This window comes from Apodemus sylvaticus, chromosome 17 (assembly GCF_947179515.1).
Source record: "Apodemus sylvaticus chromosome 17, mApoSyl1.1, whole genome shotgun sequence".
In the NCBI taxonomy this organism is placed as follows: Eukaryota; Metazoa; Chordata; class Mammalia; order Rodentia; family Muridae; genus Apodemus; species Apodemus sylvaticus.
This window is the reverse complement of record NC_067488.1, coordinates 54,216,690-54,282,198: the sequence shown is the minus strand read 5'-3', so window position 1 is coordinate 54,282,198 and position 65,509 is coordinate 54,216,690. Positions and strand designations below refer to the sequence as shown.

The following is a 65,509-nucleotide window of genomic DNA, read 5'->3' as shown; positions in this document are numbered from 1 at the left end:
CTCCCCCACACCATGAGTCTCTCCTTGGCTCTCACGGCCTATGTCCTTGTGAGTCTCACTGCCCAGACAGGATTCCTGAGGCTGCCTGGCACATGGCACACTGGATCCCCTCAGAAGGTGGGGAAGGGAGCTCTGGGAGCAGATAGGGCCTCTCGGTGCCAGGTTCCGGCCTCCCTGGGGTGCTGTCCAGGGCATATAGGGCATATGGCTGCGCCCTCACCCTGTGGGTTACAGACAGGTCTCCTGTCTGTGACTGGCTCCCCTCTGTCCCAGTAACTCACAAGCATCCTAGGTGCCAGGGCTTGTGGTCATCTGGGTAAGAGCTGGGACAGAGAGGACGGATAGAGTCCAGGAAGGCTCCCTGGAGATGGGACGTCACCCAGGGCAGGTGGCGGCAAAGCCAGGGTTCATGTAACACGCAGCCACAAGTGCTCTTTGACAGGCACCTTCCAGGCTGTAGTCCTCGGGAAGGTCTTGTCACTATCCCTCGACACCCTTGCCCCCGCTACCCCATGCCACCCCCCAGTGTTCTCACCCTTAAGCTGGAAGGGAGTTAACACCAGGATGTGGAAACAGATGCAATACCAGAGAGGCAGGCGGTTGGTGCTCACAGAGGCTGGGAGTGGCGGCCAGGTGGAGCTGGCCAGAGAAGGGCCTGAGGGGAGCGAGCAGAGGCTGTAGACATTTGTAGTCCCCTGTAGCAGGGAAGGCTGTAGGGAGGGCCATGCTGGCCCCCCAGAGTGAGTACTCCAGAGGTAGGAGAGATGGAGCTTAGGCAAGAACAGCTAAGAAGGACCTCACTCCCCAGCCCTAGCCGTCTCCCTGGGCGCCAGACACTGAACTGGTACCACTGCCCACCACCCCTAGGCAAGGCACCCTGGCTGAAATTTTCCCAAGCCACCAGGGATCTGGGACCTGGTTCCTAAATCCACCAGGTTCCTTCAGGGCCGGGCCAGCAGCTGCCTTTGCCCACACCTATGGGAAGAACTCACCCGCTGGCCACCGGCCCCTCAGTGGGACGTGGGCCAGTCAGGTTACACAAGCTGCCAGGATTTCCTATCTGTGTCACAAGGCTGTCCCCGAATCGCCTTCCTTCCCTACCATGACATATCTGCCGGTCCAGAGCTTTGGAGCCTCCCTTGGGGCCTAGGGACCCTCTCGGAGATCACTGTCCCTGGGCTCTCATGATGACGTATCTAGGGTTACCAGTGATGGCCATGTAGACAGACAGGTACAGCTCCACAATCAGGCTCAAGATCAGAGATCATCAAAGGACCCTGTCCTCGGGGAACACTTCTGTGTGACCCTGACTGAGGCACTGGCTTCTCAGTCTTGATGTCCTTATCTGGGAATTGCAGATGAGAGCCAGCCTCTTCCTCTGTGCTGGGGCCACCATAGTGGCCGTCAGCTTTCCTAGCACTGCCACCCTTTAATACAGTAGTTCTTCATGCTGTGGTGACCCCCCAACCATAAAATTATTTTGTGGATATTTCTTGCCTGTAACTTTGCGACGGTCATGGATCATAATGTAAATATCTATCTTTTCTGGTGGTCTTAGGTGACCCCTGTAAAAGGGTCGGCCAGCCCCTAACGGGTCATGGCTGGCAGGTTGAGAACCACTGTGCTGCTGAGACCAGTGGTCCACAGGGTCCCCCCTTCTCTCACTGTTTCCTTCCTGCTAAGTGTGACCTTGGGTCACATGACCTGTAGATAGCCTAACCCTGGTAGCACCCTCTACTTTGCATGACAGCCCTCCTGGGGAACCCTCTTGGTAGGGGCTGGTATATGGAAGAGCAAAGGAGAAGATGGTACAGGTTGGAGGGGCTAAATAGATTGGGGGGGGGTTAATGGCTAGTTCTCTAACTAGGGAAGAGTGGGGATGTCCGTTTATAGATGGGGAAACTCAGAGAGGCAGAGCACTGTGGAGCTTGGGTGGAGTGTCAACTCCCGTGACCCCACAGAAGGGATCTGGAGGCAGCGTCCATGTGGGTTGGAAGAGGACACCACACCTGCAGACCTCACAGGAACCATTAGGTCTCCCCATCTACAGAGAGGAGGCCCAGGACAGCACCCATACTGCCTGCCTCTTACTATGGGCATATTAGCGAGTGCAGGGCGCCACCTGGTGGACAGGACAAAAACTGCCTAGACGGAAGCCACAAATAAAAAGGTTACCAGTATGTGCTGGTTAGGTTTTTGACAGCGTGTCATAGTCATCTGGGAAGAAGGAACCTCGATTAAGAAAATGTCTCCACCAGAGTGGCCTATAGGAAATTCTGTAGGGCGTTTTTAAAAAATTAACTATGAATGTAGTAATGATAATGCCACTCCTACGCGTTGGAAAAGTGGGCTAAAGAAACCATAACAAACAAACCAGTAAGCAGCACCCTTCGTGACCTGTGCTTCAGTTCCTGCCTCCAGGCTCCTGACCTGGCCCCCCTTGGCGATGGACTGTTATCTGGAAGCATAAGATAGACTTGATTACAGCAATGGCATCAGATCTTATTACGTATAGTTGGGAGCCACCATGTGGCTACTGGGATTTGAACTCAGGACCTCTGGAAAAGCAGTCGGTGCTCTTAACCACTGAGCCATCTCTCCAGCCCGATCACAGCAATGCGAAGCAAGCCTGTGCCTCTTTGCTGTCCACATGGGAAGAACTGAAGCCTGCAGAAGGGCTGGGAGCTCTCCAACCCCACCTATGCTCCTGATGTCCCCGCAGCTCCTGCTTGGCAGGATGACCAGGCTACAACATCTTGGGGATAAAGGAGGCCATTGACCCAGCCTTGCAAAGCCTGAAGACCCCCTTCTCTGGTTCTAATAGCCTTTCTCCCAGTCCTGACCAAGCTGCAGCTGAGAAAACCTGCTATTCCCAGAACGCTTGGCAAAGCCAACCAGGACCAGGGCACACACCCGGGGCCTCACACTCGGGAGCCAGACTCTACATCCCCAAAGTCCCATGTGCAAGTAGACAGGGCAGCACTGATAATCAAGGGGGCCTTTCCTGAAACTGGAAATGTCAAGTACTTCAGCTTCTGTGTCTGGAACTCCTGCCTTGTCCTGACCTTGGGGCCTAACTTAGGGCGCCGAGTGCCACCTGGCTCTGAGCCCAGGTGTGCATGCACCCAGGTGCCCTTCCGTCTGCCACTCCCGGGCCTCCCCAAGGCTGGATTCCCACAGGACGAGCCACCACCCAGGGCTGGGCAGCCTGAGACTCTCCCTGGACGACCAAGTGGGAGGGAGGGGTGGGGGCTGCATCTCCCCTGAACACACAGAGCTTCTCACTGGCGGGCCAGCCATCCTCTACTGTGCTTCAGGTGGGGGATCCACTTTGGTTTGAGGGGCTGTGACCTCTCAGGACTCTCTGCCCACTTGAGACTTCTGCTGACTAAAGCCCCTGACACCACTCCTGCTCTGTGGGAGCACATGAGGAAACAAAATCTGCTTCCCCCTTTACAGACCTTGTCAGAGCCTCCAGTGGCTCAGTACTGCGTGACTCCAAGAAAGGGCATGGGGGCGGGACTTGCCACACACGCCCCTGCACTCCAGGAATCCTTATGATACAAGAGCATCTCATAAGCCCTTACAAGAGCCAGTGGTGGTGGGGGGGGGGGGGCTGGAGAGATGGCTCAGTGGTTAAAAGAACTGACTGCTATTCCAGAGATCATGCATTCATTTCCCAGCAACCACATGGTGGCTCACAAACATCTGTAATGGGATTGGATACTTCCGGTGTGTCTGAGGACAGCTACGGTGTACTCATATACATAAAATAAATAATTCTTAAAAAAAAAAATCAGCAGCAACCACCTCCCTGTCCTGTTCCAGGCTCACAGCTGTTCCTGCATTCTCCAATGCCTCTGAGTTCAGTCACCCATGACACAACCCCTTTCATTTACTCCACATTCTAGTTTGGTTTCTTGCTGTGATAAAACACGGACTACAGATAACAGGATAAAGTTTATTTATTTATTTATTTTTTTTTTTGTCTTACAGGTTAGAGTCCATTATCAGGAGGAGACAGAGCAGGAGCTCAAGGCAGGAATCTGGAAGCAGGAACTGAAGCAGAGACCATGGAGGCGTGCTGTATACTGGCTTGCTCAGTCTGCTTTCTGACAGAATCCAGACCCACCCACCTGCCTGGGTATTGGCATCGCCTTCAGTGGGCCAGGCCTTCTCCCATCAATCATTAATCAAGGAGTCACCCCACAAACTTGTCCACGGGCATTTTTCTCCAATGAGGTTCTTTCTTCCAGGATGACTCTATTTTATTATCACGGTGACAAAAAAAACCCCAAAACAAACAAACAAACAAACAAAAAAAAAAAAAAAACAGGCACGTCTACATTTAATAACACATACTGAAAGCCAAGTGGTGGGACAGGTGTGAAAGACTCTGGTCCCTGGAGCTCTAGGGGACTACTAGGAGCAGGACCACACGCTAGGGACACAGGACAAACTGGAGTAGGTATGGGAGAAAGAGGAGGTGTTACAGCAGCTGGGTGTGACTGGACAATAGCCTGGCCAGTGTGTCCACTTAAAACACTAGCAGCCTCAATGGATAAGGGCAAGAGGATACCTACAAGTCCTGTGGGAACATGCATAAACTGCAGCATGTGTAATGTCTGTGCCTTGGAATGCCCCGCCCCGCCCCGCCCTGCCCCTGCCCCGCCCCCACCCCGTCCCCTCCCTGTCCCCACACCCCATCTCCTGAGCAGCAAGCAGGATGTCTACAAGGCTGTTTGACTAATCTCACCCCTGGCCTCACCCTAGCAGCAGGGCGGGCCCCTGGTAGCCCACCTCCCAAAGCTTCTCTGAGTGGGACCCTCCTTCCTCACTCCCTTTCTATGCCCTCTATTTTGGTTCCCTCCCATCCCCCTCCCACAATGTGTCCCAAGAGCAGTGACCCCCTGTTCCACCATGGGGCCATATGGGTTCCTAGGCTAGAGGACTTGGCCAGTACCATTTGGAGAGTGAGCTCCGGGGCTGTTAGTCTGAGGAACGAGGCGGTTTGTGGGGGACCACCACTAGGGGAGACCTCCTGCTGAGAAGAATTTGTTTGCTGCTTATTGGCTCTTCTGCTGTGCAGGGATGGCTCAGCAAGGGGGAGAACAGGCCTCCTTTTCTTCACAGAAACAAGCAGGGAGAGGGTGAGAGGCCTGCCCTGGGGGCACACCCTAGGACTTACTGTGGGTGTTGGGGGAGGGGCTCTGGGGTACAAATGCCCTGGGCCCTGAGGGGCTGTTGTCAGGCCTCCTGTGTCTGGGGCACATGAGCCTCGAGGGTAGAGCACTTTTCAGGGCTCACCACAGCTTCCCTCAGCCCTCCTAGAGGCCTGTAGAGCATCCTCTCTCACCTGCTAAGGGCAGTAGACGCTGCCTGGGCCTTCAGGGCTCCTGGGCTCTCCCAGGATTGCTCTAATCTCAGCATTGGTTTTGTTCATTTCCTGTAGTTGGTTAACCCTCACCCCTTCCTCAGCACCCCATCCTCTCAGTGTTTGCAGTCCATACATAGGACAGAGCCCCTGTCAACTCCACATGAAATCACAAAGGTTCCTCCCCATTCACTGGGCACCTCCTCCTGTCACCGGCCTGGCCTCCGTCCAGTCCCATTTGCTGTCCTCTTCCTGGAGCCTTGGTGGCTGTTCCTGTCACCATACCCACAGTCTCACTCCTTCCTCCTGTGAGGGCCCTTCCCATGCTCCAGGGCCTCGCGCACTCCCCGGGCTCCCCCTCACGAAGCTTCCACGCCACCATCATCTCCACAGACCTCCTCAGCTCAGCTCAGCTCAGCTGCAGGCCAACCACTGTGGGTCTAACACACACAGAGAAGAAAACAGCGTTTCCACAGAAGTTCTTGCTGTGACCCTGGACTCATGCCAAGCTGACCCAGACAGTGAATGGAAGACAGAGCCAACAGATGCCCAGGGTAGACTTGGTGAGTGAGGCCCAGTCAGGGAAGGAGAGAGGAGAGGAGAAGAGATGAATGGAAGACAGGAGACATTTCCACTTTGCTTTCCAGAGACAGCAAGAGGGCAGTGCCTCCCTTTCACGCTGACAGCAGTGTGCTCTTAGCTAGAGGCCTGTCCAATGCCTAGCACCAGAGGCTGGGGGGGGGGGGGCAGAAACTCAAAGGCAGGCCTCTTCCTCACCTCAGTTCAAACCCAGGGCAGTCGCTTCTTTCCTGGAGAGTCAGACTAGAGAACATCGGCCACTTCCCTCTTGCCAAAGAGCGCAGCTGGGACAGACCAGATTCCTTCCCCCGTGCCTGTCCCCTTCACTGTCCCCAGTGGCCAGGAAGGCGAGACAGCTACAGCTGTGGGTGGGCAGACCTGGACTTCTTTCTGTACCCGCTCTACCTAGTCTAGTGTGCGGCCTTGAGAAGATCGCTCCAGCTCTGTTCCTCAGTCTCCCTCAGTCTCCAGGACCTCGAAACCAGCTCAGGAAGGTCGCCTCTAGAGTTTGGACTGGTGGTCGGAAGCAGACCTCCTGAAGGTGTGTCACCAATGTTCCTGTGTTTACACCAATAGCCTGTGCTGCCCCCACCCCGCAGGGAGCCGCCCCTGCAGAATACAGCAACCTGACCTTCCACCGAGCCTCACAGAAAGTGGGGGATTTGGCTGAGTCCTGGCTGGCCAGGAAGAGGTGGCGGCTGTCAAAGGTGTGTATAATGAACTTGGGCATCTGAGGAGGTATATGGGGGTGATTGGCAGTCTCTCCATGCCCTTGATCTGAGGTTTGGGCCCTTGAGCAAGTCAGAGAGCCAGTGGCACTCTGTTCCCTGGCCTGTCTCTGCTCTCTGGTCGTCCGGGATCTGACTAGTGTGGTCTTGGCTATCTCCACTTTGTCCCGGTCCAGAGAAGGACTGGGCTCAGACTGGGGTGATCAGCTGCATTCACTTAGCAGGCCCAGGGATTTCCCCAGTGCCAGTCTGTCTGAGCAGGTGACGCCAGAGCCGCATGCCTACTGAATGCCACAGGACAGGTGTGCATCTGGCAGAAGGTCATGGGCACACCAATGCCAAGGGTCAGTCATAAGAGCTGCCTCCCAAGCTGTGGCCTCTCCTCAGCCACCTCCTTGTCTAGGCCATCCTCACCCCTAGGGCTCCAAGGATGCAGGCACCTTCTCCCCATGTTGGACCAGTCTTAGGATGGTCCATTTCCTGCCGGTAGCCCCTGTAGGTTGGCTGCATGATGCCCGTTGGAGGGGTGATTGTGCTACTACCTCACCGGGGCAAGACGTACCTGATCAGGTGCTGACAAACTGTGACCTGGGCTCACTGCTCTCCCCTGGGATTCAGAAGGACTCTCGGGCAGCCTATTACACAGCTGTGACATACAGAGTGGAGACAGGTGGGACAAGGCAGGCTCAAGGCCATACAGAACTGCAGCTTGGGCTCCATGCAGGCCTTCCCTGACTTATCCTTGAACCCAAGGATGACAGAGGCCAGAAGAGCCCTCCCTCTCACCCCCAATCCCTCCCACCCACCCCCACCCCCACCCCCCAACCAACACCCGCCCCCATCACAACCTGAGTGGAACAGAGGTTGGGCGGGGCTTATGATCAGTTTGGTTGCTATAATCTTCAGCCACACGGTGGCGCTGTTGGGAAACAAACCACCCAGTGGAGGCTGTGGATGGATCAGGGGCCCAACTGGCTGGTCAGAAGGACGGCTGTATGTGAACATGCTGATGGCACTGACTGAACCAGGGCTCCCTACCCAGAGCAGCCTCCAGAAATATACCCCCGGGCCTAAGCACTTGGCTTTCCTGCAGCTTCTTTTGTGCACGCGCGCGCACGCGCGCGCGTACAGCCCCCCACCCCCAGGTACGTCTGATGGGAGTGGTGTAGGCAGATATGTACAACCTCAGAGGGACTCATGCTGGGTCACCCTGCATAGGATTATGTATCTTCCTTTTATGAAGACAGTGATGTGTGCCTGTGTCCGTTCTATGAAACCCATTCTGTATTAACACTGATCATTATACTATATGTAGCATTCATTATATATGTCTGATATTTTTGTTCAATTTCCTTTTTTCTTTTTAAAGGAAGCAAGACTGTTTAGGGGCACTGACATCCTCGTGGGTCTCGGCTTCAAATTGCTAGATGTAGTTCTGTGACTCCCAAGGGCACGCCCACCCCACCCCACAGCTACTGCTGGTTCCTCTGCCACTGCTACAGCTGTCACCCACAGAAGACCCTCTATCACTGGGTGTCATCCCAGGAGGGGTAAGGATGTGCAGGTCTTGCTTCTGCGAGCTGCCTGGGCTTCCAGCTGTTGTCTGGAGCCCAGCTCCCTTGTGTTGGGGCCACCCAAGGTCCAGCCTGCTCCCCTCAATGATCTTGAACTAGCTTGTCCTCAAAGACACTTATGTACGTCCTTATTACAGTCCCAGCCTGCCCGGAGGGGCGCATCCTCGGACCTCCAGCCTGCAGCATCCCCTTGGCTCCTGAGCAGCACCCCAGGAGTCACTTCTTAGATTGGCCAGCAGGTGGCAGCAGAGGGCCAGCCAGGAACCAGGACCTTCGCCAGTACTTTCCCTGAGGCACAATCTGGGGTGCCCTTGAATCCTGACTCCACCCTCTAAGTGGAACTGTTTTGCTTCCTCCATAGGTTGTGGAAGTGGGGAAGTGAGCACGGGGTCTCCTGGGCTGAAACCCCCTGAACTTCCGCTCTGTCAAATGTTGCGAAGTGCTCACCCTGATCCTCACAAACACCCCATCTCTAGTGACAGCCAGTTGTCAGAGAAGAGCCAACAGAACATAGAGAGCGACACAAGACAGGGCAGAGGTCATCTCCAGGGAATTTATCATGGGGAGAAGGCCAAGACACCAGGGCTAAGGTATCAACCCAGCCATGCCAATGCCCACAAGGGAGCCTTTGGCATCTAGTCAGGGAAGGATAGGACTTCACATTCCTAAGCTAACCCTAGCTGAGGCCTGACCCTCACCCTGCCACACACACACACACACACACACACACACACCCTGCCTGAATGAAGGCTTGGGGCCTCTGGGCGAAGGGTATATGACCATTTGGCCCAAGGATAGAACGTTACATTCACAGCCAACCCAGTACTGTCTCACAGGAGGCAGGCACGAAGGGACAAAAGGCCAGTTAGGACCACAGGCTGAGGGACACTGGAGGCCAGTGCTGTGCTCTGAGACTTGGAGTCACAGGGTCTGTTGTTGCTCCACTGATGTAGGTGTCCAGGGCTTGGGTCACGAAGGGTCACGTGGAAGATGAGGAGGCAGTACTGGTCACTACCTGGAGCAGCTCTTGCTGTCAATGTTTTGTGCATGCAAACATGCCAATGGTGTGCTTGGCACTCTCATGCCCTCTACGGCCAGTCTCCGTATTTCCAGAATGACCAAAGACCAGTTGTAAGTTCATGTCAGAACGTCCTTTATTCATACCCAGGTCCCACACCACAGCCCCCACCCGTCGGTTGCTCCACGTGGCTCGCTGGGGGGCGGGGCCTCCATGTCGCTGTATCCCTGGGCGCCTCAGGGAAGGCAGTAGGTTGTATAGTTATCTTCGGAGGGGCGACATCACTGCCCTGAAACCACACAACCTACTACCTCAGCCCGCGGCGCCCACGCTCTGCGGGAGGCCCAGCCGCTCCCCACCCACCCTGACCACAGGCCGCTACAGCCGCAGGGCACAGGGCGGGGCAGGGGAGGGGGAAGCGGAGAATGTGGCCGGCATGGTTCAGCTGCAGGCGGTGCTGGCAGGTGCGCCAAGGATGGCTCCTTTTCATTTCCTTCTTGGAAGAGTCACTCTGATGAAGAAGCTAACAATCGCTCATCAGACCCCTGACCCTGTGTGGGAAAGCCTGGGCAACTTTGGAACAGAGTTGAAGGTCTAGCCCAGACCCTCTTTTCATGGAGACCTGTGGACATAGCCTGATATGGGGCCGGGGGAAGGAAGGCCCCTCAGGGTGGTCCAGAGAGGTGCCCTGGAAATGCCACCTGGTTTCAACCCTATGCCCCAACCCCTTATACAGATGAGTAACAGCCCAGAGAGGTCAAGGTCTCTGTCAGACTCTTCTTGCATGGCGGCTACCACCCCTGCCTCCCTCTCAAGCCTCCCCAGCCAGGGTCGCCGTCAAGTCCGTGTCCACTGCAGATATTGCGGCCGCTTCAGGAAAGACAGTAGATTGTATAGTTACCCGCAGAGCGGGGCGGAGCCCCAAACTATACAACCTACTACCTCACCCCAAAGGCCGGCGGTCAGTCTCGGCGCAGGGACTGGATGGCGCAGGGCCTTCCCGAGGTCCCTCCTGGAGGAAGAAGGAGAGCTGGGGACATGGTGAGGGGCCCCAACACGGTCAGTGGGTGCTGAGGGCATTAATAGAGGGGCTGGGATTCTCTCGAAGTGGGCCAGGGCATTTAAACAAAATCACAGAGAGGAGTAGGGGAAGGGACGAGGAGACGAGAGAGAGAGAGAGAGAGAGAGAGAGAGAGAGAGAGAGAGAGAGAGAGAGAGAGAGAGAGAGAGAGGGAGGGAGGGGAAGGAGGGGAGGGGGAGGGGGAAGGGGGAGGGAGGGGGAGGGGGGAGGGGGAGGGGGAGAGGGAGAGGGGAGAGGGAGAGGGAGAGGAGAGAGGGAGAGGGAGAGGGAGAGAGGGAGAGGGAGAGGGAGAGGGAGAGGGAGAGGGAGAGGGAGAGGGAGAGGGAGAGGGAGAGGGAGAACACCAGGCACTGATCAGTTACTAAACAGGAGTGGCCACCATGGGGGAAGGGGTGTCATTTGTTTAAAGGCCACCAAGGTCCGCGGAGCTTCCAGTGTCCACCTGGCTGAGCCCCAGCCTCTGCCCACTCAACTCTAGCCGAGTGGAACCACCAGGACTCCTGCTAAGCAGTAGCCCTTGGGCATGCACCCTCTTCCCCCTTAGACAGGAAGAGCCCCTCCTGTGGGTTCTGCTTCTGTCCCTGCCTCTCCACAGGGTGGCCTGAGCTGACCTTGCTGGGGGGAGGCTCAAAATACTTTTGCCTTGTGGGAGGCAGCCTAGCTCGCCATGGTGGCCAGCCGGGCGGAAGTGCAGACCCTGGCTGGGACACTCATGGCCAGTCTGTCTCTGGCCACTAGCGCTTCCTGAGGCCAGCAGGGGCTCTGTGCCAGAGCACTGGAAACAGCCAGTAGCTTTCTGGGGGAAACTCGGGCAAGTGTATCTTACAAGGAAAGGCCTAGTTCAGCCTTCCCCCTGAGCAGCAGCAGTGTGCTGGGACCTCCTTCCGCCCTCGTAAGATGCTTCTGTGTCCTCTCAGCTTTCCAGTATCAACACGCACTTGGAGACTCTACTGCGGGCCTCGGTCCACAGCCTTCCTAGTCAGGCTCTGGGCTGCACAGAGCCATCAAATCCTCCAGTTGTGAGCAGGGATCCCTGAAGTAACTGTGACTCAGTCCTCTGGGTCTCAGGGAGCTCTGCCCTCAGAAGGGAAGGGCCTGCTTCTTTCAGGCCTCAGATGGGTTTTGCCCAGCATGCAGAGGGAAGGCCCCTGTGCCCGGTCCTACGAAGCCAGGCAGCTTTTGCTCTCTGCAGGAGCCGTAGGATCTACCACCACGCCTTGCTTCCTCCCTGCCAAGGGTCAAGGAACAAGTCCAAAGGCCCTGGGTCAAAATGAAGTCATTAGGCCTAAGTCCACATCATGTACCTAGATCTGGAGTCTGTGGGGCAGAGTAGCTTGGGAACAAGGAAGGCCCCAGAGGGCTGGAGTGGCCTGGTGATAGGAACCACTCATCTCCCAAGCCCCAGGAAAGCTGAGACACTGGGGGGGGGGGGGGGGCGCCATCCTCTGCCTCAAGCCTGGACCCTTTCACTAAAGGCAGGTCAAATATCCTCAAGGATGGGCCAAGCAGAGCCAGCAAGGCGGGACTGGACGGCACGGGAAGGGAGTGGGCTGGGGGCCCCTTTGATGTTCCCCATCTACGATGGGCGGACCAGGTGAGAAGGCTGAGGGCTGCCGCACACTGCTTAGCCGCTCTGTAGGCTGTCTGGCCATGGCTAACCTTGTCAGTTCCCAGGATGTGCCCGGATGTGGTGGCATGGCTAGAGGCCACTTTGGCCATCTCCATCTGAGACCCCCCTCCCCAGGAGCACCTTGAAGGAGGAGAGAGGACGTGCATCAGCCCCAGGTCTCTCAACACTTCCGGTTCTGCCCTTGGCTGGCAGGACACCGGTACCATGAACTGGTACCGAGCTGAAAGGTCTCTGCTGCCTCCTCTGACTCCATCTTGCATTTCTGTGGGGTCCTTTTAGCTGACCCCTGGGGATTCTCAGCATCTCCTCAGCCACTCGACTTAGCAATCCACCGGAGGCCGGTGTTTGCCACTGTGACAACCCGAAAGTGCCTGTTCTGCACTTGGTGAGCCTCCCTGAATGTGGGCTTCATTGCCACACAAGCCTTACAGAGCCCAAACTGTGGGAGAGAAATACCAGGAGACAAGCATCCTAGCTCTAGGAAGGGCAGTGGGCTGCTACCCTCTGTGCCTTAGCCCAACATGGGAACAGATGTGACTCTGTTTCCCTCATCTGGGCCTTTCTCTAGGCAAGACCTCCTGGCAGTTAGCCTGGGGGGTATTAGGATCACACTGGGGGGACTGAGTAATGGTGCTAGGGTACAGAAAAGAGAGGGACCTCATCTGAGGTCCCCAGAGGCCTCTCAAGGCTGGGCGACCTGAAAGGCATGAGCCTGTAGACTCATGGGAGGCTACGTCTCTTCCACTTGGAGCCAGTAATGAATGGAATCGCATCTCTGTTAAACCAGGTCCAGCTTAAGTGGGCCAACATGGGGTCAAAGGTCATCATATTATATCGTGAGTAGATGAGTCATCTGGGGTGGTTTGCTCGGGGAGGCACAATACTCAGGGCAGGGGTGGGGGTGGGGGTAGCACAAGGCCCCCAGGTAAAGGCATCCACGCTGAGGGCAGGTCTTGGAGCGCTGACAGGGATGTGGCTCTGACCCTAGCCTTCCTCACTCTGAAGCCTCCCATGGGACAGTGGGGCCCTACTCACCACAGGGGAGCCAGCAGCATGCAGAAGTTCCTGCTTGGTCCCACTTCTGGACTGTCCTTAGGGGTTAGAAACGAAAGCAATGATCATCAGCTTCGGAAGAGAGAAAACCTGGCCCCTGGCGGCCTCCCCTGACTGCTCCTTAACATCCTATAGCACAATGTTCATCCAGGCTGACTTTGGCCTGGTGACACTTGGCATGCAAAGCCTGGCATGGAATGGCCTCTAAGCTCAACCCTGTGCCGGGCATGTGGGTCAGAGACTATGCTCAAACTTCAGCCATGGTGACCAAGCATGTTTCTGTGGGTGGCCAGTGTCCTGCCTGGCTGATGACTGGATACTGTGGAGCCCAGAGAGGGAGAGGAAGAGAGAAGGAGAGGGGGTGGGGGAGAGGGAGGGGGAAGCGCCGTGAGGGTCAGGCTCACATCTGACTCATGCACACTGGTCTGTGGTAGTTAAGTGGACTCTGGAAGGAGAGTTAATCTCCTCTCAGTGAGGTACAACTTCCCTAGGACATTAGGGCAAACGGGGCTTGAACTCTCCCAAGAGCAGCGACCCAGAGAAGGGGCTCAGTGGACCACAGACTTACACCATGAATGGAAACACTACCCTACCTCCCTTGGGTCCAAAACATCACAGCAGAGCCAGCAGTAGGACGGAAGGCCAAGCGGGGACAAGGCGGTAGTGAGGGAGAGGCCCGGCCAGCTGAAGGGTTCTGGAGCTGAGCCTGGGGTACAGAATATGGAGACAGGGATCTGCCCACTTCTATCCATCAAGACCGAGTGCTTTGTTGCAAGCCTTGTTACCCCCCCCCCCCAGCTATGAGAATGCAGCCAATGGGAAGATGAGCTCATTGGTTACTGAGGGTCCGGTGAGGACACAGTGGGAAAGCCCCCTCCCCTGACTACCAGCCTCGCCTGTACCCCCAAGACAGCCAAGATATCTGTCACGCTGACACCCTTTCTCTGATCCTTCCACTGTGCCCATCAGCCCTGCCCCCAACCCGCAAAGCATCGAAATGCCCTGGGCAAGCCTCCTCTGCCCTTCTTGGCCATCTCCCAGGTCCTCCCCACCTCCTGGCTTTTGCCCTGGTCTGTCCCTCTGCCAGGAACCGCTGACCTGTTTTTCCTGTTTCTTTCCACAAGGCTCCTGCTCTCTGGGGGGTGGGGGATTGGGGGGGGGGTGGGGGGCTGGCTTTGCATCTGGTGAGGCTGACCCACAGGTGCCTCCTGTCTTAGACCCATTCCTCTCACAGTGCCTCTCCACACTCTGGTAGCAGGCATGGCTACCACAGTCTCTTCAGTTCCAGTGCAGCTCTGCCCTTGGGGGGTGGGGTGCTTATGCTGGTTCCACAAGACATCAGGGAGGGTCACCCTTTCTGGGTCTCTGGCCATCTCTGGAGCCATTTGTGAAGGAGGAGGAAAAGGCCCAGTTCCATATTTGGGGAGTGTTCAGATGTGCCAAGCCCACCTGTGAAACAGCTAGGCCTCGACTGCTGGCGTCAGGCCTGGTGGCTGAGACCCACAGAAATGCCTCCTTTCTCATGGAGTAACAAGGAAGGGGTCCCAAAACAGACTAAAGGGACCCAGTGGGGATGGGCAGGAGGAGGGCCAGTGGCGGGGTGGGCACTGCACATGAATGGCGCTCCTGAACAGGTCACCAGGGAGTGAGCAGTCAGCAGACACCCTGCTAGCTGCCAGCTGCCACCTCTTAGCCCTGTCCCAGTCCTCCCATGGGCAGGGTGCCTGGGGGAGGAGCCAGGCTGGCCAGGACAGGTGCGCCAAAGGCCTAGGCAGGCAGGTGGCCCTTTCAGGGCTAGGCGGATGTCTGGAGGGAGAGAGGCAGACAGACAGTGTCACCCTGAAGTCACCTCAGGCTTGGCTTGGGGCCACCAAGAGCCAGACCCCCCCCATGGTAGCCCCCCTCTCCTGGCCTCCCTGATTAGGTTTCTCCCATAAAGCGGCCAGTGTCTCTGCTCAGTAGGCCGTGCCAACAGCGAGTCTGGGAACGCTGGGAGGGGTGGCATCCGGCTGGGCAGAAGGCGGATCTCCTTGTGAACACGGCCCATAAAGTTAAAAAGATGCACGCTTACTGGGTAGGCATGGGTCGGTGTGCCCAGAGGCAGGCCATGCCGACTGAGCACCATCTTAGTTCTAGCTAGGAGAGGCATGTTAGGGGTGAACAAAAAAAAAAAAAATCTCAAGACAAGCAGCGCCTTTGTGAGAGGTTTAGAGATTGAGGCCCTCTGGACATTACAAGATCGTATCTGAGTGCAGATGACCCGGGCTTCGCTGAGTCTCCCCAGCTTCAGACCGGAATGCTCTGGAAGGTGTCGTACAGGGCTTGAGCACCCTCTTCCGAAAGTATGCCTGTTACCCAGGGTCAAGCCCGGAGCTAGCATCTAAATGCTTTAGACCTGGTTCTCCCAGCCTCACACACCTCATGCTGATCCCAAGATGGATCCAACCTGCTCTGGGCTTTGTGTAGACTCAGGGTCGGAGGTGCCCTGGTGTCACGCCACACCCCTAGCATAGCAAAACTCAGGAGAGAAAGAGGAAGATTCAAGGTCTCAGCTGGCCGAGGAGGCCCATATCTGAGTCTCGCCCGCCCTATCTAGAAATAGGGTCTGTGGCAAAGTCAGTTGGCCACGTACCTTCTCTGGAGAGCTAGTGAGATAGCTGTCTGATACAGACAGTGGCAGGAGCCAGGAGGAAGCTGCTGGCTTCTGCCTAAGGCAGACGGCCGGGGTACAGTAGGGAAAGGCCACTGTGCAGGGCCTCCCCTGCTCCCTGGACTCAACCTGGAGCTAGACACTTAGGCTACAGGCCACCAGCTCCGGCCACGAAGGTGTGTTCATCTGTAGATATTCTTAATCAAGATTCATCTGGGTCACAGGAAGGTGACAGGGAGATGGCTACGGACGTAACATCGTGGAGACTATACTCTGCCCTCTCTCTGACGGTCCCCCTCAATCAGCTCGCCTGGGCCTCACCCTTCCTTGGGAGACATTTCCTGTTCTAGGATGCTTCTTCTCCAAGATGCCAGGAGGTTCCCTCCTGGCCTGGCACAGGGGAAGACATTGGTCTGGGCAGGTAGATTTTGAACATTCTGCTGGGTCTCTGGAAGGAGGGCCAGCACGCAGCTAGCTTTCTAAGTGAGACACCTTGTCTCTCTCTACATGGCTTCTTGGTACCCTGGCAAAGAGCACAGGGCCAGGCAGGAACCCAAGTAACCCCATGCTGCCCAAGACGATTCAAAAGGCATTTTATCCTGTACCCCTCCCTACTTGGAACGACCTCCTCGTGTGGTTTCTTTTTAAGGGCCCCTCCTCCCATCACAGGAGAGATGTCCAGCCACTCCCAGCTCCCAGGGCATGTCCCCAGTTGTCCTACCTTGGGAAGCTGGAGTGGACTGTCAACATGGCAAAGACCAAGGCAGCCGGTTGTATTGTGGGCCCATCATTACGGTATCGCTCTGGGACGTGCTGCTTCTGATCTCTGGGAAGGCAGAGGAACAAGGTGAGCTTGTTAACAAGCACAGGAAGCTCTTAGGGGGCTTACAGTGGATCCCTGCTGAGCTGAGATGCTGAACCAGGCAGGCACTACATGGGGAATGGGGCGGGGGTGGGGCTAGGTTTTGGGGGGGGAGCTGTGTTGGGGTAGTAAGGAAAAGCTTCCTGTACCTCAGAACCTCGGTGGCCTGGTGCATGGCCCTGATGCTCTGGGAGTAAAGCAGCCTTGTCTGGCAAGCACCTGGACTGCTTAATATCATAGGCTAGCCCGGCCAGGAGACTGGCCACTGGGAAACCCTGGATTCTTGACCATGCTCAGCGAGGAGGGCCCAAGGTCCTTGGGTATGAGGGGCATTTGGACACCCGAGGATTTCGTCTCCAAGAGGACCTAACTCAAACCTACGCTTGTGAATGGCTCCACTCAGAAACCCAGTGCCACAATATAGACATCATCGGCACTGACCCCACCCCTGCCAAAGACTTCCTCTTAAAGTACAGTGTAAGTGGCTGGCTTTCCCGATCATGATGTACCGCCTCTCTTTCTGTCTGCTCGGTGACAAAGCCTCGGAGGGTAGCAAGGAATAAGTGGAACTGGGTAAGGGGCCAGGACTCCCCGGCTGCCTTGCCAAAAGCTGGCTGTGCCAAGGCCAGGGTGGCCATGGCCAAAGCCAAACATTGTGGGGGCAGGTCCTGGGCTCTGTCCAGGCCACTCAGGGCAGGCGGGAAGCAGGGGTCTCCTCCTCTTCAAGGCTACTGCTGGTTTCAGCTATAAAATGGCGGACGGCAATGTCGGCCATTTTGTGACGCCCTTGGAAGACAAAGGCCTGTGGAAGTCAGAGGGTAGGACGGGGGTGGGGGGGGGGGTGTGCCTGGCAGAGAAGAGGAAGAACAACCTAAATGGAAACAATGTGCTAAGGCCTGAGATGGTCTGGTCAGAGAAACTGTGTCAAACAAGCCCTTTCCAGAGCCTTCCTCCTGCAGAAGCTCTAAGCATGCTCAGGACTTCTAGCAACTCCCACACCTCCCTTTAAGGGGCTCCTGGTAGCCCATGGTGTGCCTGTCAAAGAACACTGTAGGCCTGTGCTCTTCTGGGTTACAATTCTCTGCCCTAGTTTTTCTGCAGGATATGTCCTTATCTGCCCATGTTGGGGAGGCTTCAAGCCAGGGGGCTCAGGTGCCAACCTGTCCTCCTAGAACGGGTGGTCCAGGTAGGTCAGTCACGTCTCGGGCCAACAGGTCGAGAGATCAGTGGCCAAGATGGCCATCAACTGGGATCTCAGGAGGACTTACTTCAGGAATGCACGGCTCTGCCCTGCCCCCACTTTCTCTGGCTCCAGCTAGAAGGCCCTAGAGGCTTTCCCATCCTGCCTCAGCCGCTGTGTAAACAAGCACCATCATCGAGTCATATCCCCTTTTCCGTCCGCTGACCAGCCAGGGGTTCCACTGCCTACTCGCCATGGCTGCTCTCCAAGCCTCTCTAGGCAGAGGGCAGTAGGGACTCAGTGACCAGCCAGAGCCCCACAGAAGGGCGGATCCAGGGGCTGTTGGGCTCCTTTGTGCTCCTTCCCATCCTTAGTCTCTCTCTTATTCAGAATCCAGTTGAAAACTAGATGCAGAGAGGACAGCTCTGGGGGTAGGGGAGGAGGGGCAGGGGCACGGGGGGTGGGGGTGGGGGGGGAGGGGGGTAGGTCCTACCTCAGGCTGCCTCATATTGACCTATGCAAAGCAAAAATCTGCATGGAGAACAATCCTCTTTCACAGGCAGGTAGTCTGAGGCCCAGGAGGCAGTGGTGTCACAATCGTAGGACCCACCTTGTAGGGTGACTAGATCCTAGAGAGATGCAACTCCTACTCCAAGGGTTCGGGACTCTGATAGGGACCATTCACATGCATCCAGGGCAGGGCTGTGACAAAGTGGAAGCAAGTGGAGTCCGCATCACGGAACTGCCACGGTCACGTGGTGAGAGTACATGGTCCCGTGGTAAGAGTGGGTTCCACCAGTCATCATGTGTGTAATTATAGCTGTCCGGATAACTCTAGAGTGTGACAGCAGGTGGCCCCTGTTAAAAACTAAGGGCCTCTTGTCTGTGAGTTCTGGGGTTCAAGCCCCATCCGTTCAACGGTACTGTGTAGAAAGAATCCCTTATAAACAACCCCTGTCAATTAAAAAAGCTAACAGCCAATGAGCTCAGGCAGGAAATAGGGGGTGGGACACAGGAAGGAAGAGAGGATCCTGGGAAATAATGAGAGACTAAAAGGAGACACAGGAAGAGCCAGCACCCCTATGGTGGCTCATAACAATCTCTAAATCTAGTTCCAAGGGATCCAATGCTCTCTCCTAGGCTCCGTGGGCACCAGGCACAAATGTGGCATACAGACATGCTTGAAGGCAAAACACTGATACACATCATTTCTAAAATATCTTTTAAAGATGTTTAAGATCTAGAGCTCAGGGTCAGACGGTGGGGTGCCTGCCTAGAAAGCCCTGGAGCCCATGCGCCATGCCCAGCACTGTATAAACCGGGTGTAGCGGCTCACACTTGGAATCCAAGTACTCAAGGTGTGAAGGCAGGAAGATAGAGAGTTCACAGTCACCCTCAACTACATACAGAGTTCCAGATCAGCCCAGGCTAGAGACCTTATCTAGAAATGTATAAGAGTATCTGGCCATCAGATGGGTCTGTGTCCTTTCCCAACCCAGCAAGTCCACTCGGGCAGCTGGCCTCTCGACCCTGGGAATCTGGAAACCCTGAATATGATTTCCAGTGTGCTTCTCTGCCTTGGGGGTCCAGCCCACTGCCCACAAGCTTCAGTTTCTCTTTCTAGCAAGAGCACCTATGGGATAGGCGGGTCCCTTCAGAAAGCCAGCCATCCTCAGAAACTAAGCGAAGCCATGTGGCTACCTCTTGCGGGGCTGGGCTCCTGCAGCTGGCTACTCACTGGTAAGCACTGAGCATGGCGGGCTTCATGGCCAGCTACAGAAGCGTGGGTAGGGTGCAAGGCCAAGCAAGGGCTTGCCTATGTGCAGACCTCCCAGGTCCAGATTCAGTCTGGCACATTTAAGGGGTGCAGTTCCAATCTTGCCAACTGAATCCTAGAGCCCCAAACTTTCCAAGGCTCCCCAGTCTAAAATCGTGACTTGAAGACCTCATGGCCCAGTGTCTCCAGGCCACAGGTGAGATGGGACTGACTCTCTCTACCCAGAAGTCCCTGGAAAGAAGGATTTTGTTTATGGGAAGTAGAGAGAGGTCCCTGAAACACTGAGTAAGCACCTACTGTATGCATCCAGCCTCATCTTGCTTGCACTTTGGGTCACAGACCAAGACTGACCACTTTACCCCCAGCCAGCCCATCCTTTTCTTTTCTAGATGTTCCTCATGTCTTGAGCCGGGACTCTTCTGGGACTCCCACCCTTGTTCCTGGAGCCCAGCCTTCAACACACATTAGCATCTAGGACTCAGAGGCCCAGGGGAGCATTGCCAGCCTGAGCCCTTCCCACTGGACTTTAGAGGTCCATCTGCACCCATGGGACACTGAAGGGATTACATATACTGGAGGTTGGCTGCCTCAGGCTGAGGATGGAGGTACCACATGCAGGTGTGGTATAGGGTAGGTACCCAAGAAATCCCAGCGTGTGTGAACCAGAGCACCTTGGCTAAGAGCTACTAGGTCCCTCAGGCTACCTGGGCCAACTACACTTTGGGGTATATCCAGATGCTCTGCCCAGCCTCTCTTCCATCTCTGCCTGTACCCCCTCTCCTGTGCTGTATCATCTGCCAAGTCCTAGAGCCTCCTCCCTGGCTGTCTAAGTTTGCCCTACTCTCAGACACTAACAGCCCTGACCCCAGGTATAGACACAAAGACAAGGGGAGTGTGTGTTGCAGCCCATACACACCAGTGCACGGATAGCAGAGGGGTCCCAAAACCATAGGCAGGAGGTTACTATGACTTATATGAGATGGTGTGGGGCCCTGACTGCCCTCTGGCATGGCCACATCGAATCCCTAGATTCATCTGGGTGGGTCCAAAGCTTGGGGTCAGCCTCCAAGGGGCAGGGTCAAGTGTGAGCACATTGCCCAGGCTGGCCACCACCTCTGAGCACAAGATATCTCAGGTACACAGGTCCCCTGTCATAACTGCGAGGTATCCATGGCAGCAGAAGCAGGACCTTTGCCACTGAGCCCTGAGTGATATTGCAGGTGATGCAAACGTCCTGGGGCCATTTCATTCTTTTCCCATCTCCTTCTTGATGGCTGGGGCTGGGAGATGGCCCAGTCTAGACTTCTGGGTACATCTGGATATGCTTGGACATCCTAGAGTCCCTCAAAGAGGCAGGCAGGAGTTGAGAAGGCACAGCCAAGACCTAGCACATGCAGACCAGCAGAATCCAGGAGGATTGGGCTAGGTGGCCCTGAGTCCTATAAAGAACCAAAATGTTGCACTAACCTGAGCTGGACATGGTCGCTGAGTTCTAGGAGTCACCTGGGGAAGTTGTCAAGAGGCCGGTGCCTAGAGAAGAAGCAACACTAGTTAGGTGCTGAGGTGCATCTATAAGCCCCTTTCTTGCATTTATATTGTTTCCTGTGAACCCCAACCTGAGGGCTCCTCAAAAGGCCCGGGAATGGCATAGAAGCCACCTGGAACTCACGGTAGCTCAAGGCCAGGAGACTAGTTCATCACCTGTGGCCTACAGACCCTGGGCCATGAAGTCTTTGTGTCATGAGCTTAGACTGGGGAGCCATGGAAAGTTCGGGGCTCTAGGATTCAGTTAGCAAGGCTGGAACTGCACCTCTTGAATGTGCCAGACTGGATCTGGGCCTGGGAAGCATCCTGCCAAAGGCAGAGTGGACGCCCTGCCTTATCTAAGTGATGGATGGCAGGCCCAGGCCTCCAAGTAGCTACAGTCATCCCAACTGACAAGGCCTTTTGCACATGCTCCTTGACACTAACTTGAAGCCGCAGAGCCCCACAGGTCTGGGCTCCTTGATACAGGGCCCTTCTTAGTCATAGCTTGAGAGAAGGCAGCGCAGCCTCATCCCCCGGACAGAGGCAGACACAATGCCTTCACCACCTCTAGTAGCACAGGTGTGCGTAGACTCCAACTGGGTGACTCTAAGTGATGGACAGCTGGTTCTGAGCCTGCTGGAGCTGGCTGGGGGAAGGCTAGAGAAAGCCGTGACACAGTCTCTGCCACCTCAGGGCACGTACTGTTTCCAAAAGACTGAGTCCAGCTCTCAGGGGCCTTCACTCCAAGCTACAGGTGTTCTAGGAGTCACTCTACAGCCCCCTGCTCTCCATCAGCAGGTATCCCTGGCCATTTTGTGGACCAGTACCCTGAGGCTTAAACATTGACCGAGCCCATCTGGAGAAATGGCAAGTGCATGGGGCTGGGGGATAGGGCCAGGGGTACCTACTGTGTGCCTGGGCTACAAGAGGCTGTCTCGAAGCTAATCCTGCCCTCCGCCACAGGCAAATCTGTCCCTGCCGAATTCCATCTGCTTCAAGAGGACAACTCAGGCCATCATAGCCCACAGGGTGGAAGGCGGGGCTGGGACAGGGACCCGGAATCCTTGGCACTATCTCCAGTCCTGTCCCGGGCAAGGCTCTCTCTCACTGGTTGGAGGCCAGGCTGAGCCCCTGAGGAGCTGGGGGCAGGGTAGGTCTGGCACCAGGTTGAGTCTCTGAGGACAAGACAGGTCCTGGCTTCTCTGAAAGAGCAACTGTGGCCTCCTGTTTGCCAGCATACAATCGTCTCCAGGACTATTTCTGATGGAGTGAGCCCTTCTCTGCCCAAGTGGGGTAGACAGCTACCTGTGTGTGAGGCTGTACGGGGTCTTCTGATACACACGACAGGTGTTTCCTTTCCTGGGGGGTCCTCGGGAGCATCCAGGTTCTGCAAGACATAAGGAAATCAAAACAGAGGTGTCAGCTTGGCAGGTCACGTGTCTCGGGCGGTTGCAGAGAAGGGTCAGGGGTAATGTGACCTCTTCCTCAGTTATTCCCAGAACCATCTGTAGATAAGAAGGCGCATACATTATCTACCGTGACCTTGGCACCACAGGCCTGGAGTTTTGGGTCACAAGAGACTGGGAACAGGACTGAAAGCCATGCCTGGCTTTAACCAGTTCCAGCCTGCCAAGACCCACATCTCAAACCAACTCCCTGCCATGGTTCCTAGGCAGCCCAGAAGACTTAACCCCCTTCCCTAGAGCCCTCTGTGACTAGAGGAAGGAAGGGATCATAGGGTTGGCTGCTAGTGCCAGGCTAAGACCCTCCCTTCGCTCCAGCCCCACTGCAGTACCCATAATTCCCTGTGGCCAGAATGTTCTTCTGCCACCATGGATCACTCCTGCCTGAACTGCATCAGATTGGGGGTCCCTCCACCTCCCCTCACAATGCCTACACTGACGCTATGGACCTGACTTTGAGGCCTGAGTGTTCTCCAACTAGCACATATCCAGGGCCTGGCAACCACAAGCATCCCATCACTTGCCTTACTCTGAGAACGAGACACTGGGTAGCTGAGGTTTATGAAGTACAAACAGGACTTTGGGTCATTACCAAGAAGTATCTTCAGTAGTCATTGCAAGCCAGAGAGGGGGACAAGCCAAGACTGACAGCAGGAGACCAAGGCCAGGAGTCAGCCCTGGCCAGAATGACTCCCAGGCTTTCCCTTCTCCCTCTATACCTGGGGTGTTTGGCCTTGGGCAGAATTAACTGCTTCTTCCCTGCCCTGGAGCCCACTGTGGTTCAGAAATCTAGAGTCCACGAACTCTGATTGGAAGAAGGCTCCGGATAGTCTCTTAGAATTATGGCCTTCTCCAGATCTAGTCACTATAGGACGAGAGACGACTCTTTTGCAGACAAGCCATAAGCAATGAGGTCTGTCACGTCACTGCTTATAGCATTATCTCCAGAGAGTGATTTTTTTTTCAAACTCAAGATCTTGAGATCAGAGGGGCTTGCTGAGAGCTCCTTGGATGTGCCAGGCCCTGAGACCCACCAGGGACAGCTTGCCTCTCTCCATCTCCAGAAACTGTAGTATCTGCAGGCAAAACTGGGAACTGGATGCAGTTCTACATCCACACAGCGCTATAAAGGTCCCAGAGAAGCTAGAGAGGGGAGGGAAGGGTGGAGGAAGCACTTGGGGGCTCTAAGTCCAAGTTTTAGATCGTATTTCTTAAGAAGGGAATGTCCCCCGACCACACCTTACCTGACAGCTAGACCTCTCCCATCTCTTCTTTTGGCCAGGGCCAAAAGTAAGACCCTTTCCATTTCTGGGTCCACAGTACACAGATTCCCCACTTTAGCAATCTTGGAACGGCTGCCTGCTACTCACAGCTACCACAGCCTGGCTAATGTAGTCTCACCAGGGGAACACGGGACTGCCTCCCTAGGAAAGAAACCTCAGTGGCATTGAAACCAGTAAAGCCTGCACTTGCTTGGCTCAAAGAGAGGCACTTCCACAAACAAGATGGCGGGGTGGCGTGCCTACAGAGTCAGCAGAAGAAACCCCCCTCCTCATTTTTAAATAGCATAATTTCATGTCTCTAAACAAGGCCACTGTCCAAACTTAGAAATTCCAGGCTTCAGGTGCGGGGACACATGACACAGAATGGAAGCATTCAGCCATGGGAAATAGAAATGTTGACCAGAGACCTTGGCGGGTGGGGGTGGGGCTGAGTGAGGCTCACAGTGGCTGAGGCTGCACAAGATACCTTGGGCCTACTCTGGACACATGAAGGTATGTAGTTCCCATGCTGACAGTACAGAGTCCCTGCCTATAGCACCAGGGTGGTTCTAAGGGACCTGGTACCACCCTGAATACCCCAGGAAAGCACCTGGGTGGGCAGAGTGAGAGAGTACAGAATGGCTGTTCGAGGGGCACCCCATCTGTAGATGGCTTTGCCCAATTCTCTCTAACTTCAGACACGGACTTCCTCTTGGCATTCAGGCGCTCCTTGTGTCGTTTTGCCCTCTCTGCCTATGGCAGCGATGGAACTGCAGAGCCCAGTGATGTCCAGGTCTGGGCAGTAATGGAACCACAAAGCCACGGACAGGGGATCCCCACTGGGATCCACGAGTTGACAAATCCTGCATTATCTGCCAATAAGAACCTCTGAATAGGGCTGGAGAGATGGCTCAGAGGTTAAGAGCACTGACTGTTCTTCCGAAGGTACTGAGTTCAAATCCCAGAAGCCACGTGGTGGCTTCCATAACCATCCGTAATGAGATCTGACAGCTACAGTGTTATTTACATATAATAAATAAATCTTTGGGATAGAGAGAGCAGGGGACAGAGAGAGAAGAAAAAGTGAAGACAGCTACAGTGTACTTACATATAATAAATAAATCTTTTAAAAACAAAAACCTCTGAATAAATCACAGATGTACACTACTGATGACCCTCCCAAAGCTGTCCCTCTGTCCCTTAATGTTTATGTTCTGTGGTATAGTTACCTGTGTGACAAGGCCACATTGTTTATGATTCATGGCTCATCAAAGTTAGTGCTGAGTCTGTCAGACCAAGCACCAGGCAGAAGGTCCTAGTGGTCTAGCTCAGCTCCACCTCAACCTCACCCCTACCTGGGCTCACAGCCATGATTAGGTATACATCCAGGATTCAGTGGGGCCTTGGCATCCATCTAGGTTGGCAGAATGACTGTCCCTGGGAGAAAGCTTTGGCTCCATCCAAAGTCGAGGAGCTGAACAGAATCTTCCAGGCTGCGTGGCCTTCAGGAACCTGTTTACTCTGGGCCACACTTTTGTATATTTAAACTTGCTATACCCACGTATTTCATAGACAAGTTATAAAGCAGTGGGGGTGTGCTTCCCATCCACCCACTCAGCCGACTTCCCGCCAGATTCTACAGATCAAGCCACCACCAGACACAAGGCCGTCTGCACACCCAACTGGGATGCTCAGGTAAGTTTCACAAAAGATACCAGTGTCTGTGACGGTGACATAACAGTCCTGGGTCCCAGGGGAAATCAGTTCAGTTTCATTTTAGGTACTGTTTCAGATAAAGGATTCAGAACATCCTAGCACCTGTGAGTCCTGCCCTAAAGGGACACCACTGCTGCGGTCATCAGCTATCTGGACAAGGGGGACACTGATTGCATAGAGCCTCTATGGTGCCTGGAAATTGCCTCTGCTTCGGGTAAGAGCCTCGGTGCATGCTGGTGGACAGTGCTACCCGCATTTTGGCAATGCCTCTGTTTTGAGGACAAACATGTAGGAGTCATTTAGGCAGCGTTCGTTCATCTCTGAGCAAATTGTATCTCATCACTGTTTTCCTTCCAGTGCAAAAGGAGCAACATTCATGAGTCAAAAGTCTGAGACCCAGAGGAAAAGAGAAAGCAGAGGCCGACAGCCCTCCGTCTGGCCCAGCATGCCACCCCGTTCTGCGTGTGCACATATGTGCGTGTGTCCAGCTGCCCCCCATAGCAGTTCCCACGTGCTGTAAGCCTGGTGGGCTGTGCTGGGCACTGCATGAGTTCAGCCACGGAGCTGAAGCCTCGGCCCCGGGGAAGTGGGTGGCTGGCTCCTAGTTTCTCACAAGATAACAGATGCCTGCAGCATTGTGCGTGAGTCCTCCTGGTCGCTAGGGTAACTTCAGAAGCTGGGTCCCAGGTTGAAGCCAAGGAATGTTTTCAAGACAGCTGCTTCGAACCTGGATTCTAGAACCTTGCAGGGACCCACCAATATCAGAGTTAAAGTGAGGCAGACGGAGAAGGTGGGGACCAAGGCTGATAAGGAATGGGCCCCTAGCTGCACAGCTCCTACTCGCTGGTCAACAGTGAGCTCAGGACCACACTTGTTCTACAGCTAAAATCAAGTGACGCCTGCTTCGCTGGACAAAGACATATTCGCTATGTCAATCACAGATCTCAGGGTGAATGGCAAGCAGAAAGATGGCAGACAAGGTGACTGCAGTGGGACTGTCCTCTCTCAGAAACTTTTCAGGACCTGTCTGTCAGGAAACAGCCTTCTTGAGCTGTAGTTGATGTGTGGGCGAACTTTAGAAGGTGCCGTGCTCAGGATATTGGAGAAAGACCCTGGGAGGTCCACACACGGAGGCATACGGGACCTTCCTTCCAGTGCCTTCGCTCTCAGCATTCCCCTAAAACACACCTCAGCCAGGCTGTAAGAGCCAACCATGGTGACAGCCATCCTGCGCAAGGAGCTCTTAGTGTGGACACGGGGCTGAAGCACCATCAGGGCTGTAAGCCTGCAGGGTAGGAGGTGAGCAGAAGGCTGGGAGTCCTCCTTGGTGGTAACAAGGAGTCCTAACACAACAAAAAGGACGTAGAGACACAAGGCTTGTCAGGAGTTCCACTAGGAACAGGCTGCGGCAGCACACGCCTTTAATTCCAGGACTCCAGGAGCAGAAACCAGTGGGTCTCTGTGAGTTCAAGGCCTATCTGGTTTACACAGCAAGCTCCAGACTAGCCGGGGCTACCCTGTGAGACCCTGTTGCAAAACAAACAACAACAGTAAATGTCCCACTAAGGAGATTGGTCTTCAACTGAGAATGGGTGGGAACCCTCTTTTGGGTAGGAAGGTCAGGCTTTTTGGCTCTGTCCACCAAGGTCCCTGCAGCTGTGGACAGGGTACAGGCTAAGGGGTTAGTCTGTAAGTGCCTGATCTCATGGCCCCTTTTCCTTGGTCTATATAAAGGAGCTGGGGAGGGTCAGAGTTCTCGGAGCCCGACACAGTAAAGCTTGGATCCCTTCACCGTGACTCCTGCCCAGAGCCTACTTGGAGTACAACCCTAGGAGACTGTAAAGGCTGGCAAGGGGCCATGCCCACTGCCTCTCTGCTTTCCCCAGGGCTGGTCTCTAGGGCACATGTGGGGGTGGGGCAGAAGGACAGGTGGTGGGGGCCGTCAGAGGAGCCAGTCCGCCTGGCGGTAAATCATCAGGCCATGCTTCATAATTATCTATACTTAAGCTCCTTTATCTTGTCTCTCCCTTCCCTGGGGAAATTTCCTTCATTTCCTACGCTTTCCTAGTCTCCTGGATGTCTAAATCAGCCCAGACCAGGCCCATCACTCCACGTTACCCAGATCTCTCAGGCTACTGTTACCAGGTTGTAGGTTTGCATGTTGCACAGTAGCTACCAGAAGTAATCCATCCTCATCCAGACTTCCTCCCAGGCCCCAGGACAGAAACCTAAAAATGCCACCACACCCAGTCCTGGAGTCAGAAAATGTTCCTGCACTACTCTCCCTGACAGAGGGATGGGCAGTGAGTCTAGGAGGCCTAAGGGTAGGAGGCTGCCGTGGCACTTGAATAGGGAAAGAAACAGAAAATATGCAGACTGGTGCCTCGGCACCCAGGCAGCAGCCACTGGGATGTGTGACCTGTTTGGCTCCAGAGGGCCCCATGCTGACCCCACGTAGATCTTGCCCGCTGCTGTTTTTCCGGCTCTTCTTATCTAGCCTTCACACAGAGTCTGGGTCATGGTCCCCATTTTGCAGATGCAAACGGTGAGGCATTGAAGGCAATGCAAGTGGCTTCCCATTTGGAGGCTGCTCAAAAGGTACCCCGACCCTAGAGCCAGTGCCAGTACGTACACCCATACTCTCTAATGCGGCTTCCTAATTCCATGAAGGAGGAGGGTGGTGTGCTACCCTGCCACTGACATAAAGGCCAGGTTGAACCTGCCACAGACACGTACAGCCCTCAGGTGAATTTTGCAAAGCCACCACATGAGTGTCCCTTTCTCAGGCCTCCCCGCCTCCTGAGGGATGAACACACAGTTTTTAAAAAGCGGGACCTCATTTTAGGCCTACGTTTCTGACCCCTGGAAACCTCTTCGGTCGTTTGCGGAGCCCTCTGGCCGGACTGAAGCTTCCTATTGCTGCATCCATAGCTGGGTTACTGGGTGCCAAACAGATGCTAAGGACTCCGGCTGGGCTGACTTGCGCACGGCCTCTCTCACCTCCATCTCAGACGCATTCCACGACCGAGATTCCTTTAAAAGCCCCTTCTCTGAAAGCAAACAAAACCGCAGCCTGGGAACCCAGAGCAGCTAACGCTGGTGTGTCTCCCGTTTTTTCTTTCTCCTTTCTTCCTCTTCCTCCCTCCCTACTTAAGTTCTACTCCAAGGGACATAGGAAACCTGCTAAGCCCCCTCATTTGACAGTGGGTAAACCGAGGCCCAGAGACTTGAAGGGGTCTGAGGTCCCACAGGTTCTATGACTGGGCAGGGGTACTGGAATCCAGACAGGACTGACTTGGGCACACAGCTTCTTTGGGCCACAAAATCTGTGTGGTGGTTGTTTTCAGTGAGGAAAAACCAAGTCTCAACACCAAAGCTGGCCCAGAGCATCCCTAGTGACTGGCAGGGCCCTGAACCCACCTGATATCCCTGATGTAAGCTGGCCAGTGTGTGCAGGGCTGGGACCCTTGGGCTCCCTGGCACAGTCTGAGTGGTGTTCAGCAAATGCAGGAAGAAGTCTCTGGGGAGGCCTTGAAGCTCAGGGGCAGGGCTCCAGAAAAGCAGGCTGCTCTAATGGAAACCAGTCAGTGGCTAACTCCCCCCCCCTTGGTTTCCATGGGGACAAGGATAGGAGGTGGAGCTCTGGCGTGGCTGCTGCAGCAGATGTGGCCTGTTCAGGGCTGGTGGGGGGGGTGGGGGTGGCGCCTGGCAGGGAGCCCTGGGACGTGGCAGGAGTAGGGCTGGGCGCGGGGGCCCTGCAGCCATAGTTGTGGCGGTCAGCTTCAGGGAAGAGCCCAGGGCTGTCAGTTCACCACCTCCGGGAAGTCTTCTGGATTCCTCAGGTGCCCCAAACCCATGACCTGAGCCTCCTCAGAAGGGAGTAGGCCCACAGCATCTCAGTGGGAGCCTGGTCCTCCTGAAGATATCTGCATTAGTCATGCCAGCCACGTGGATGCTCTGTGTGCCTCAGGCCTGCTGGTACTTGTAAAGGGTAGATGGGGTGGGGGCGGGGGACCCAGAGCACCACATGGTCCTCTACTGTACTCTGGAGGGCGCTGATGGGTCTCCTTCCACAGGCACACTTGGCCCGGTATGCTACACTTGACACACTTACCATGAAGAACTAGCCTTTTATGAGCCTGTTGTGACCTAGGACACAACATCCAGGCTCACAGTTCCAAGTAGCTCCCTGCCTCAGATCCATGGGGAATGGTGACCCCCAGGTTCCTTCCTTGTCTCTCAGTGCTACCCTGAGTGTGGTGCACAGCACATCAGACCATATAGGGAGAGAAACCTTAAGCCAGGGAACTATCCTAGACGGTCAGAAAACTTAGGCCTGCAGACTCCAGCCTAGAGGTGATGGTGGTTCTGTCAGAGAGGTCTCCAGCACCCCAAACCTCCATGGCCTAGACCCTCAGGACAGCTGCTTCTCACTGCAGCAGAACTCCAGGCCAAAGGAAAGATCCTTACTGGTGTGGGGTGTCTGAGGAGAAACCAGCAGAGGTCGGCTTCCAACAGGCAGAAAATAAACGGAGGTCCAGGTCCAGATGGTGGCCGTGGGAAGCTCCCCAGCCTCTCTGTACCTTGAGCTGTTTGTATAGAGAAGTTAGCTGACTAGAAGGGGACTTCTCTCTCTAGGGCGGGAACTGTGCTCTGTTTATCCCACATTCTAACGCGTTCAGCATGGGCTCCGGTCCGATGTTCAGACGAGACTGAACTGGAGACATTGAAATGAATGTGGAGGCTGTTTTTTTTAAAATGCTTGATGAGTCCCAGCCTGGGTCTAGCACTTAGTAGGAACTCAGAATAGGACCTGTTTGTGGTGTCTAACCTGTACTGGTGCTTTCTGGGAATAGCCAACTGTGGCTAAGCTCTTGCCTGGGCCGAGACTTTCAGCCATGGAGGTCTCCAACGGGGCCTCTCACCCGGTCTTATCCCCTCTCTTGTCAGCTGGACACATACCACAGTGGCCATTCCTTTGCTATCCTGACACTTAACTGAGGTCCTAGTCACATGCTTGGCCTTAGAAGTGCTCACTTTTGGGTGCCGGGCATTGGCCTCTCAGCTGGATAGCCCAGTGGGTCATGTGTTTAAGAGTGGCCCTGCCTCAGGGGGAAGAGCTTTCCCAGGGTGCTGGAGTATGCTGGATACAGGCCTGAGAACCCCGCACCCAGCAGCCCTCGAGTGTCCTGATGTACTGGCATTGGGCGGCTCAGTCTCCGTTCACAGAAAAGGCCCGGGATGATTAGTGTGTCTCCCTGTCCCAGGGACCTCCGACAGCAGCCATATTAGACTCTTAAAGGGTCCATCAGAAGGTCCCATGTTCTAGCACCTGGCACACAGAATAGGTGACTAACTAGGACTTTGAAAGCCCAGGCCCAGGTAAGGTTCATCCCCTGATCCCTGGCAGGGCGAGAGCAGGCAGGATCCCAGGATCCTTCCAACCACGCCTGAGCCAGGAGCAGAGGCACACCCACCCCAGGAATCCTGGGCAGGGCTGGGCACCCAGGAAACTGGGCCAGAGGTTCCAGCATATACTGGTGTGGTCTGGCCATCTCTTGAGCACCCCTGCTCCAAGCCTGCATCCTTTCCCCAAGCTCAGAAGCCTAGAGAGTCCCAAGGCTCTATGCTAATGACTCTTCCATGCTCCACCCACAACTGCTATCATTCAGCAACCCCACATCTAGCCAAATGCCCCCACGACATCACAGACACTTAATGTATGTGCCTGATGTCCTCCCTTTCAGAGGGGAAAGTTGAGGCCGACGTGAACAAGTACCTCACTTAGAAGTTCAGGCTTCCTAGATCTTCCTACTAGTACACAATAAGAAAGCCAACAACTCAAGGGTTTCCCAGTTTAAAAAAAAAAAAAAACTCACATGAGTGTTCTCCGGGGTCTGAGGATGATGTTGCATCCCTCTCTTTAAAAAGCTCCAGGTCCCATCAGAAGGTGGGTCATGATGCTCTGTCCCACCTCATCTGACCCTTCGGTCCTACAGTGTTTCTGACAGGCAAGCCCTGCCCCTGGGCCCAGCATGCATGTAACATAGGCACACACAGACCTGTCCGGAAAGGCCCAGCCCTTTCGGTGGCTCCTTATAAGAAGGCCTCCAGCAGCTGACCAGCAGCAGAAGCAGGACTTCCGGGCAGCTCCCCGCCCTCAGCCCGCCTTCCCAGATTCCCGCTCTGGGCCGCCATTTCCTCTGCTGGGCCCCGAGGCTCACTCTCACTCTTCCAGATCTGCAAATGGCCGGCGCCTGGAACTGTCCATCCATGTAGGAGGAAGGAAGTCCAGGCCTTGCCTGGGCCTTTCCTGGGCCTGTGAGTACCTAAGACTACCTCTGCTCTGGGACTGACTGTCTCCCACCCCCACCTACCTCAGCTTCCTCCAGTCTAGGGAAGGGAGGTTCATCTCTGGCCCCCAGGGATCCTGACAGGCTGTCCACTGTAGTCATTGCAAGGGTGTAAGGCTTCACGGTCCACTTGAAGAAGACGGGGGACAATATCTAAAAGACACTACCCGCCTTGGTAAAAACTGCCCGTCTACTACGGGTACCTGGGCCAAGCCGGAATACTAGCCAGTGGGAAACTACAAAATCCCATGTATGTCTGTACAGGTCACTCGCACATGCATTTCTGCACGTACTTCTTGCAAGGACCTCTGTATACATCCATGTTTCACCTGTATAGGGTTCGCACTAGTGAAAACCTTAGCTGGCCCAGAGAGACCTGGAGAAAGGCCCACTGGGGCCTGATTCTTGACCTAGCTGCTTCGCTGCCTGAATCTCTGATTCCTCACCTCTCTAGAGGGAAAAGAGAAGGGAGCTCCCTGCTTTAGGAATGTTCCGAGACTCCAAAGTACAGCGAGGAAGCAGAGGTTGGTACATTCCTTTAACTAAGCTTTCTAGTTTGGGGTTAGGCCTCTGCTTTCTGTTCCCATTCTACAGAAAAGGAAACCAAGGCTCTGAAAGTAAACCGATTTAACAGAGTACAAAGCCGGCCCAGCTCATGTCCCCCCAATCCTCCACACCCCCAGCATGTGCTCTTCCAAAAGTGAAAAGCCCCTGAACTCCTGGCCTAAACGTTTGGTCCTGAAGCCATGTCCACGCTTGGCACGACATTGTAGATACCCTCTCATTTTGCCTCCATTACGGTGGCCAGCCCAGCCACACATTCCCCTGTCTCTGAGGCTGTAGCTGACAGACAGACGGACCCACAGGGAAAGTGTGAAGAGGTTAAAAACTCAGACTCACCACTCCCAGCCAGCTGTGGCGAATTTCATCAATTTTCTTCTCTCCACTGTTCTCTAATATCTCCAGCAACAGGTACAAGCCTTCACATAAACAAACCACAGAGAAGGACTTCAGTAACAATTGGCTGCAGGGGTGGGGGTGGGTGGGCTGGAGCTCCTGAGGATAGGAGTGGGCTAGACCCCTGCCCTGCCTCTCTCCCAAACCAGGAGCCTCAAATGCTTTCTCAGTAGGCAGGGAGCACAGCGTTTGACTCCAGAAGTACAGAGGTCAGTGTTGAAACATAAGAAAGGGGAGAAAGTGCAACTTAGAGATGATTACATCATCACATGTACACAATTCCCAAAATAAGCAGTTATCATCATCTGCAAATTATTGTGGCTATAAAAGCTCTGGCCTCCGAGTGTTGATACAGCCCAATAATTTCTCTTCTTCCTTATCTTGTGTGTGTGTGTGTGTGTGTGTGTATGTGTATATACACACACACACACACATGCACCTACTCTGTGCAACTGATCCATTCATTTTGTTTTGAAGTGTGGAATTAAATGTGTTTTTCAACCATTAAAAATATTTATTATTTAATTTTTTCCATGCAGGCAGGTCTCAAAATAATTACATGTATGTTGACCCAGAAGAACCAGAGGCCCAACCTCCTCCTAGTGAATATGATCTTAATAATACCATATCCCATGAGTTTGAATTTAAGGGTAGTATTAGGGTGCTCACACAACAAAACAAGGTTAGAAATCGGTAATTAATTAAAACTCGGAAGGACCTTTGACACGGGGCATTTTGGAGTCTTGAAAGATGGAGACCAGGACAGGTGAGATGGCCCCGCAGGTAACGGAGCTTACCCCACCAAGCCTGACAACCTGAATTCAGTTCTTGGAAACCACATGGCAGAGAGAGAGAACCAACTTCGGCAAGCTGTCCCTCTGACCCTCGAATGCCCGCCATCGTGTGCAAATGCCTACACACACCAAGGAATGACATGCACCAAGGAATGTATGCAGAGACTAAAACCTAAACAAAATTTAACAAAGTGACTGTGCTCCGCCGCCAGCCCTTCTAGAAGATCTTGGGATAAATCTGCTCCTCCACACGAGTGCATCGTGTTTATTTTGACCTCAGTTCTTGGAAATTGTTGACTCCACAATTAAAATATGCCGTGTGTTCCAACAAGTACCAGGCAGTGGTAATGACAGACCAGCCCATCTGTGCCTCGAGAATGTATAATTTCTGTCTATAGTGGAATTTATATAGAGGCAATGATGTGGAAAGTGCCTTGCGTGGTAGTTTCTTTCTGTTTTTTTTTTTTTTTTTTAATACTGTCGAAAATCACTGGGTGCCATGGAAAGTGTTGAGATTTTGCCCATTTTAAAAAAGAAAACGGTATGGTATTTACATTTGGGGGGCAGGGGCGGCTGATGTTAATGGAATACAAAACTTAAGGTGGCAAGTGGACATTTGCAGCCTTCTCAGACTAAAAGAGATGCTGTGACAGACATATACTAAAAGCTGTGGGTAAATTTACGCAGAGTAGAGGGTACTAATTTCACCATGAAGATATGTATATGAATTCTTTTTTCTGGTGCTTTTCCCTATCTTGTCCGAAAAGATGATTTAATACTTAGGAAATTCTACCACATGTCCCCCCAGAACTTAGAACTGGATATTTATTCACCTACATTAATTATTAAAAAAAAAAAACAGGTGAGGACCAGGTATCAGTTAAAATGCAAATTCTTCTGAGATGCTAACCTTCCTTTTCTTTCCTGCCTAATTCTCTCTTTGCCAAGCCTTTTTGCCTTTGAAATATATTGCGCTGTGTTTCTTTTCCCCTATTACTCTTATTTTGCCACTAGTGTTTTATCCGATGCTTGCTAAATATTTGGGTGGAATGAATCCCCCAGCTTGCAACAGCAGAATGTGGCTGTCATAATCGTGAAAATGTTTTAATTATCTCAGCTATATATGCCCGTCTCCGCAGCCCCAAACCCTACGGTATCTACTGCTGCCTAGCAGTAAGAACAAAAGCAGCTGGGCTGGGCTCCGTTTTCATATTTGCTAGAGTCTGCTCTGGGCGGGCGGCTGCTGCAGCCAAGTGCCCGGACACATAGAGCCCATGTGCTTCTGGACGAAGGAAACAAAGATGTCTGTACTTGGGAATTTTCCTCTTCCCGCACAGTGGAACTTTCTGTGTTGGATTTCCCAGTTCCCATAAATCAAGACCCCAGCTACCCTGAAGCATAGGGAACCAGGCTGTGGTCGAGGGCGCTTTTGTCAGCCTGACAGAGGGGTGGAGGTGAGCAGGCAGCTGGCCTCTGCAAGTGTCACCTTTTATAAAGGATGGAGCTGGAGACTAAACTCAGACAGCCACTAACTCGGCTTGTGGGCAGCATTAGGCAGGCGGGTTACACAAAGATCTCTGGGGGCTCCTGCTTCTATTAGCCACAGTTTAGGCTCTGTGCACCCAGGCACAACTCTGCAGGTGAGGAACCAGTGTGGAACAGGGGCTAGACAGGCCTGGAGACCAGCCGGTGCTCACCAAAGATTTGCCTGGTGGCTGGCGTCCACGGGCACCTCTTGCCCGTCCTAGCCAGGTGGCTACTGGCTGGGCACCGTGAAGTAGATCCTCTCCTCAAAATAAAAAAATATAAATAAATAAGAAAGAATGAAAAAGAAAGAAAGATGGGAGGGAGGAAGGAAGAAAAAAAGAAAAACCTTAAAAACAAGTGCTTTAAAAGCGGAGTGTAAAATAAGCCCAGATATTACCCACACTGCACTGTTAAGCCAGGAAAAGCTTTCTTCTTTTTATAATAAAATAAAAATTTAAAAATTTAAAAATGAAAATGAAATGAAATGAAAGGCAGAAAAAACTAAATCCCTAAACTGTGGGAACGGTGGCATCAGGGATTCGGGACAGAATAAAGGAGCCTCTGTTTCTGAACACGAAGGTCCTCCCTCCTGTGTGTGGCTGGCCCTGCCTGCGCCCTTTGCTGGAGGACCCTACGATGGTTCTGGATTTTCCCTCTCTGCTATTCCCAGTACTGCCAAGAATTAAAAAAAAAAAAGCAGTAAATAATAAGACCCCCTTCAACCACAGAAACGACACAGGCATGGAAGGGTGGCTTGCCGACGGATGCCTGCCCCAGCCCTCCTTCAGCTCCTAACAGAACACGCAGCCACTCTGAAATACTGAACCGTGAGTTTTCATTATCATCTCGAAAGCCCTAGCTTTGGATTTTAAAAATAAATGGCTTGGCTTCTGCTTCTTCCCTGCAGTTTTTTTGGCAGTGCCTGCTTCACTCAGGACTGGGGGGTGGGTGGGGGTGTCTCTGAAATAGAATTTGGGGTTTGGGTTAAGCCAATTAGAGGGAAGGAGACAGAGCAGGCACAGAGCACAAGATGGCAGGGCCCTCGGCTCATCCCCAAGCAGGAGAAGGGGAGAAGGTCACTTACCAGGAACCGGAGGACAGAGTCACTTTCTCAAAAGCCAGCAAGTGAAAATGATGTCCCCTGACCTGGCTGGGTAAGAGGGGCTCCTGCCAGCCAGCAGGCCATGCCCAGGTGCCAGCCTCTGTCAGACAGGCCCGTGGGCCTCCTGGGTTCTGGCGTCTATCGGTCCGTAGGTCCTGGCCTGTGCCTTGGCGGCTCTGGCACCCGGGGTTAGGGCTGCCAGGAGCAAGTGGCGCTGGGGGAAAACCCTGCTGCCAGTCTAGGAGGACGAAGAAAATGCTACTTTTGTCTCCTGCTCTCTCATCTGGCACTGGCTCCCAGGGAGGGGGGGCAGAGGCGGCCGCTACAGCTCTGCCCCGCCCACCGGGAATTTTCGAAAGATGCTCGTGGGTGCCTGGAGGATGGCAGACGTGGCAGAGGCGGGTGGGCCGGGCCCCCAAACCCACCACCAAAAAAAAAAAAAAAAAAGAAGAAGAAGGCGGGGGCTGGACGATGGGGGGGCGGGGAGGAGGGAGGATGCCACTGTGCCTGACCACTCAGCAGCTAGCCTGACGATGCCTGGAGCACCAGCCCAGCCTCAGCGCAGGCAACAGCCAGCCCTGTAGATGGGCAGGGTGGCCCTGGCGCCATGTTGCGACTGCCTGGCTAGCCATGCCGCGCTGAGGGGCCTGGAGTCCAGGCAGCCTGAACAGCTCCGGATAGAGGCCGCATTGTTCCTAAGCTGGGTTCTACAGAGCAGCAGGAGGTGGCTGGCTGTTGGCTGTTCTCCTTTGGGAGAACCAGAGTTCCTATTCCAGCTCAGGACTCTCAGCGTGACCCATCCTAATCATGGAGGCTAGAGCTGTCTCAGCCGGGAGTCTGGACTATGGGTTTGAATTTAGCTAGCGCCCACAAGACTGCTCTCAGCCTCTGTTTTCTGGTCTATGTAACAGAAAGGCATGCGTCTCCTGCCAGTGGTAGCTGATGGGGTGCGGGACGCAGAAAGCAATCTGCCGGGTGCTGAGTACTCAGTACCTGCCTGGGAGAACCCAGAGCATCCCGGAGCAAGTAAGCAGCCAAGAACACAGAGAATGAGTGCCAGGGCAGAACTGTACTCCATCACCTCTGCCCTCTCCGATCCTTCCCTGTTACCAAAGCCACTCCTTGTCACTGCCTTGGGGACACACTCCTATGCTCCAGCCCTCTGAAACAGCCAGAGGGGCGAAGGGCCCGATCGGGGCGATTTTGTTGAAATGTATCTCCTATGGGTTGCCTGCCTGTGCTACGTCAGTTTGGCAGTGCTCTCGGCTTCATGTCACTCTGAGCCCTTTATGTGACATCAGAGACACTCCGTGAGTCTGGAGTATGGGAAATGGCTCATGAGTGGGATATGCCATCTCTCCTCAGATACCTAGGCACCACCAGGCCAGCTCTGCCACAGAGGATAGTGCAGAGGAACCAGTATGCAACAGTCTAACCCCTCCTCCTCCTCATGTGGGACACGCTAAGGGCCTCCCTGTACGTAAAGATTCAGGCAAAGGGTGGTCAGGCAAACTACGATCTGCCCCGGGTAGCATGTTTCATATGGCTTTCTGCCTGCTCAGACAGTCACGCTGAAGGCCGAGAAGAGGGTAGGCAGAGCGAGCTAGGAGGAGACAGCCGGGAGGAGTCTCTGGTCTCTAGCTCTGGCCTCACGCATACAGCCACGTGACTGCTTGCCAGCTGACGCCAGAGACAAAGCAGGTAGCATTCCGATGCCATGCGCTCGACCAAGAACGCCGGGAATCCATGCCAGCAATGGCTTGGCATGGCTGCCAAGAGCCTGGCCCTGGAGGAGAAGGGTCCCTATGCTTTGTGAAATGGGACCTGCTCTGCCAGTCTACAATACAGAGAAGCTACTTCAAACCCACCAGTGGCTATTTGGGGGTCCTGCTGAGACAAGGAAGAAGGGGCAGAACCTGGATCACAGGGCCATATGAGAAGGTGTCCCCCACATACATACACATCCAGCGTTGTTACCACAGTCAGAAGTGACTACTGCTATGCTCAGCTCGCCATCCAGAAGACGACAGCCTCACTACAGCTACAGGAGGTCACCGAAGCCTCGGGACACTTGAAGTACCATGGAGGGTAGTGGGTTCTCACGGGTTGCAGCGGCACACCCTAGGCCTAGCCAGAATCCCCACCAGCAAGCTTTTCTCTAAGTGGGAAAACTTAGCAGTTGACATGCATGGATTATGATATACTCTTGAGTCCGTCCAGCTTAGAACTAGCCTTGTGAGGTCCAGGTTCTGTACAACCCAGGGACGTTTGGTCACAGCTTTTCTTACTTCCCAAAGGGATAGGGAGAAGAGGCTTTGGTGCTGGTATGGTTTATAATCACTTAAGATGTAAGTAGAAAAGACTGACTTGGATGTAAATGTCTTTTTTTAAATATACAGAAGGAGATTCTAAATTGAAGATATTTCTACTGAGTGCCCCTCTGGCCAGAAATCCCAGTAAGAGGAGCAGTTCACGGAAAAGCCCAGCCCAGTATCAGAAAACCAAAGCATCTAGGGTAGCGGCATTTCTCTATAATCTATAGAGAAAACATACGCAGCCTCAAAAAATGTATCATTGGCCTTTTTACTCTGCCCACTTCACGTGACAAGTCCTAACCTTTAACCTTACCTGAGCATAATGGCCGCCGATGCTCAAGCAACTCCTCTGAATAATAAATCCCAGATAACTGTGCACACATCTACGTCATAGGAAGAGAGACTCTAGATTCCAGACTCCAACTAGAAAATGCCAAAATCCAATGGCAAGACTGTACTGTATTTTATGCCTGCTTCCTCCAGCAAGTGACTATAACCCTTGTTTTGAGGATTTGTTTTGTTGTTTTTGTTGTTTTTGCTGCTGTTTTGTTTTCCTGCCCAGAGCACAGATTTCATTCTTTCCCATGATTTCACCTTTCCACACCTACACTTACAGCCTTAGAGGATGTCCAGACATCCCTAAGTCTCTCTGCTTGGCATTTTGGAGGTGTGGGTTAATATAGAAAGTGAGGTGCTAAGAACTACCAGCATTCAAAATAAATAAAAGATATAAAAGCAATTTTAAAAATAAAAGCTTACTCAGAAGACAAATATTATCATTGACCAAAAATTATTTTGAGTGATGAGTAGCTGGTCCCTGATCAGGACCTGTCTCTTTTCTGTCTTCCTCCACTGGCCTGAGAGGAGTGTTCTGACTAAGGGTCACCTGAAGTAGCAGGTGTCCTCTGACTGAGGATCCTCCTTGGAAATCCCCAGCATTGTATGATGGTGGCCCTCTCTAGCAATCCTCATACAAACCCTAGCCACAGCAAAGCCACTTTGAGCCTCAGCTGCTGCCTGTCTTTTAAGGTGGCCCGTCACCAGGCACAGCCGGGGCTGGATCAATCTTTGGGGGGTAGGCTGGGCAGACCCTCTTTGGTACAGAAGCCTCAAGGCTAAATCCAGTGCATTCAATTAATTCAGAAGACAGTCTTCATGGTTCCACATACTGGGTTAGTTTATCAGAGTTCCAAAATACTTTCGATAGTTGGGAGTATAAAGGAGGGCCAGTGTGGGCTTCTCCACTCCAGTCAGACTCCCACAACCTACAGGCCACTCCCAAGTTCATCTGAGAACAGGATGGGAGGAGGAGGAAGAGGAGGAGGAGGAGGATGAGGAGGAGGAGGATGAGGAGGAGGAGGAGGAGGAGGAGGAGGAGATATTGGAAAACCACAAATATGGGCCCACATGGTCTGATGAACCCCCTAGAAAGTGATTATTTCTTCCAGTCCATTCTGTTCAGTTGCATTCTGAAATTCAACTAGGCTGACCATGCTTAGCCTAAGGGAAACCTCATGTGGCTCACAGTCCACAACCTGGCCACCTTTCCAAGAAATGCAGATACACTCCAGTGGCCTTTGAAAAGAAATCACAGAAGGAGAATATCAATCAGTGAAAGTTTAACTGCATTCCATAACGAAAGATGGACTTGCCCATTGAAATTTCCTAAGAACTGAAGCTCAGGGGACTTTCGTTTGCTCCCTGTAAACCTCTGCCTTAACTGTGAGGCCAGGGCCCACAATACTCAAACAACTGTCCCAGCCAAAGGAACACTGGTCAGTCCTCAAAATAAATATCCTATATAAAAGATTCTTTGTCTTTGTTTGAAGACAATTGTTGCTTTTTTTTTTTTCCTCGTCGACTCCATAACATCAGAAAGTGTGGCTAGTTTCCTTCAGGATTTTCGTGTTCTGACAAGATGCCTTGAGAAACTGCATCTTTCTGCAGACATATGCCAGGATAAAATGTCTCCAAAGCAAGCTATTTGGTAAGTGTGCCAGGCCAAGGACTACCTCGCTCATCAGGGTGGCAAAACTCTCTTATCAGATTCCTGCCTACATCTACAGCAAGGATGAATGGAAGTTCCCATGGGCAACTCTGGACCACCATCAGGGTACAAAGTTCAGATCTGGACCAGCCCCCCAGCAGTCATTTTCCAGGAAGATCTCATCCTGCTCTGCGAATGGATAGCACATTCTGAGTGCCCCAAGGGAACCTCTGTCTTATCTCCTGTACCTAATGCATATATAATAGTCACATTCACACCAAACACCTGGCATGTGGAAAGTTCTGGCTTTGTGAATTCCCGCCAGCCAACCCTAAGAAGCTAGGAAATCAACTTCTTGGTCTACTTTCTGGATAAACCAGAAGTAGGATCCGTTACCTAGAATCTAACATAATATATTATATGTAATACGATACATGGGGTATTAAATGGTAAATATATAAATAATCATAGTGATTTACAATAGTGGCCGGAGCACAGCCATTGGTTTGAAATTGTGCCTTAATGAAAATAAGGTTGCCTGCTTCCTCTGAGACTGCCATCTCTATTCCTCTTTGGAATGCTCAGGGTACAGGTTTTGGGGAGACAACAGGACTTGCCTGGGTCACATGGTGAGCTGGAGACAAGGGCGAATTAGAACCTGGAATGCTCCAACTCTACTCCCTGGTGTGAGCGCAGGCACTCCGGCCTCCTGACCGCTGAGTCAGCGTTATTCCTTTCCTCTCTCGACACATTCAAATCTACCCCGAAAATCCAACAGCAGCAGCAATACAAATGAGGCATGGCCGTTTTAAGATGTTTCTTTCCTGGCCCGGAAGAGACCTGTCCCTTCCCTACACAATGTTCCTCTTTCAAGGCCTGCAAGAAGTTCTCCTGGACAGCCAGGCGCACTCACCAGCAGGGTGTCTCTCCTCCTGCCTTCCTGTAGGACTTGTCTGTGCTGAGCTGGGGAGGCTATGTGCCCTGCTGGAGACTAGATGGAAGCAGACAGGTTTATGCAGGTCGCCAGCCAGGGTGCAGGCCACACTGCCACAGAGCTTGAAGCACGCCACCACGGAAGAAGATACTAGTGAGCTGCCGAATTGTCATTCATGCCTGGTGCTTAGCCCGGCCAGCCTCTGCCAGGACCCTGGAAACCACTTGCCCAGCACAGTGTGAGGCGATGAGGCTCTCTGATGTGGCCACCCTGGGCTTGCTTGACCCTAATTAAACAGCAAAAAAACTGAGGTCCATGCCCCCTGGCAGCCCAGCATGGCAGTCCATTTCACCAGGGCCCGCTTACCTGTCCCTTATAGTAAACTCAACAGGGAGGGAAACAACAGACAAATATTTGTTTTCCTCTTCAGAGTCTCCTCTCTTGTGTATGTGTATACAAATAATAATAATGATAAGTATTGCCAAAACAACATATTTGAGCATGGGAAGATGTCCTGAAAAGCCTCCCTGGGAACAAACATGCTTAATCCTGTTATTTCCTGGGTACTAGGGTCTGCTCTGGCAGTGCCTAGGACCCTGATGTTTGGCAAATGGTGGCCTTGGTTCCAGGCCCTGGAACAGCCTCCTCTGACACTGGCCTTTCCTGCTGGCCTTGGGTTCCACACAATGGCCTGGGGGAGAAGGAGAGATGTCCAGTTGTTTGGAGGTCTGCTTTAGTCTTAAGCATGACAAAGAACTTCAACTAACCACGGCACGATCTCCACCCTTGCAACCCTGTGCCGTGGCTCTTCTGTGGACAAGAGAAAACACTGGCAGCGTTTTCCCGACAAGGGTACAAATGGACTGTGAGTTTCTGTTAAAGACCCCATCGTGGCCAATGCTAAGCCAACTAGCTCTGGGTGGGCACATATCTTCCACGGATGCACTTCTATATCTGAGATCGCTCCCAAATGTCTTACCCAGGGCTCTGCATTTGCTAAACGCCTCTGATTAAGTAATAAATAATATCTCCAAGCAGGAGCCATGAGCAGTGCAGACTATATATATCCAAAACCAACCAAACATGTGAAAAAGATGGTCAAAAGTTAGACTTTGGTTGCTCTTCTGACTCTATCCAAAGAAAGCCTCCTCACTCTGGAGTTCTTATCCTGGATCACCTACAGCAGACCCGGATGGTAAGCATTGAGCGGGCCTGGACTTTTCCAGCCTCGTCCATATTCCCGGAAACAGGGCCTCAAATGCCAGCTCATGGCTCTGGGCTGTTATGTAAATAGGTGCTCCCCACTATGTATGATTTGAGGCAAATGCCCCCAACAAGGCTATCCAGACCACATCCACAAAGCGGGGAGAAGAGCAGTGTACTCGCACGCATGTGAAAGCAGGCTTAATCCCCAAGGCTCTTGTGTCATTTTAACCCAGGCTGGATACACACATGTATCTGGTTTTATTTCCCAGATAGCCAGACCCTATGTGCTCAAATAAAATGAAGCTATTGCTGGCCTGGAGAGATCACTTAGGCTTTTGAACTTCAACTTTGAAGAAATTAATTTCAGTGTTACCTAAAAACCCTATAATTACGCCAGAGACAAATTCTTTCACCCCTTTTTTGATCCCCACCAACCTCCTCAAGCCTGCTAACTGGGCTGTATTAGCCATCTTTAAGAAGGTGCATTCACTAAAGAGGTTATGAACTGGGTTTTGTTGTTGTTATTTGGTTTTGCTTTGCTTTATTTACTGCCCCATAAACAAGAACTTCACACACAAGGATCTTCCATGCACACTGGATTTCAGCTGCTAAGCTGAAGGTTCAGCTCTCTGAAAATGTCCATCTAGCATTAAGTGATATTTTTAAAGTAAAAAGGGTTTAGTAAAACAGTTCAAATTTTTGAGAAAGGGCTTAGGCTTCCAAATAACATTTCCAACCCCCCCCCCAACAGATGTTTTCTCTTTTCTATTGTTTAAAATGCCTGCTCTAATATTTTATATGCTCGATAAAATTTCTACGTGGCTAGCAGTCCCCACACCTGAGATTAGAAGCTGTGTTTCACAAATCCCAAGTTCGGGATAGAGGACAGTGTGGCATTCTTTGCAAGCTGACTGGCTCCGGGTTCGAGAGCAACCCACCTCGAATGTGTCCCCGACTCTGAAAGGCAGTCCCTGCAGAAGGACCCCTTTTAGAAATCTGCCCATTAAATATTTAAATGCTAAGTAACTAAAGTGAAAATGCTCTTACCTCTCCAACCTTGATCATGCGGGCAGCGCACAGGTCCACCGCCCTGCCAGACCATGTCTTGGCCACCGCTAGCGCTGCGCTGGTATGCCCGTGGCCGCAGGCTGGAGTCCAGAGTGACTTGCGTTGGGCTCCTAGGCGCGCAGTAACAGCCGAGGGCAGTGCGGAGCCACTCCCGCAACTCTTCGCAGGGTGGAACGGCCTCTGGCCAGAGCACGGCGAGGCCCCCAAACCCCGGACCCACCGTTCTCCAGGCTTCTGCAGTCTTACATCCAATAACCCACCACGCAAGAGTGGCCCGAAGGATCGAGTCACGCGTCCACGGCTGGCGCCACTGGAGACCTTTGTCCCGGACGCAAACGAGAGCGTGCGGGCCCGCGTGCGCCCACGCCCTGCCGCGGAGGACCGGGCCAGCGTGCTCCGTGACTTTCTCCAAGTTCACGTGCATCCCGGAGCGGCCAGGCGGGCGCAGCGGGCCCGGACGCTCAGAGCCTGGCCGTCGGGCGGGCTCGGGTCCCAGCGGCCCAAGGCGCGAGCTGGACCACGGTGAGAGCCACCGGGGGCGACCGGAGGGCACCGGGACAGAACGGGCCACTCGTCTGGCGCTGCCCGGGCTCCGAATGCAGCGGCGGCTTGGCACAGACGCGCGGCGCGCCCGGTGCATGCTAATGGCCGGCGGGCGCGCCATGAATTATTCAGCAGCGGCGCGGAGAGGACGAGCGCGGCTCGGAGGGCGGCCTGGGCCGCGCGTCCCCCGCCGCTGCAGAGCCGCCGCACCGACTTCCCAAACTTTCCCCGGCCCGCATCGAGGATGCGGCCCCCGCGGCGCCCCGGTCCCCGCCCGAGCGCGCTGGCCGCGCTTCCCCCGTTGCCGCCTATTTTATGTCTTTTGTCTCGGAGTTGGCACCTGTCCCAGAGAGCGCGTTTCCCTGCCCACCCCTTCGCCGCCGGATCGGGGCGGGGGAGGGGGCACGGGGGACCGGGGAGGAGGGGACGGGGGAAGCGAGGCGCCCGCGCGCCCTGCGTCCTGGGGAGACCGCCCGGGGGCGGCGGCAGCAGCCGTGCCCGAGCACCCGGGCACCCCTGCTCCGCGGGGAGGTCAGGGCTGAGAACGCGCCCGGAATACCAACGAGGCCGCTGTGCCCGCTGCGGGCCGGTGCGTTCGGGCGCCGCCCCTCCCGGGCGGCCCCCACCCAGACGGGCGCGCTCGAGCTGGGCGGGGGGGGGGGCAGGAGCTGCGGATTCGCCGCCCCGGCCCCGCGCCTGGCCCCGCAGCCCCGCGTGCGCGCCCCCGCGGGCACGCCGCCCCGGGCGCTCCCCGCTTGCGCGCGCCCGCCCCACGGCCCCGCCCGTCGCCTTCGCGCGCCCACCCCTCTGGGCACCGCACCGCGGAGACCCACCGGTAGAGCCCCGGGGCCAACGCAATGAGAAGGGCTGAGCAGGAGCGCGTCCCCTGCCAGCGCCGCCCGCGCCGCCTTGGCACGGAGGCGGCTGCCGGGGCGCGCTCCGCGGCTGCGCTCCAAGGCTCTGGCTGCCATGATTGCGGGCAGTACCGGGACGCGCGTGCACGTTCGGGGCCGATTGGGACCCTCGGTCGACAGGGATCCCTTCTGCCCGTCCGCAGCCCAGTGCGCGCTGAGGACAGCCGCCAGAGTCACCGAGCTCTAGATAGGGTACTGAGACAGCGTTGTGGGCCCAATAATGACAGTGGCTTCCCGCAGGAAGGGGCGCGCGCACGGGCGACCCGGCCAGTCCAAGGGAGCAAGGGGCGCGGTGCCCAGCGGGGTACGGCAGGGAGGGTACACAACCTCGCGAATGGGTATGGGAAGTAATGCACAGAACTGAGCATGCAAAGGGGCCGGGCAAGGTGCCTGGGAAGGCATGGGATTCGCGGAGGCATGTTGCCCAGAGCTGATGCCCACCTCTAGGCTCGCTCCTTTACCGCTGGAAACAACTTCCTGCTATTAGGACTAGGGCACAGGAGCTGCGGGGGTAGTTCAAGGCCATGGCTTTGCTCTCAGCCCTGCAGCGACACTGCTGGCTGGCTCTAGGCCACCCTGGGCCCCTAGAAGGGGGAATGGGACGGCTGGGCTCCAGGACCTGGTTACTGGTTAGAATGCCAAGGAGGCCGCGGCGTCTTCCAGATCGCTTCACTGGCGCGCACAAGCGGTTTCCAAACAGAGGCCAGCCTGGGCCTCAGGCTCTCAGAGACACATGTGAGCACAGGGACCCTAGACTTAGATTCCCTCCTCCTGTCCAGACATGCTCTGGATCACAGCCACTTGGACCTGACTGGTTCTGGAGGTGTATGATAGCCCGTTGACGACCAGGGCCAGGGAGAACAAGGCCTCCAGGGCCCATCCCACAATCTCTGTGCCTGTCTCCCCCCTCCTCCTTCCCACTGGCCTTGGCATTCTAACCAGTGTCCTTTGACGTCATATCTCGCCATTTCTGTCAACCAATTGAAACTTGCCCGTTGTAATAAAAAATATAATTTTTTTATGCCATTGGTAAATTCAAAAGTTCTTCATGTGTCCCGCTTCCCAGGAAACTTTCAGTCCACGTTGTATTGGAGTGCCACGAGGTAGGACCTGAACACACTGGGTAAAGGTAGCCTGGGCTTGCTGGTTCTACCAGGGCCTTTAACTACTAGTGACCTGCTTTATAAGTTCTGTAGACCACCATGACCCTGGCCTATACTACAGCCACACCATATCAGTGCAGACAATCCCAGAACATACAATTTAGGGGAAGGGAAAAAAAAAATCCAGGACACATCCTGTCCCGATCAACTTTCATTTTCTACAACTGCCAGTAACTGAAGACAATCACATCTAGTGAGCTTCATTCTTTCTGGGGGAAGAGTGCATTGTAGCCCCAGCTCCCAGGGCTAGGGTCTCAGGGCCAGAAGGGTAGGGTCCTTACAGTGTTATGCCAGAGTGGCTCTACCGAGTCCCCACCACGGGGCTGATGAAACTTATCCTTCCTGGCACGGTATGGTCCTTTACAATTCTTCTTACTGTCTGCGTTCCCAGCCTCGATCAGGAAGGGTAAAAGGTGACCCTGTGCTGGGCAGTCTCCTAGTGCCACACAGATCCCTAGGAAGTCTCTTCTGCTGCAGCCACAGTAGAGACTGGGGGGTGGGGGTCACCTCAACCATGAGGTCAGAAAACACTGGAGAGGTCTTGTGGTCTGGTGAGTTTAGAGACCCTAGAAGAACAGATGCCCTAGGACTGAGCTTAACTGCAGAGATCCTGGTATTCCAAGCACCAGGCCCTTCTAAACGCCGAATCTGGTTTTTCCAAAATAATGAGCAAGCTCAGGAGCAACCAAATGGGAATTCTGAACACAAATACACGGTGCTTATTTTCACACAAAACTGCTCTCCAGTGCAGATTCTAAAACGGTTGCATACCTTTGAGATATGCTCATGAGGAAAAAAAAAATAAAAGTTGCCTCCAGATACCGCATTACAATAATCTATTTTTTAATCACCCTTCCTAAACACTATAAATATTATAAGTAATGTGATATATGTTTTGTGATTAAATGACAGATTAAAACATTGAATTTTTTTTAAAGCCACAAAGAAAAAGAGATTATCTTCCATTATGCCGCTTACAAGTTTTGTCCCCACTGGTGCAAATACAGATTTGACAAGTGTATCATTACTGAGCTCAAGGACTAAATGCCAGGATATTAGCTTTGTAATTTTCACCTGAAATCATTGTGTAATCACACGGGGTTGCTAACCTTTTTATTAGCTGACTCCCCCCACTTACTTTCACATGGTAATAAATTAATTTAATGTCTTCTCCCCCCCCCCTGCTTCCCAATTTTTATTTGGTAACACAAGAAATTGGGTGAGTCAGAGTCATATTCAGGAGCACATACTTTCTAAAATTCTCCCTGTACTTGGCAAAGATTTGTATGTAATTTGGTTGCAAATTCAGAAATCAAATTCTGCCTAATTTAGGGGAAATAACTGCCTTCAGGTAATTCGATTGGGCATTATGTAGTTTGGTTGGCTAGCTTTTTTTTTTTTAATCTACTTGCTATCATATTATTCAAAGAAAAAATCAAACTATGCTCAATTGGTCTAAAGAAGAATTTTGATCTGACACCTGGAAATTTTAAACTGCTGATGAGCATTTTGTCAGACAGGTTTGTGATAAGAGTCCGTTGGCTGTCCTTCTGGGCCACAGCCATGCCTGGGGTAAGATGTCTGAAAATGAGTCCCAAGAAGCCTGTTCCTACACCAGGATGTTTATAATATTGGCCTTATATAGTTATTTTTTCCTGATTTCTCCCAAGATCTGCCTGATGGGAATTTAGCCAGCAACTTCCTCCATGCCCTCTCTTGAGCCCTGGCTCTCTCTGGCTCGGCCCCTGGCCCACAGTCCAGCCTCAGAAAGCCGTGGCGATCCACTTTCGATTTGCCTCTCGCCACAAAGACACGTTTAATGGTGTTAAATCTTCAGTATCTAGGGCATTATGAGGACTTAGTAAACAGATGCACTTAATCTAGTTAAAACAAGCAGGATGATCGTGAAGGGGGATTCAGGTTTTCACTCGTTCGACTTGCATGTCCAAGGATAATGGTGTTTAGAAAGCTGGCCGGGAACCCTGGCAGCGCGAGTCTACAGCCGCTCCTGGGTAAGATGCCACTTCAATCATTGCTGACAATGTGCCCTTCAGAGGAGCTGCGAGCCAGCTTTGAGTGTTCTGTGAAAAGGCAAACCAGGCTTAGGATTTCTTTCTTTCTCTTTCTTTTTCCCCCCGTCTTTGTCTGGAAGTAGAGTGCAGGTTTGGGAGTCCATTTTACTACGCCTGTATCATACAAACTTGTGCTTCTATCTTGGAAAGGCAACCTTCTTACTCGATTATTTATACACAAAACCTATCAGAACCTGTGTCCCTTGATCATGTATCTATACATATACGTGTGTATGTGTGTGTATATGTATATTGATATGTATTGGTTATGAAAGAAATTGAGGAAGGAAAAAGCTCACTGACTCGAATAGAGATGAAGCAATGGAAGAAAACCTTGAGCTGTTAAACCAACTGCAAGCAAGCAGCCATGGAAAGGAGTCTTTCCTCCCAGACATAATGAAGCCATTTTCCGAATCTTTTGCTTTGGTTCCCTCGTTTTGTGTCAAACGTGGCTTTCGTTTGTTACCAACAGCAGTGAAACTCTGGCTGTAGCATAAGCCTGCTCGAGGGCAGAAGCAGACGCAGGATGTTGGGAGACAGCCACCAGCATCCCCACCAAGGCAGCTGATCTCCTCGCTGTACCCTCTTTCCAATCTTCTTTCTTTTTGATATAAAGACCACACTTAAGTGTGCCTGCAGCTGACTGAGGCGAGGCTCTCGGCTGCCGTTGCTGACGGGTGCTTAGCTCTGCATCCGAGCACTCATCCGTGCTTGGAGAGTCTCTCCGACCTGCTATGCACTTCAGAAGCTCCCCTGGTCTCTTTTTCAGTTACCCTGTACTGACATCAAAGAGTCTAAACCACCCCAAAAACATCCTGAAGGGGTTATTATCTCTCAAATAGAAGGGGAGCGTAACAACTGGGAATCTGTGATAAATGTATTTGGTCATAAATATATGTATTTTTTTACATGTAACAATCATAGGAGAATGAAGATTTCAGCTTGATTCAGATGATGAATTATAATTAATACTTTTCAATCCAAAGTAGTAACAACAAAAATTTTAATAGTACAAACTGGAGATAAAAGAAAACATTATTCCTGATTTAAAAATGCCAGGGCTTGATTCTTGGCTTTATATGTGAAATAAGAAAAGGCATGGCACAAGTAAAAAAATTTTAAAAAAATAAAAATTACCTTTCAAAGGGAAGAGGGTGCTGAGTTAATTTTAGTTGCTCAATTCTACAATTTCTAAAATGGTGCCATCACAAACTGGGAAGCTAATATCCTTCTAAAGAAGGTATTGTGTGCCTCATAGCATTTTATCAGCAATTTAGGGTGTATTAGAATTGGTAATTTTACAGATTCTGGTAGGAGGTACACATTTCCAAGAAAATGAAAAAAAAAATTCAGAAGTTCGCAAGGCATTTTCCTCCCCCCGGGAAGGCCCAAAGGGCTGCCTTCCTTTTACACCGGCACACCTCGATTTCCTAGGAGCCCTTCTGCCACTTGTTCATCCTTTCCTGGGGGGCGTGGGTGTCTTTAAAGGCCTCTATCCTAAGATCCCAGGCTCCCTTCGCAGAACATGGAGGCAAAGCTTAGCTGTGTGACCCCCAACTTCAGAAACCGTGGAGTGCTTGCGTGTGTGCTCCAGATTTTTAAATAATGGCTGGCATGCTAAGGAAGTCTGTTGAAAACTTGTCTCCCCCACAGCTGAGAGGAGGACACCAGGGGCTCTTCTGTGTTCTACTGCTGAGGCGAGTTAGAAGCCCGCTAGGGTAAAGAGTTTAAAGCAAGAAGGGACACAAAGCTGAGGTAGAACTCCAGTGACTCATTGTTAAATTGCAAGTGATTGCAGGAACTGCTTTAAAACGCAAGACTTTACGGATTATATTTTTTCAAGGGCTGGGACAGGACTTAGCTGTCTGTAGATAGTGCACGCACTGGACGTGGGAATTTTCAGGGAGGGGGTTAATTACAAGGTGCTTGGCTTTTAGCACTTTGCCCAGTGCTCTTATTTATCAAAATACTCTTATTATTTCAAAACGTCAAATATGATTTCGCACAGTGAAATTTCCTCTACGGCTTCATTTCCCTAATTATATCTAATGTCAACTTCAGACTTAAAAGTCCAATTCTTCATGGATGCTATTTTTGCCAGAGAGGAAATACCTTAACTAGGGATTTACTCAAGGAAAGGGAATATTTAACTGCCGCAAAAGAAAGAAAGATGGGGTGGGGGGAGAGAAAAAAAAACCAATGCTTTCATTTTGCTTCTGACTATTACAGTGATTCCTGCTTTCAAAAGAATATGAAGTTTATTTCCCTTAAGCAAAAGAAAGTGGTCATGTAGGCCACTGGACAAGAAGTATTGATCTTGGGAGATACATATGTATATATTATATACTACATATATAACTTTCAACAACAGATGCAGATTTTGAACATGTATTTTGGGATAAGCAGACATTTCACTGCTGCACCTAGCTCTCCAGGCTGTGCAGAAGAGGGTTTAAGTTCACACTGAAAGACTTTTTCACCATCGTGAATGCCTAACCCATTAACCAGTTTTTCAGCTCGGTACTCGAAATTCTCAGCATGTTCTGCCTCCCGGCTGCACTCTGCCCAGAAGACTTTCTCTCTAGGGGAGGCAATGGGCATAGGTACTGCCGGCTCCTTTTCTCCCTCTCAAAGTTTTAAACTTAGAAATCTGTCCTATGTCGAACACTGAATTTACAGCAGGACCCCAAGGCTCACACCGAAACTTCATGAGCTGGGACAAAGCCTGTCGGTGCACACCTAGAGCCACAGATCCAGAAAACCTCACCAGCTGTAGCCAAAAACCAAAACACTCAGCCTGAAAACAATCTGCAAGAAACACAGAGTTCTTTGATGTGACAAGAATTATAAATAAAAACCGCTCCGGGTTGAGAGCGACTTAAAGACGGCCCGTTGGTGCCTCAAACTTTAATACTGAGAACATGAAGTGTTAGATTCATAGAGGTAGTGTGTGTGTGTGTGTGTGTGTGTGTGTGTGTGTGCTGCTCTCGAGCAGCAATAACACTTTGGTTTCCTTTGTGGCCCAGCGGCCAATCTGAAGTCCTTACTGGATCGCCCCCAGCCAGGTGCAGGGCAGGCCCTATCTGTAGCCTCCTGAGTTACACCCCTTCTCATTACACCTGTGCCAACACCCAAAAACGCCAGGAAAAAAAGCGACCTAGATAACAGACAGATGCCTGATATGGTGGAGCTTTCCTCGCAATAAAAGCTGTGCTTTGTGAATGACAGCCCAGCTCCTGCCTCAGCCACTCTGAGAGCATCAAGGGCCCCAAGGCCACAGTGATAGAGCCCAAGGATGTAGACGAGGCTCAGGCTCAGATTGAAGACAATTCCCTCTGCCAGGCTGGGCACAACTGTGAAGGCCGTGGACAGACAAACGGTTATCTGGTACCCCAGAGGACCATCAACTCCAGTCTCCCAAACCGGGGCTATCTTGTTATCATGTTTAAAGCGAGAAGTTGAGATTCTTCCTCTCCCATGTTCAGTCCTCACCCTTGTTAGAGCCATCATGGAGGTGATTGACAGGGTTCAAGTCAGCAACAGCATTTCTATCCCATAAGCACTGGACGCTATAGGAGCTGCTAAGCATTTCATTGCAAATGGCTGCCTCATTGTAGAGGGGTGGTGTGGAAGGTAGAAGCCACCGAGTGGCTGGGTGTATACAGCAAGCACCTCACAATGTACATAGCATGACAGGAATCCATGTGTATACAGCAAGCACTTATAACATACACAGCATGTTTCCACCTCATCTCATCTGACCCTCCCAACTCAAGAGGGACAACAAAAATGATCAGACCTCTTGAAAGACTGAGGTCCAGCAGGCAGAGGATAATGACCAGGCTGAATATTACATAGACCTGGCCCCCTAACCCCTGTCACACAAATGCGCTTATGAAAAAAAAAAAAGGAAAACATCACCATTCACTTCTTCCCATATAGGCTTATTCCACAGATAAAAAGCAATTTTCAGAAAGAAAAAACAAAAAACAAAACAGCAACAACCACACAGACTCCCTTTGAAACCTCAGGCCAGAGCTGCCTTAAGCCGGTTGAGTGAGCTTGGGCAACCTCCCCAAACTGAGCCCTGCCTGAAGCCAGCTTTGGTCATCTGAGGCTCCCACTGAATGGTTCATCCTGACCATCTCTTCAAAACCAGACTTGAGGTACAAAAAAATCACAGACACGTGCTCCGCATGGTACCTTTGAGACTCCTCACAAGAAAGCCACCTGGCCTGAAATGAGTGATCATATCTCCAGATCTCTACCCTCATTCTTCTGAAACTGGAGCCTTCTTCACCAGTGATCCAGGGTGGTTCCCAGCCCCATGCCTGCTTACAGCCACTCTGGGGCCTGTCGAGTACCTGCCCCATGGTCTCAGGGTCAAAAGAAGAGCGGTTGATGTGAATGGGTGGGAAACCTGAAGGTCTCCTCTGATCAACAAGGTCACAGAATACTTTTTCCTGGGGTCCCCATCCCCAAGGTATTCAGGATCCTCAGCATCCCACCAAGGCAACCACTGATGGCGGATTGCTAACTGCCTCAGAAAAAATGGAAGGCTAGTTTAAGGGTATGGTCACTGGTGGGACTAAGACTTGGGGAAGGCCTAAAGAAAGGATAATTTGGAAAGCCAGATGATGGGAGACCCAAATGCAAGAGCTGTCTCCATATGGTGCTGCTTCCAAGCCCCGGCGCATTGCACACAGACAAATTGATCACGGAGCTGCCTCCTTCACTCCTGGTCCTGGTGGAGGCAGGACCCCATCCTGGAAACTTCCTTACTTTATAATGCTAAGGCACGTCCTGTCAACTCCAGAGTGCTTGACCTTCCCGGAGGCAGTTTCTACCCTGCAAACAACACATTCAGAAAGGAAACCCACATCTTGAAAGTCTTCCTGGCAAAGCCTGGCAATAGTTAAAGCCCGGAACAAAACTTTGAAATAACTGAGAATCAGGCCAGAAGACCTTGCTCAGAGGAGCCAGGGGCTGAAGGACTCTCTCTGCCATCTTCAAAAGCAAAGGCTTCTAAGAGTCCTTTGCTTGTTTTCTTTCTGCACCTAATTACAAGAAAGTGCCTTTTATAAAAATAGATAAAGCCCATTTTCAAAACACGAGGAGTTAAGTCTTAAAAGCTTCTCGGGATAAAAATTATAGCCTTGTCCAATATGGGCGAAAGAACAAAGGAGACGGGGCACAGAGCAATCGGGCCTGAATTCAGTGCCTGCTGTGTGCGTGGCGTGAGATGCTAGCGTCACCTGGCATTATCCTCCACTGGAGATGTAATTTGGAGGGAAAAGAAGGGTTCTGTGGAGAAGGGTGAGGAGTTCAGCTTTCTGGACAGAGGATTCTGTCTTTTCCTACTATATAAACAGATTTCCAAGCATCGGTAAAGAAAGAAAGAAAAGGGTTAGCAAGAGACTAGTACGCTCTCATATCTGCATCCAACCATCTGAGATCCTTAATGACTCCTGGGCAAATAACAAACTAAGAGGACCAATGTCTCACCTGGCCACAGGCCTGCTTGGGACCTTTAACCAGGACCTAGGAGCACCAGCTCATTGGATGAAGAGGATTTGGCCTGGCCGGCCTCCTACAGGCAGCCACAGATTTGAGCCACAAGCCAAGAAGACATTAGGCACCAGGTCCTAGGGCGCTGTTCAAGGTGCAGCATAGAATCCCAAGGCAGCCCAGTGTGCAACCTACAGTTGGGCTGAGGACCGCATGGATGCTGGGGTCGCGATGAGAGTCACAGCTGGGCATGCTTGTGTTTGTCAGGCAGAGACTAGGTCCAAGTTTGTAGCCCTGGTCCGGGTCTAGGTTTGAATCCCGTGTCTGTGTGGGTGTTGGGGATGGAATCTGCGGTCCCAGCTGGGTCTGTGTCAATAGCCAGGTCTGATTTTTGCCCTGGACAGGATCCAGCATCCAGGTCGGGGTCCTTGTCAGTATTCAGAAGTGTCTGGAGCTGGGTCCTCGTCTGAACCCAGGGTCAATGTCCAGGGTCCTGGTCTAATTTTCGCTTTGCACAGGCTCCAGAGTCTGTGTGTGGATGTCCTGGGCGCCTGTCTGTGCCAGGGTGGGTGTTCAAATTGGGGTCTGCGTCCGTGCCCAGGTCCAGGCGGGCCGCACACAGGCACGGGCGGCGAAGGCTGCACGCGCCCCAATTAGCCGCGGGCCAGGCGGCGGGCAGCCCCATTGAGGGCGAACAAAGGGCGCGACCCCGGGGTCAGGAGTCGCGGGCTGCCGGCCGCTGCTTTGTTCCCGTGTTTGCTCGGCGGAGCAGAGCACACACTATATTGACTAAAGCGGATTAGAGGGTCGCGCCCTGACCTGCAGCCTGGACCTCCCAGGGGCACGGGCCCTTCCCAGGCCGCAGCTCGCTCACTGTGGCCTGGGGAAACTGAGGCTCAGGCTGTACTCTGAGGGTTCAGAGTCCTGCGCTCGCAGCCTTGGGGTCCCTGCCACGCAGGGGTCATTCCAGGAAGCCTCACCAAGCCTTTCACACCAAAGGAACACTGACACTTCTCTGGTTCAACAGAATTTTGCCGTTTTTTTCCCATCCAGCAGGACCCAGGAATTCGTTTGTTGTTTTTTTTTTTTTAAAGGAAGACCCTGCCTGAAGGCTAAGAAATTCTTTAGTTAGACACATGAACAGATTTCCTCATATTACAAAATAAATCCTACAACATTACTGACAACAAAAACAAAAACAAAACAAACTCAGGCCCCTGGTCTTGAAACCAGAGCCGCATGATCCAGATGTGAATCGAAAGAGGCTTGCGTGTGAAAGAAAACTTTTGAGATATAGAAATTCTTGTAAATGTAACCTTAAAGTAATGTTTTTAAAGAAGATGATGACTATAAATAGACCGCTAAGATTATCATTTGACATCATGAATTCAAGATTCATTTACTTCTCCATTACCCAGAAGTTTCTACCACTTTAAATTGACTTTAAACACAAAACAGCCACGGTGAAGCACACAGAGCCCACGAAGTGCTCCTTCCTCTTCACACTAAACTTTAGGGGACACCAATCACTTCTCCCTAAGTCCACATAAAATTTTAATTGAGATTTTTTTTACACTCTGGTTATGTAAGCACTTGTGTTTGACTAGGGACCCCCTGAAGTATTTGATTGATAACCTATCAATATAAACATCTTCTACAGAGGAACAAATAATATTGACTCACCGTAGGGTATATGTTGGCCTAACAAATATTTCTGCTGCCTGCCATCTATTCCCAACAAGTAAAGGAAAACACGTATCTGTCTATATTTCTATTCCTAAGCCTTTAAAAATAATCATCCCAACTATGAAAATACCACATGTTTAAGGAATGCAGGAAAAAGCTTAAAGTCTAAACAATGAGAATAAAATATAAACATGTTAAGATATAGGTAATTTAAGTAGAAAGTATACACACACACACATGCATATATGCATAGGTTAAATACAAAAATACATAGAAAAAGAAAATCTGAGCATAGGTAGATCCTAATATTCTGGATATTCCCTTCTCCACTAGCATTCAATGAATAAATGTGCACAATTGCATACTTTGCAGATGCACTTACTGTTAGGGAGCTGTTACATTCTGTACCCCCTAAGCCACCACAAAGTCTCTGTTGATGCCATTTTTAGGGTGACACACTATGCCACTACTTCGTTCTGTGATAATTTACTGCAGTGCCCTTTATATTACGAACTTCATCTTTTTGCTATTCCTCCCCCAACGCCGTAATTAATATTTCGACCCACGAACCTGACTGTAAAATCTGTGTGTACAGTGTGAGCTACTAAAAAATCTCTGAGGGCTGGAGAGGTGCTCTAGTGGTACAGAGCATGAATCGCTCTTGCGGAAGACCCAGGTTCGATTCCCACCACCCACCTGGTGGCTCACACGAAGCATCTTAACTTCAGCTCTAGGGGATCTGATGTCTTCTCCTGGCCTCCAAGGGCACTAGGAGTGCCGGTGGTGCACACTCATGCACATAAAACAGAATAAACACGTCTTTTTTTAAAAAAAAAGTTTTTTATAAAAAGAAAAAAAAAGGAAAGAACGAGAGACAAAAAAAGAAATCTCTAATTCTCAGCAAGGAACATAGCATTTAACAATTTTGAAATTTCTTTTGAATTTAGCTGACTCCATATATGCATTGTATATACATTTGTTGCCCCTCCCCCCCCCAAGAGACCTGGTTCTGTGGAATTTTTTTTCTAATTTGTAGGACCAGCAGATGTACATGCCTAATTTTGACATGGCAATTGGGGACTGGATCCTTACATTAAGCTTTCTGGTGTATCCCTACTTGCAAGTCCCTTGACTCCATCAGCAATCCACCACTTGGTAAATTTAAGTCAAGGCCATAAAGGGAGCACCTTAGAGACAACTCTCTCAACAGCTCTGAGGGACACTTCACATCTAACAAGAGGCCTGCTTTCTTTAGTCCAACTGTGTTACTTTGCCCAGGATCCAAACACCAGTACTGCCCTTTACCATATCACCATACTTCAGGTCCCTGTGCTGTCAGCCATGTTCCCTGCCTTCGCCCACCCTCACCCCAAGGAAAGCCTCACCTGCCCTTCTCCACCTTCATAGCAGGGTTCTGGGCCCCTCTCCTCCCAAACACCTGGAGCCTTCGTACGTCCTCAGCTTTGCTGTGCGGCCGTACGCTGCTGGACTGATTATGGTCTGGCTGCCTGATCCAGGCTTGAAAAACCTCAGGTTTTTTGAAGCTGGTGCCAGGGAGCCCAAGGACTTCTCCTTGAACACCTAGGGGCCTGAGCTGGCCCCTTGAAGGGGACAGATCGGGTTCACCTCGGAGGAAGAAGTGCCTCTGGAACTGAAGGGCAAAGAAACGGGGACAACAGAACAGACAGGCATGGTGGCATTATCTGCAAACAGATACTGCAAGATTCAACAGGGAGGAAGCCCAGGAAAATGTGGGCAGAGCTTGTCTCTTCGTGGAAAGCACAAACTGCCTTTCAGCAAGCAGGTTCATTTCTGTAACATCTAAATTGTTTACAATGTATCCGCGATGCATTCAGAATCACAAGACTATGTTACAAAAAGATATAATTCACATGGAGAATGAAATGTGTGAATGGCTACTATTTATGAATTTAATACAAACACTGCTCATCACACATTACCTTTAAAAAAAAAAAGTTAGTTTACAGCAATTCACATATCTCCAGCCCTTGACCCTGTAGGGAAATCTTCTGTTTCTCAAATAGAAACCGAAACCAAGAGATCTGCCAACCCTGGCTGCTGGTGTCACTCGCCTGCAGTAGTCCCAACAGCTACAGCCAGCAGGCTCCTGTTTATACCAGGAGTGAAGCCCCTCAAGGCTTCAAGGAGCCTTTCCACCTCCATATTCCTCTGACAGCTTCCAGGCCATTTTCCTTGGAGAGTTGATGTATTTCCTATAGAGTTTTGTTTGTCTGTCTGCTGTTTTCACGTGGTCAGTAGTAGCGCCCAGAGCCAGGGCAGAACTACAGGGAATAAAGACTGTCTAGGTTTGCCTTAAAGTAATGGTATTTGCACTCAAAGGGCATGATACAGCTTGTGGGTCTGACGAGTGGCCTGTGGAGTGTGACAGTGTCTCGGCAGCCTTAGAAGGAAGAACAGTGCCAGACCAGGGCTCAGTGTATGTCTGAGGACACTCTAATCCTGGGACCCTGACCCCTGTAAGAGTGTATCTTGTTTCTTACTTGTTGTTTGCAGTGGGCTGTTTCTAGACTCCAGCTGCAGGGATGGGTCTCCAGATCCAGTGAGAATGGCTTAACTATCTTTCTTTAAAAGTGGGTTAAAAAGGAGTGCCCGTGTGCTGTTTTCTCCTCTAAAAGGCAATTCCTAAATTTGGATTAAAAAAAAAAAAAAGTACTTGAGCTTGAAAAATTCAATGGTTCTCAGAATGTGAGTGAGATCCGCCACTCTTCGTGCTAAAAGCATCTTAAATGGCCTAAAATAAATCAGAACAAAATGCTGCTTGCAGAGCATATGTCTCCCATCACTACTGGCTTTCTGAAGGCAGTTTGAGCTGCTGCGCACAGACATGTGTTGACCCACGAGCTGATGGCATAGTCTCTGGCTGGCCCAGGACCTGTGAGATACCAACCACTCACAGACCGTACAGACCCAGCCTTGCTAGACGCCAAAGACTGTCTCAGGGCTCTATGGGGATTAGACTGTAAAACAAATAACTAAAAAATAAAAATACAATCAACAGGTGAGTTGCATGAATATGCACTATTTTTTACTCCAACTCAAAGAGAAAAAGAAGACCGTCTGGGACTTGGAAATTTTGAGCCCTGAATGGATGGGCACACTTTCAAAAGATTTATTTTACTTCCTCTCCTTAACACTGGGCATAATAAAAAATCATCCCTGCTTTCTAAAACAAAAACACATGCCATTTTAATTTAGCAAACAAAAGCCAGGATGCAAAAAGAAAGAAAGAAAGAAAGAAAGAAAGAAAGAAAGAAAGAAAGAAAGAAAGAAAGAAAGAAAGAAAGAAAGAAAGAGAGAAAGAGAGAGAGAGAGAGAGAGAGAGAGAGAGAAGAAAGAAAAAGAAAAAGAAAAAGAAAAGAAAAGAAAAAAATCTCTGCTGAGATGATTTTTAAATTAAAAAGCAGGAAGGGGCTGCTGGTGTGCTTTATACCTTTCGGGGAGGATTACCTTATGCAACCATCAATAATTCAACAATCAAATCACAGCAAAGTGCCAATTCCATCTGAGGCTTTGGGACCAAGGCCTGGGAGAGACTTTACTTGTAACTGCCAAGTAGCCAATGCTGAGGTTAACTGCAAGAACGCTTGAGGGAGTCTCCAGACAGGGCGGGGTCATAATTAATTTATTTTATCTTATCCATCTATCTACACACAGGATTAAAATATTCACATCAGTCCGCTCACTTTGAAACATACGCCTACTCCAGGGAGACTCCTTCAGCCTTCACAGCCTGCCTGCCCTCCTTCCCCATCTTTGGACGACACCTTCTTTCCAGTTCCAGTGGGATCTTTTAAGTCGGGAGCCTGGCACGATAGGTACTCTAACATGAAAATCTGGGCAACAGTGAGGTTGCAGTGACCAAGAGACCCTGCCAATAGTTTTTCCCCCAGAGAGGCCAACGAAACCTTACAGGTCTGAACTGGGCTTCTAGGAGTGTGACTTGGCCAATGCAGCTTGATGACAACCAAAGCCTGGCAAGAGTGCACCATCAAAGACTGCCAGGTAGGCATTGGGTAGCAGAGGGTTAACTTGGGGAGCAGGGTGGGGTGCAGACAAAAGCACACAGGCAGGGGATCGGGAGCTGTAGGGCCCAGCCTGACAGGCACAGACACAGGGGGCTCTGTCTGCCTGCCTGCTGCCCTGGCACAGTGACTAACCGCCCCACCATTGTGAGGCTGAAGCCAGCCCTTTGTGTGGTCCCCTGGCGTCTGGGAGCACAGTGGAGGAGCCCTTTCCAGCAGTTCGTCTTTGCCCTGGAAACCTGCAGCCTGAGTCCCCTCCTTTTATCCGTTTTTCAGGGTTGCTGGAGGCCTGGCAATCCAATAGAGGAGTCCCCTGCCCTAGCCAGGAAGGGACACCCAGCAGGGGTGGGGATGGGGAGGGGCTTCCAGCTTTGAGAAACCAGCTCAACTTGCCTTGCCCACTACAGTAAGCTGCCCACCTTCTTGGGCCCTGACCCCTTGAGAAAGATCAAAGTCTGGACACTTACATAAGATATGTTTAAAGTATTGAGGACTTCTTAGGGGAACAAGTAAGATGTCTCTCATTAGTAATTCCGTGTGGCATGTTGAGATTACTATTTGGGATCTATGTTACAGCAAATGGATTCTATTAGCTAAGTGGCTTCTCTTGCTTCTGCTGTTCCTTTTTAAAATCATGGCTGTGAGGACCTGTACGGTTGATGTTAGGCCCGTGACTGGGGCTAACACTGTGTTTCCACTGGATAGGGCTGGGCCAGGATAAGGCCCCGGGGGTTCAGAAAGAAGACTTGAAAACTGTTTTCTCTTAGGGAGACAGACAAGGGCCCCCTAGCCCAGAATGACTCCTCTCTTAGGATTCAGGAAAACCAGGTGCTCATGGCCACACTATCTCTTGCCTCAACTTGGCATTTTCCTGTATTGAGGATGGAGACTTATACCTTTAAATATTGGGAAACATGAGTAAACAGGAGCATGTGCACACACAGGTGTGCTTGCACACGTATGCACACACATGCACATGCACACAACACACGTGAACACACACAGCCACCATGGCTCCTCTCCGTGACAGAGTCACCTGTCCTGCCAACCACCAGAGAAGCCAGATTCATAGAGGCCCCAGATGGACCCCAAAGTAGCCCCCCAGAGCCAGACATCAGACCATCAGACCCAGGAAAGACAAGACTTGCTCATGACCAACTCTGGTTTTTCTTATCCAATCACTGTTGCCCTCCTGGGGCCCTTCCTCCATAACTATTAAAAATTCTATTTTATGGATGCACCGGAGATAGACATAACACAAGCTGGGTTCAATATTACATGTTCATTATTTCATACCCATTTTTTTTCTTTTAATTTTAGAAGGAGCTGAGCCATCCTGGGAGCTCCCACACCTGCAGCTAGAATCCCTATAGCTTGCCAGTCAGGTACAAACTTCCCCTTCTGGGAGCACACCTACCACTGTCCTGACCACTGTCCCCTAGAATGTATTCCCTTTCTCCCTAGATAGACAACGGGGGAAGCCCCCACCAGCCACCAGAAAGCATCCCAGAGGGTTTTTAAAGCACAAAAAAAAAATCAGCTAGGAGAAACGCTCAGTATCCCACCTAGGGCCCAAGTCAGTAGGAACTGAGACCACTAACTTTCTATCCGGTTTCCAAGATGGCCTGGTCAACACCTTCAACCCCAACAGCAAAGCCCAGGCCTGCTAATAACAGAGCCAAAGATTGGCACCCTGCCACCACCCATGATGCACCAGGCCTGTGCAGGAACCAGACAGCATGCTCCCAAGTCCACACCCTCAGCGGGTGCTCCAGACCCTGGCTCTGGAAGGGATGCTGAAGAGGCCTTGGCTTCCCAGTATCTCACAGAAAAGGCATGTGGGCTCTCCACAACCCCTTTCCCATGGTGCCTCTGCCTAGTTCCCGGCAAACTTTGCTTGGGGGAAGGCCTGGTTGATGCAGGAGATGGTTAAAATTCTGCATCCGTTTGTATCCCGCCTCTAGAGGAAGCACTGCTTTTTTTTTTCACCCCCAGCAGGAGAAGGCTGGGGGTGGGGGGGAGCTGAGAGCAGCAATTTGCAGGCCTTGGGATGTTTTTCTCCTTGACAGCCCTGGGCCCCGCCTGCCTAGCTTGGCCTTCTTGGGCTGGGCTACTACAGGCTGCTGGCCCTGCAGCGGAGGCTCCACTCCGTGGCTGCAGCTCCTGAAGAGGCCCCATGCACACGCATTCACGCCCCCCCCCCCCTTCACAGGATGCAACCTCCGGCTTAGGGAGGGCAAGACAAGCTGCATGCTGGCGGCCTGGTACTGCCATGGTTCTTCGGCCAGCCAGCGTCTTCCCACGAGGCCTGCTCCCAGCCAGGCTGCACTGCCTGCCCACCCCCATGGCTCACCCTGCTCCCACCCGGAGTGCCCTCACCTTCTGGGCCCCTGGCCCCTGGCCTCGGGTCCTGCTCGTGCCCAGGGCGCCCAGCCACGTCCTCCGCGCCTCTGCCGCTCGCCCCACCCTGCTGCCCGCGCTCTGCGGCGAGCCTGGCACCGTGCCAGGCTGCCTGGGAGCCCAGCCCGGGCAGGGCGAACTTTCCAGCGGAGTGTGTGTAGGGGGATGCTGGAGTGAGGCTGGTGCCAAGGGAGGGAGCGAGCCCCAGGTGCCCGGCGGCCAACCCCCTCCAACCCTCGCCCCCCGCCCCCCAACATCCCACTCCCCGTCTCCTGAGTCCCATAAAGGCGCAGACAACACGAGTGATTTAGTCAAAACAGTCATGTGCAGGAGCCCGCAAACAAACAAAAGCCCTTATTTATTTATTTAGTTCACACACCCAGATAAGGAGCTGCCTTTGTGCACATAATTTCACAGAAAGGAGGCGAAGCCATGATGCTCCCCGCAGCCCAAGAGCCTGGACAGCAGGTCTGGCTTCATGAATAATTGCAGAGCCTCAGCCTGGGTATTTCCATATTTAAATTGGGCAGCAGCGCATGATTAATTAAGAAGGAAAAAGGCAAAAAGGAAGAAAAGCTGTGGGGGTGGGGAGCCGGACATTCTGGTCAGTGCGGACGGTGCCAAGGTGCCCACAGCGGCTTAACTCCTCCCATGCCAGGCCCAGAGGGGGCACTGCTGCAGATGGTTTGAAGGGACCCTGCTGGTGCCCACACTGGCCACCATCCTGTGTCCAGGACCACCTGACTCCAGATGCTGCCCAGGAAGTTTCTCCTATGTTCCAATATGGCTTACACACAAAAAAATCTGCTATGTCCAAGATACCCAGTGGGACACTTGAGGCTGAGACAGCCCTCTCTGTGCACACTTCCACCCTCACATGCAAGCTGCAACGGGGCTCCGTTCACTGACCCCCAAAACACACACTGGTCCCTTCCAAATCCTGAAGCTGCTCCATACAGCAGGCAGCCTGGTCTGCCAATGAGACAGGAGGCCCGTGGCCCTTCTGGATGGAGTCTAGGGCTGTTAGCCATGTGAGAGTGGGAAGACTATATACCCAAAGGCCACAGCCCTGGGGTTGTGGAGTCCAGCCATCATTTGAGTCAGCCCTGACCTTGCCAGCTGTTTGACTTGACTTATCTGGCCTTCCTTGACCTCGGTGTGCACATCTGTAAAATGGGAAAAGTCGTATACGCCCCCTTGAGGTTGAGACAATATAGAATAGTTTCTGGCTGACCAGAGGGCATTCTTGAGATCTAAGGACATTAGGTTTTGAGATGAGCAATGGTGGGACCAGGGAAGCCTCCAGCAGGAAGCTTGTAAAAAAGAAAGAAAGAAAGAAAGAAAGAAAGAAAGAAAGAAAGAAAGAAAGAAAGAAAGAAAGAAAGAGGACCCAAACAGCAGTCAGTTTGTTGCTGTGAAGTTGACCTGAATCCTATGGCCATGGGCACCCACTGCCCTTGAGTATGTATAGATTGTCCTTGGGCAAGGGTCTCCTGGAGGGAGGGGAGATCTGGGGTGGTCTATCTACTATGCCCAGTTGCAGATAGGCAAATCTAGATATCGACTGATCAGTTGCCCCCAAATGGGGTCACTAGATTTGAACTTGTGCCCCACTCCCACCCTGGCCTGTAATCATGAGCGAGTACAGTAGGCTGGTGCTTTGTCTTGAAAGTGGGTCCAGGTGGTAGAGAGGCAACCAAACACCCTCAAAGATGGGCCACCTCACTCCTAATAGTCTGCCCCTCAGAGCCAGCGGTCAAAGACTGCACATGCGCAGTGTCCCTGAAAAAAAGGGGGGAAGAGGGTCTAAGCAGATGGGCCCGGGCAGAAGAGCAACCCAGTGATTGTGTCTTTGGGGAAAAAAATCAATTTTCCTCTCTAAGTCTGTTTCTCGGGTGTCACCATAAGAGGTGACTCTGGGTCCTTCCTAGCCTTCAGCAAGCAGACAAGCTCTGCTGGGATGCAGGGACCCTGTCCTCCTGATCATGGGACAGTCCCAGCCAGAGCTGTTTCTCTGCCAGCTCCAGGCTTGGGGGGGGCGGTGCAGGGGGTTTTCTGCAGGAGATGAGGCTCCTCTGTGGGCACACTGCTCCATTTCTGAGAGCCCTGTAATCCTCATTTGCGAGTTGAAGGGGCCCTTCTTTCCATCTCTCAGAGGTTGGGGAGATGAAGCGAGACCTGATACACATACAACCTTCCACAGTGTCTATCCCCCTGCCCCAGATCCATTTTGAAGGTACTGAGAAAGTTTTGAAGCTGGTGTCTCTGAAGACAGGGCATCAAGAATAGGGAGGGATGTCTGCTCTGGAGTCAGGTTTCTGTGTCCCTGGCTTCCCTGACCTTAAGTTCATACTCAAAGCAGGGAAGAAGGGAAGGAAAAAGGAGCAGGAGGGGTGGGAGGAGGGGGAGGAGAGGGAGAGGAAGAGGATGACATCCCTTAGTGCTCCGGGACACATCAGGTTACTCCTTGCTGTACAGGATGATGGCCCTGAGATACCCAGAGCTCAGTCTCTCAAAACCACATATGTGTCGCCTTTCAAGACAAAGGGGACTGAAGGCACGATGAAAGTTAGAACCTGGAATAGAAGGTTGGCCTGGGCTACCCACAAGCCCTTTAGTCAAAAGAGAATCACCAGCATTGGAGGCAGGAGCAAAAGAATGCAGGCAGCCCTCAGAGGATGGAAGAAACAAACACAACAACAAAAACAAAAAACAAATGTGAGGCACACCCGGGCTTTATCCAGGGGCCCACTTCTCCATCCCACAAGGTTGGGAGTCATGAAGAGCCTGATGCATAGTAGAGACTCTGTAATCATTTCTCCAATCCCTCAAGGCGGGGGTGGGGAGTGGGGGAGTGCGCAACCGCTTTCCCCTGCAGAATAACCACCCAACGCCTTGCTTTCAGCCCAGCGAGACCTCCACCTGATTTCTAAGCCCCTGGCTGTTCTGACTACAACCTCAGTGGTCCTGAGGGTGAAGAACAATTGAAGGAACTAAGTAGACAGCAGCCACTCCACAGACACAGTTCATTTACCTACCAAGCACTGTCCATGAGTGGCCCCCAAGCTATTTCATTCCAACCCCATCCAATGCATTCCGGGATCCAGGCAGCCTACTTCCCCACTTGTGGTCTCCCATATTTCCTCCATAGTTTGACATTACGGGGTGGGGAGGGGGCACTGTCAGCTCCGTGAGTATTCCTGTGTTCTCCTACCATAAGAGCAGCAGGATATTCTGTGGCCAGCATGGGATTCCTACGACAGTACTGTGCCGGGGCCATGTCATCAGTCTGTCACCCACTGAAGCACCTGCACCAGGCAAAACTCCAGGTATCCTCAAGAATCCTCCAAAACCAAAAATTCTCCCTTAGCAGACTGACAGGGGCTCTTGAATGGGCTCATGGCCATGGGAATCAGGGCAAGTGTGCTTTCTGTGCTGTGGT

The 65,509-nt window shown here is 52.2% G+C and overlaps 1 long non-coding RNA gene across 1 annotated transcript; it reads right to left on the bottom strand.

Annotated features, from left to right (window-relative positions):
* Positions 1–16,378: 16,378 nt before the first annotated feature.
* Positions 16,379–32,791, bottom strand: LOC127667693 (uncharacterized). Its single transcript, XR_007973917.1, has 4 exons — positions 32,728–32,791; positions 22,339–22,420; positions 20,974–21,036; positions 16,379–16,513 (listed from the first exon to the last, which is right to left on the bottom strand). It is a non-coding gene; the product is annotated as an uncharacterized LOC127667693 (long non-coding RNA).
* Positions 32,792–65,509: the final 32,718 nt, after the last annotated feature.